This window comes from Panthera onca, chromosome B1 (assembly GCF_046562875.1).
Source record: "Panthera onca isolate mPanOnc1 chromosome B1, mPanOnc1 haplotype 2, whole genome shotgun sequence".
Taxonomy (NCBI): Eukaryota; Metazoa; Chordata; class Mammalia; order Carnivora; family Felidae; genus Panthera; species Panthera onca.
In genome coordinates, this window is record NC_138342.1 from 207117821 (window position 1) to 207188797 (window position 70977).

The following is a 70977-nucleotide window of genomic DNA, read 5'->3' on the forward strand; positions in this document are numbered from 1 at the left end:
CCACGCGCCTGGGGTCCGGCAGCGGTGCAGGCTGACTCGGCATGGAACCTGGAAGCTCACCATGTGGTTTCCCCGCCTGGCTGCAGCTGAGCGAGAGGATTCCGGAGGCCTCCTCGAACGGGGGCCGATCGACGTCTGTGGCCCTGGCAGCCAAAGCCGGATCCTGACCGGCACCGTCCCTTGTGTCCTCAACTCAGCCCTTCGGGGAGACCACTGCCCTGCGGTGGGTTCGGCGCCCCGAGCCTCCTGGGACCTAGCCCTAACCCTAACCCTAACCCGACACCGAACGGGGACCCTCCACCGACACCTAAGCCGGCCTCGAACCCTAAGCCTGCACTTGAGCCGCCTTGCTGCATGGGCCCTCACTTCAGCCCTCGAGGGAGATCACGAGACCGGAGCCGCTTCGGCCCTGGCGACGTCCCTGGACCGAACCCTAACCCTAGCTAAGGCTCTCTCCCCAAGAGGACCCAATGGCAACGTCGGACAACACCACGTGCCTGGCGTCCGGAAGAGGTGCAGGCTGACTCGGCATGGAACCTGGAAGCTCACCATGCCGAATCCCAGGCCCGGCTGCAGCTGCCGAGAGGATTCCGGAGGCCTCCTCGAGCAGGGGCCCAATCACGTGTGTGGCCTTGGCAGCCAAAGACGGATCCTGACCGGCACGGTCCCTTGTGCCCTCAACTCAGCCCTTCGGGGAGACCACGGCCCTGCTGTGGGTTCGGCGCCTGGAGCCTCCTGGGACCTAACCCTAACCCTAACCGTACCCCGAACCGGGACCCTCCACCGCAACCTAAGCCTGCCTCGAACCCTAACCCTGCAAGTGAGCCGCCTTCGGGCATGGGCCCTCACTTCAGCCCTCGAGGGAGATCACGAGACTGGAGTCGATTCAGCCCTGGCGACGTCCCTGGGCCGAACCCTAACCCTAGCTAAGGCTCCCTCCCCATGGGGACCCAATGCCAACGTCTGACAACACCACGCGCCTGGGGTCCGGCAGCGGTGCAGGCTGACTCGGCATGGAACCTGGAAGCTCACCATGTGGTTTCCCCGCCTGGCTGCAGCTGAGCGAGAGGATTCCGGAGGCCTCCTCGAACGGGGGCCGATCGACGTCTGTGGCCCTGGCAGCCAAAGCCGGATCCTGACCGGCACCGTCCCTTGTGTCCTCAACTCAGCCCTTCGGGGAGACCACTGCCCTGCGGTGGGTTCGGCGCCCCGAGCCTCCTGGGACCTAAGCCTAACCCTAACCCGACACCGAACGGGGACCCTCCACCGACACCTAAGCCGGCCTCGAACCCTAAGCCTGCACTTGAGCCGCCTTCGGGCATGGGCCCTCACTTCAGCCCTCGAGGGAGATCACGAGACTGGAGTCGATTCAGCCCTGGCGACGTCCCTGGGCCGAACCCTAACCCTAGCTAAGGCTCTCTCCCCAAGAGGACCCAATGGCAACGTCGGACAACACCACGCGCCTGGCGTCCGGAAGAGGTGCAGGCTGACTCGGCATGGAACCTGGAAGCTCACCATGCCGAATCCCAGGCCCGGCTGCAGCTGCCGAGAGGATTCCGGAGGCCTCCTCGAGCAGGGGCCCAATCACGTGTGTGGCCTTGGCAGCCAAAGACGGATCCTGACCGGCACGGTCCCTTGTGCCCTCAACTCAGCCCTTCGGGGAGACCACGGCCCTGCTGTGGGTTCGGCGCCTGGAGCCTCCTGGGACCTAACCCTAACCCTAACCGTACCCCGAACCGGGACCCTCCACCGCAACCTAAGCCTGCCTCGAACCCTAACCCTGCAAGTGAGCCGCCTTCGGGCATGGGCCCTCACTTCAGCCCTCGAGGGAGATCACGAGACTGGAGTCGATTCAGCCCTGGCGACGTCCCTGGGCCGAACCCTAACCCTAGCTAAGGCTCCCTCCCCATGGGGACCCAATGCCAACGTCTGACAACACCACGCGCCTGGGGTCCGGCAGCGGTGCAGGCTGACTCGGCATGGAACCTGGAAGCTCACCATGTGGTTTCCCCGCCTGGCTGCAGCTGAGCGAGAGGATTCCGGAGGCCTCCTCGAACGGGGGCCGATCGACGTCTGTGGCCCTGGCAGCCAAAGCCGGATCCTGACCGGCACCGTCCCTTGTGTCCTCAACTCAGCCCTTCGGGGAGACCACTGCCCTGCGGTGGGTTCGGCGCCCCGAGCCTCCTGGGACCTAAGCCTAACCCTAACCCGACACCGAACGGGGACCCTCCACCGACACCTAAGCCGGCCTCGAACCCTAAGCCTGCACTTGAGCCGCCTTCGGGCATGGGCCCTCACTTCAGCCCTCGAGGGAGATCACGAGACTGGAGTCGATTCAGCCCTGGCGACGTCCCTGGGGCGAACCCTAACCCTAGCTAAGGCTCTCTCCCCAAGAGGACCCAATGGCAACGTCGGACAACACCACGCGCCTGGCGTCCGGAAGAGGTGCAGGCTGACTCGGCATGGAACCTGGAAGCTCACCATGCCGAATCCCAGGCCCGGCTGCAGCTGCCGAGAGGATTCCGGAGGCCTCCTCGAGCAGGGGCCCAATCACGTGTGTGGCCTTGGCAGCCAAAGACGGATCCTGACCGGCACGGTCCCTTGTGCCCTCAACTCAGCCCTTCGGGGAGACCACGGCCCTGCTGTGGGTTCGGCGCCTGGAGCCTCCTGGGACCTAACCCTAACCCTAACCGTACCCCGACCCGGGACCCTCCACCGCAACCTAAGCCTGCCTCGAACCCTAACCCTGCAAGTGAGCCGCCTTCGGGCATGGGCCCTCACTTCAGCCCTCGAGGGAGATCACGAGACTGGAGTCGATTCAGCCCTGGCGACGTCCCTGGGCCGAACCCTAACCCTAGCTAAGGCTCCCTCCCCATGGGGACCCAATGCCAACGTCTGACAACACCACGCGCCTGGGGTCCGGCAGCGGTGCAGGCTGACTCGGCATGGAACCTGGAAGCTCACCATGTGGTTTCCCCGCCTGGCTGCAGCTGAGCGAGAGGATTCCGGAGGCCTCCTCGAACGGGGGCCGATCGACGTCTGTGGCCCTGGCAGCCAAAGCCGGATCCTGACCGGCACCGTCCCTTGTGTCCTCAACTCAGCCCTTCGGGGAGACCACTGCCCTGCCGTGGGTTCGGCGCCCCGAGCCTCCTGGGACCTAGCCCTAACCCTAACCCTAACCCTAACCCGACACCGAACGGGGACCCTCCACCGACACCTAAGCCGGCCTCGAACCCTAAGCCTGCACTTGAGCCGCCTTGCTGCATGGGCCCTCACTTCAGCCCTCGAGGGAGATCACGAGACCGGAGCCGCTTCGGCCCTGGCGACGTCCCTGGACCGAACCCTAACCCTAGCTAAGGCTCTCTCCCCAAGAGGACCCAATGGCAACGTCGGACAACACCACGCGCCTGGTGTCCGGAAGAGGTGCAGGCTGACTCGGCATGGAACCTGGAAGCTCACCATGCCGAATCCCAGGCCCGGCTGCAGCTGCCGAGAGGATTCCGGAGGCCTCCTCGACCAGGGGCCCAATCACGTGTGTGGCCTTGGCAGCCAAAGACGGATCCTGACCGGCACGGTCCCTTGTGCCCTCAACTCAGCCCTTCGGGGAGACCACGGCCCTGCTGTGGGTTCGGCGCCTGGAGCCTCCTGGGACCTAACCCTAACCCTAAGCGTACCCCGAACCGGGACCCTCCACCGCAACCTAAGCCTGCCTCGAACCCTAACCCTGCAAGTGAGCCGCCTTCGGGCATGGGCCCTCACTTCAGCCCTCGAGGGAGATCACGAGACTGGAGTCGATTCAGCCCTGGCGACGTCCCTGGGCCGAACCCTAACCCTAGCTAAGGCTCCCTCCCCATGGGGACCCAATGCCAACGTCTGACAACACCACGCGCCTGGGGTCCGGCAGCGGTGCAGGCTGACTCGGCATGGAACCTGGAAGCTCACCATGTGGTTTCCCCGCCTGGCTGCAGCTGAGCGAGAGGATTCCGGAGGCCTCCTCGAACGGGGGCCGATCGACGTCTGTGGCCCTGGCAGCCAAAGCCGGATCCTGACCGGCACCGTCCCTTGTGTCCTCAACTCAGCCCTTCGGGGAGACCACTGCCCTGCGGTGGGTTCGGCGCCCCGAGCCTCCTGGGACCTAACCCTAACCCTAACCCTAACCCGACACCGAACGGGGACCCTCCACCGACACCTAAGCCGGCCTCGAACCCTAAGCCTGCACTTGAGCCGCCTTGCTGCATGGGCCCTCACTTCAGCCCTCGAGGGAGATCACGAGACCGGAGCCGCTTCGGCCCTGGCGACGTCCCTGGACCGAACCCTAACCCTAGCTAAGGCTCTCTCCCCAAGAGGACCCAATGGCAACGTCGGACAACACCACGCGCCTGGCGTCCGGAGGAGGTGCAGGCTGACTCGGCATGGAACCTGGAAGCTCACCATGCCGAATCCCAGGCCCGGCTGCAGCTGCCGAGAGGATTCCGGAGGCCTCCTCGACCAGGGGCCCAATCACGTGTGTGGCCTTGGCAGCCAAAGACGGATCCTGACCGGCACGGTCCCTTGTGCCCTCAACTCAGCCCTTCGGGGAGACCACGGCCCTGCTGTGGGTTCGGCGCCTGGAGCCTCCTGGGACCTAACCCTAACCCTAACCGTACCCCGAACCGGGACCCTCCACCGCAACCTAAGCCTGCCTCGAACCCTAACCCTGCAAGTGAGCCGCCTTCGGGCATGGGCCCTCACTTCAGCCCTCGAGGGAGATCACGAGACTGGAGTCGATTCAGCCCTGGCGACGTCCCTGGGCCGAACCCTAACCCTAGCTAAGGCTCCCTCCCCATGGGGACCCAATGCCAACGTCTGACAACACCACGCGCCTGGGGTCCGGCAGCGGTGCAGGCTGACTCGGCATGGAACCTGGAAGCTCACCATGTGGTTTCCCCGCCTGGCTGCAGCTGAGCGAGAGGATTCCGGAGGCCTCCTCGAACGGGGGCCGATCGACGTCTGTGGCCCTGGCAGCCAAAGCCGGATCCTGACCGGCACCGTCCCTTGTGTCCTCAACTCAGCCCTTCGGGGAGACCACTGCCCTGCGGTGGGTTCGGCGCCCCGAGCCTCCTGGGACCTAACCCTAACCCTAACCCTAACCCGACACCGAACGGGGACCCTCCACCGACACCTAAGCCGGCCTCGAACCCTAAGCCTGCACTTGAGCCGCCTTGCTGCATGGGCCCTCACTTCAGCCCTCGAGGGAGATCACGAGACCGGAGCCGCTTCGGCCCTGGCGACGTCCCTGGACCGAACCCTAACCCTAGCTAAGGCTCTCTCCCCAAGAGGACCCAATGGCAACGTCGGACAACACCACGCGCCTGGCGTCCGGAGGAGGTGCAGGCTGACTCGGCATGGAACCTGGAAGCTCACCATGCCGAATCCCAGGCCCGGCTGCAGCTGCCGAGAGGATTCCGGAGGCCTCCTCGACCAGGGGCCCAATCACGTGTGTGGCCTTGGCAGCCAAAGACGGATCCTGACCGGCACGGTCCCTTGTGCCCTCAACTCAGCCCTTCGGGGAGACCACGGCCCTGCTGTGGGTTCGGCGCCTGGAGCCTCCTGGGACCTAACCCTAACCCTAACCGTACCCCGAACCGGGACCCTCCACCGCAACCTAAGCCTGCCTCGAACCCTAACCCTGCAAGTGAGCCGCCTTCGGGCATGGGCCCTCACTTCAGCCCTCGAGGGAGATCACGAGACTGGAGTCGATTCAGCCCTGGCGACGTCCCTGGGCCGAACCCTAACCCTAGCTAAGGCTCCCTCCCCATGGGGACCCAATGCCAACGTCTGACAACACCACGCGCCTGGGGTCCGGCAGCGGTGCAGGCTGACTCGGCATGGAACCTGGAAGCTCACCATGTGGTTTCCCCGCCTGGCTGCAGCTGAGCGAGAGGATTCCGGAGGCCTCCTCGAACGGGGGCCAATCGACGTCTGTGGCCCTGGCAGCCAAAGCCGGATCCTGACCGGCACCGTCCCTTGTGTCCTCATCTCAGCCCTTCGGGGAGACCACTGCCCTGCGGTGGGTTCGGCGCCCCGAGCCTCCTGGGACCTAACCCTAACCCTAACCCTAACCCGACACCGAACGGGGACCCTCCACCGACACCTAAGCCGGCCTCGAACCCTAAGCCTGCACTTGAGCCGCCTTGCTGCATGGGCCCTCACTTCAGCCCTCGAGGGAGATCACGAGACCGGAGCCGCTTCGGCCCTGGCGACGTCCCTGGACCGAACCCTAACCCTAGCTAAGGCTCTCTCCCCAAGAGGACCCAATGGCAACGTCGGACAACACCACGCGCCTGGCGTCCGGAAGAGGTGCAGGCTGAGTCGGCATGGAACCTGGAAGCTCACCATGCCGAATCCCAGGCCCGGCTGCAGCTGCCGAGAGGATTCCGGAGGCCTCCTCGACCAGGGGCCCAATCACGTGTGTGGCCTTGGCAGCCAAAGACGGATCCTGACCGGCACGGTCCCTTGTGCCCTCAACTCAGCCCTTCGGGGAGACCACGGCCCTGCTGTGGGTTCAGCGCCTGGAGCCTCCTGGGACCTAACCCTAACCCTAAGCGTACCCCGAACCGGGACCCTCCACCGCAACCTAAGCCTGCCTCGAACCCTAACCCTGCAAGTGAGCCGCCTTCGGGCATGGGCCCTCACTTCAGCCCTCGAGGGAGATCACGAGACTGGAGTCGATTCAGCCCTGGCGACGTCCCTGGGCCGAACCCTAACCCTAGCTAAGGCTCCCTCCCCATGGGGACCCAATGCCAACGTCTGACAACACCACGCGCCTGGGGTCCGGCAGCGGTGCAGGCTGACTCGGCATGGAACCTGGAAGCTCACCATGTGGTTTCCCCGCCTGGCTGCAGCTGAGCGAGAGGATTCCGGAGGCCTCCTCGAACGGGGGCCGATCGACGTCTGTGGCCCTGGCAGCCAAAGCCGGATCCTGACCGGCACCGTCCCTTGTGTCCTCAACTCAGCCCTTCGGGGAGACCACTGCCCTGCGGTGGGTTCGGCGCCCCGAGCCTCCTGGGACCTAACCCTAACCCTAACCCTAACCCGACACCGAACGGGGACCCTCCACCGACACCTAAGCCGGCCTCGAACCCTAAGCCTGCACTTGAGCCGCCTTGCTGCATGGGCCCTCACTTCAGCCCTCGAGGGAGATCACGAGACCGGAGCCGCTTCGGCCCTGGCGACGTCCCTGGACCGAACCCTAACCCTAGCTAAGGCTCTCTCCCCAAGAGGACCCAATGGCAACGTCGGACAACACCACGCGCCTGGCGTCCGGAAGAGGTGCAGGCTGACTCGGCATGGAACCTGGAAGCTCACCATGCCGAATCCCAGGCCCGGCTGCAGCTGCCGAGAGGATTCCGGAGGCCTCCTCGACCAGGGGCCCAATCACGTGTGTGGCCTTGGCAGCCAAAGACGGATCCTGACCGGCACGGTCCCTTGTGCCCTCAACTCAGCCCTTCGGGGAGACCACGGCCCTGCTGTGGGTTCGGCGCCTGGAGCCTCCTGGGACCTAACCCTAACCCTAACCGTACCCCGAACCGGGACCCTCCACCGCAACCTAAGCCTGCCTCGAACCCTAACCCTGCAAGTGAGCCGCCTTCGGGCATGGGCCCTCACTTCAGCCCTCGAGGGAGATCACGAGACTGGAGTCGATTCAGCCCTGGCGACGTCCCTGGGCCGAACCCTAACCCTAGCTAAGGCTCCCTCCCCATGGGGACCCAATGCCAACGTCTGACAACACCACGCGCCTGGGGTCCGGCAGCGGTGCAGGCTGACTCGGCATGGAACCTGGAAGCTCACCATGTGGTTTCCCCGCCTGGCTGCAGCTGAGCGAGAGGATTCCGGAGGCCTCCTCGAACGGGGGCCGATCGACGTCTGTGGCCCTGGCAGCCAAAGCCGGATCCTGACCGGCACCGTCCCTTGTGTCCTCAACTCAGCCCTTCGGGGAGACCACTGCCCTGCGGTGGGTTCGGCGCCCCGAGCCTCCTGGGACCTAAGCCTAACCCTAACCCGACACCGAACGGGGACCCTCCACCGACACCTAAGCCGGCCTCGAACCCTAAGCCTGCACTTGAGCCGCCTTCGGGCATGGGCCCTCACTTCAGCCCTCGAGGGAGATCACGAGACTGGAGTCGATTCAGCCCTGGCGACGTCCCTGGGCCGAACCCTAACCCTAGCTAAGGCTCTCTCCCCAAGAGGACCCAATGGCAACGTCGGACAACACCACGCGCCTGGCGTCCGGAAGAGGTGCAGGCTGACTCGGCATGGAACCTGGAAGCTCACCATGCCGAATCCCAGGCCCGGCTGCAGCTGCCGAGAGGATTCCGGAGGCCTCCTCGAGCAGGGGCCCAATCACGTGTGTGGCCTTGGCAGCCAAAGACGGATCCTGACCGGCACGGTCCCTTGTGCCCTCAACTCAGCCCTTCGGGGAGACCACGGCCCTGCTGTGGGTTCGGCGCCTGGAGCCTCCTGGGACCTAACCCTAACCCTAACCGTACCCCGAACCGGGACCCTCCACCGCAACCTAAGCCTGCCTCGAACCCTAACCCTGCAAGTGAGCCGCCTTCGGGCATGGACCCTCACTTCAGCCCTCGAGGGAGATCACGAGACTGGAGTCGATTCAGCCCTGGCGACGTCCCTGGGCCGAACCCTAACCCTAGCTAAGGCTCCCTCCCCATGGGGACCCAATGCCAACGTCTGACAACACCACGCGCCTGGGGGCCGGCAGCGGTGCAGGCTGACTCGGCATGGAACCTGGAAGCTCACCATGTGGTTTCCCCGCCTGGCTGCAGCTGAGCGAGAGGATTCCGGAGGCCTCCTCGAACGGGGGCCGATCGACGTCTGTGGCCCTGGCAGCCAAAGCCGGATCCTGACCGGCACCGTCCCTTGTGTCCTCAACTCAGCCCTTCGGGGAGACCACTGCCCTGCGGTGGGTTCGGCGCCCCGAGCCTCCTGGGACCTAACCCTAACCCTAACCCTAACCCGACACCGAACGGGGACCCTCCACCGACACCTAAGCCGGCCTCGAACCCTAAGCCTGCACTTGAGCCGCCTTGCTGCATGGGCCCTCACTTCAGCCCTCGAGGGAGATCACGAGACCGGAGCCGCTTCGGCCCTGGCGACGTCCCTGGACCGAACCCTAACCCTAGCTAAGGCTCTCTCCCCAAGAGGACCCAATGGCAACGTCGGACAACACCACGCGCCTGGCGTCCGGAAGAGGTGCAGGCTGACTCGGCATGGAACCTGGAAGCTCACCATGCCGAATCCCAGGCCCGGCTGCAGCTGCCGAGAGGATTCCGGAGGCCTCCTCGAGCAGGGGCCCAATCACGTGTGTGGCCTTGGCAGCCAAAGACGGATCCTGACCGGCACGGTCCCTTGTGCCCTCAACTCAGCCCTTCGGGGAGACCACGGCCCTGCTGTGGGTTCGGCGCCTGGAGCCTCCTGGGACCTAACCCTAACCCTAAGCGTACCCCGAACCGGGACCCTCCACCGCAACCTAAGCCTGCCTCGAACCCTAAGCCTGCAAGTGAGCCGCCTTCGGGCATGGGCCCTCACTTCAGCCCTCGAGGGAGATCACGAGACTGGAGTCGATTCAGCCCTGGCGACGTCCCTGGTCCGAACCCTAACCCTAGCTAAGGCTCCCTCCCCATGGGGACCCAATGCCAACGTCTGACAACACCACGCGCCTGGGGTCCGGCAGCGGTGCAGGCTGACTCGGCATGGAACCTGGAAGCTCACCATGTGGTTTCCCCGCCTGGCTGCAGCTGAGCGAGAGGATTCCGGAGGCCTCCTCGAACGGGGGCCGATCGACGTCTGTGGCCCTGGCAGCCAAAGCCGGATCCTGACCGGCACCGTCCCTTGTGTCCTCAACTCAGCCCTTCGGGGAGACCACTGCCCTGCGGTGGGTTCGGCGCCCCGAGCCTCCTGGGACCTAACCCTAACCCTAACCCTAACCCGACACCGAACGGGGACCCTCCACCGACACCTAAGCCGGCCTCGAACCCTAAGCCTGCACTTGAGCCGCCTTGCTGCATGGGCCCTCACTTCAGCCCTCGAGGGAGATCACGAGACCGGAGCCGCTTCGGCCCTGGCGACGTCCCTGGCCCGAACCCTAACCCTAGCTAAGGCTCTCTCCCCAAGAGGACCCAATGGCAACGTCGGACAACACCACGCGCCTGGCGTCCGGAAGAGGTGCAGGCTGACTCGGCATGGAACCTGGAAGCTCACCATGCCGAATCCCAGGCCCGGCTGCAGCTGCCGAGAGGATTCCGGAGGCGTCCTCGACCAGGGGCCCAATCACGTGTGTGGCCTTGGCAGCCAAAGACGGATCCTGACCGGCACGGTCCCTTGTGCCCTCAACTCAGCCCTTCGGGGAGACCACGGCCCTGCTGTGGGTTCGGCGCCTGGAGCCTCCTGGGACCTAACCCTAACCCTAACCGTACCCCGAACCGGGACCCTCCACCGCAACCTAAGCCTGCCTCGAACCCTAACCCTGCAAGTGAGCCGCCTTCGGGCATGGGCCCTCACTTCAGCCCTCGAGGGAGATCACGAGACTGGAGTCGATTCAGCCCTGGCGACGTCCCTGGGCCGAACCCTAACCCTAGCTAAGGCTCCCTCCCCATGGGGACCCAATGCCAACGTCTGACAACACCACGCGCCTGGGGTCCGGCAGCGGTGCAGGCTGACTCGGCATGGAACCTGGAAGCTCACCATGTGGTTTCCCCGCCTGGCTGCAGCTGAGCGAGAGGATTCCGGAGGCCTCCTCGAACGGGGGCCGATCGACGTCTGTGGCCCTGGCAGCCAAAGCCGGATCCTGACCGGCACCGTCCCTTGTGTCCTCAACTCAGCCCTTCGGGGAGACCACTGCCCTGCGGTGGGTTCGGCGCCCCGAGCCTCCTGGGACCTAGCCCTAACCCTAACCCTAACCCGACACCGAACGGGGACCCTCCACCGACACCTAAGCCGGCCTCGAACCCTAAGCCTGCACTTGAGCCGCCTTGCTGCATGGGCCCTCACTTCAGCCCTCGAGGGAGATCACGAGACCGGAGCCGCTTCGGCCCTGGCGACGTCCCTGGACCGAACCCTAACCCTAGCTAAGGCTCTCTCCCCAAGAGGACCCAATGGCAACGTCGGACAACACCACGCGCCTGGCGTCCGGAAGAGGTGCAGGCTGACTCGGCATGGAACCTGGAAGCTCACCATGCCGAATCCCAGGCCCGGCTGCAGCTGCCGAGAGGATTCCGGAGGCCTCCTCGACCAGGGGCCCAATCACGTGTGTGGCCTTGGCAGCCAAAGACGGATCCTGACCGGCACGGTCCCTTGTGCCCTCAACTCAGCCCTTCGGGGAGACCACGGCCCTGCTGTGGGTTCGGCGCCTGGAGCCTCCTGGGACCTAACCCTAACCCTAACCGTACCCCGAACCGGGACCCTCCACCGCAACCTAAGCCTGCCTCGAACCCTAACCCTGCAAGTGAGCCGCCTTCGGGCATGGGCCCTCACTTCAGCCCTCGAGGGAGATCACGAGACTGGAGTCGATTCAGCCCTGGCGACGTCCCTGGGCCGAACCCTAACCCTAGCTAAGGCTCCCTCCCCATGGGGAACCAATGCCAACGTCTGACAACACCACGCGCCTGGGGTCCGGCAGCGGTGCAGGCTGACTCGGCATGGAACCTGGAAGCTCACCATGTGGTTTCCCCGCCTGGCTGCAGCTGAGCGAGAGGATTCCGGAGGCCTCCTCGAACGGGGGCCGATCGACGTCTGTGGCCCTGGCAGCCAAAGCCGGATCCTGACCGGCACCGTCCCTTGTGTCCTCAACTCAGCCCTTCGGGGAGACCACTGCCCTGCCGTGGGTTCGGCGCCCCGAGCCTCCTGGGACCTAAGCCTAACCCTAACCCGACACCGAACGGGGACCCTCCACCGACACCTAAGCCGGCCTCGAACCCTAAGCCTGCACTTGAGCCGCCTTCGGGCATGGGCCCTCACTTCAGCCCTCGAGGGAGATCACGAGACTGGAGTCGATTCAGCCCTGGCGACGTCCCTGGGCCGAACCCTAACCCTAGCTAAGGCTCTCTCCCCAAGAGGACCCAATGGCAACGTCGGACAACACCACGCGCCTGGCGTCCGGAAGAGGTGCAGGCTGACTCGGCATGGAACCTGGAAGCTCACCATGCCGAATCCCAGGCCCGGCTGCAGCTGCCGAGAGGATTCCGGAGGCCTCCTCGACCAGGGGCCCAATCACGTGTGTGGCCTTGGCAGCCAAAGACGGATCCTGACCGGCACGGTCCCTTGTGCCCTCAACTCAGCCCTTCGGGGAGACCACGGCCCTGCTGTGGGTTCGGCGCCTGGAGCCTCCTGGGACCTAACCCTAACCCTAACCGTACCCCGAACCGGGACCCTCCACCGCAACCTAAGCCTGCCTCGAACCCTAACCCTGCAAGTGAGCCGCCTTCGGGCATGGGCCCTCACTTCAGCCCTCGAGGGAGATCACGAGACTGGAGTCGATTCAGCCCTGGCGACGTCCCTGGGCCGAACCCTAACCCTAGCTAAGGCTCCCTCCCCATGGGGACCCAATGCCAACGTCTGACAACACCACGCGCCTGGGGTCCGGCAGCGGTGCAGGCTGACTCGGCATGGAACCTGGAAGCTCACCATGTGGTTTCCCCGCCTGGCTGCAGCTGAGCGAGAGGATTCCGGAGGCCTCCTCGAACGGGGGCCGATCGACGTCTGTGGCCCTGGCAGCCAAAGCCGGATCCTGACCGGCACCGTCCCTTGTGTCCTCAACTCAGCCCTTCGGGGAGACCACTGCCCTGCGGTGGGTTCGGCGCCCCGAGCCTCCTGGGACCTAAGCCTAACCCTAACCCGACACCGAACGGGGACCCTCCACCGACACCTAAGCCGGCCTCGAACCCTAAGCCTGCACTTGAGCCGCCTTGCTGCATGGGCCCTCACTTCAGCCCTCGAGGGAGATCACGAGACTGGAGTCGATTCAGCCCTGGCGACGTCCCTGGGCCGAACCCTAACCCTAGCTAAGGCTCTCTCCCCAAGAGGACCCAATGGCAACGTCGGACAACACCACGCGCCTGGCGTCCGGAAGAGGTGCAGGCTGACTCGGCATGGAACCTGGAAGCTCACCATGCCGAATCCCAGGCCCGGCTGCAGCTGCCGAGAGGATTCCGGAGGCCTCCTCGAGCAGGGGCCCAATCACGTGTGTGGCCTTGGCAGCCAAAGACGGATCCTGACCGGCACGGTCCCTTGTGCCCTCAACTCAGCCCTTCGGGGAGACCACGGCCCTGCTGTGGGTTCGGCGCCTGGAGCCTCCTGGGACCTAACCCTAACCCTAACCGTACCCCGAACCGGGACCCTCCACCGCAACCTAAGCCTGCCTCGAACCCTAACCCTGCAAGTGAGCCGCCTTCGGGCATGGGCCCTCACTTCAGCCCTCGAGGGAGATCACGAGACTGGAGTCGATTCAGCCCTGGCGACGTCCCTGGGCCGAACCCTAACCCTAGCTAAGGCTCCCTCCCCATGGGGACCCAATGCCAACGTCTGACAACACCACACGCCTGGGGTCCGGCAGCGGTGCAGGCTGACTCGGCATGGAACCTGGAAGCTCACCATGTGGTTTCCCCGCCTGGCTGCAGCTGAGCGAGAGGATTCCGGAGGCCTCCTCGAACGGGGGCCGATCGACGTCTGTGGCCCTGGCAGCCAAAGCCGGATCCTGACCGGCACCGTCCCTTGTGTCCTCAACTCAGCCCTTCGGGGAGACCACTGCCCTGCGGTGGGTTCGGCGCCCCGAGCCTCCTGGGACCTAAGCCTAACCCTAACCCGACACCGAACGGGGACCCTCCACCGACACCTAAGCCGGCCTCGAACCCTAAGCCTGCACTTGAGCCGCCTTCGGGCATGGGCCCTCACTTCAGCCCTCGAGGGAGATCACGAGACTGGAGTCGATTCAGCCCTGGCGACGTCCCTGGGCCGAACCCTAACCCTAGCTAAGGCTCTCTCCCCAAGAGGACCCAATGGCAACGTCGGACAACACCACGCGCCTGGCGTCCGGAAGAGGTGCAGGCTGACTCGGCATGGAACCTGGAAGCTCACCATGCCGAATCCCAGGCCCGGCTGCAGCTGCCGAGAGGATTCCGGAGGCCTCCTCGACCAGGGGCCCAATCACGTGTGTGGCCTTGGCAGCCAAAGACGGATCCTGACCGGCACGGTCCCTTGTGCCCTCAACTCAGCCCTTCGGGGAGACCACGGCCCTGCTGTGGGTTCGGCGCCTGGAGCCTCCTGGGACCTAACCCTAACCCTAACCATACCCCGACCCGGGACCCTCCACCGCAACCTAAGCCTGCCTCGAACCCTAACCCTGCAAGTGAGCCGCCTTCGGGCATGGGCCCTCACTTCAGCCCTCGAGGGAGATCACGAGACTGGAGTCGATTCAGCCCTGGCGACGTCCCTGGGCCGAACCCTAACCCTAGCTAAGGCTCCCTCCCCATGGGGACCCAATGCCAACGTCTGACAACACCACGCGCCTGGGGTCCGGCAGCGGTGCAGGCTGACTCGGCATGGAACCTGGAAGCTCACCATGTGGTTTCCCCGCCTGGCTGCAGCTGAGCGAGAGGATTCCGGAGGCCTCCTCGAACGGGGGCCGATCGACGTCTGTGGCCCTGGCAGCCAAAGCCGGATCCTGACCGGCACCGTCCCTTGTGTCCTCAACTCAACCCTTCGGGGAGACCACTGCCCTGCGGTGGGTTCGGCGCCCCGAGCCTCCTGGGACCTAACCCTAACCCTAACCCTAACCCGACACCGAACGGGGAGCCTCCACCGACACCTAAGCCGGCCTCGAACCCTAAGCCTGCACTTGAGCCGCCTTGCTGCATGGGCCCTCACTTCAGCCCTCGAGGGAGATCACGAGACCGGAGCCGCTTCGGCCCTGGCGACGTCCCTGGACCGAACCCTAACCCTAGCTAAGGCTCTCTCCCCAAGAGGACCCAATGGCAACGTCGGACAACACCACGCGCCTGGCGTCCGGAAGAGGTGCAGGCTGACTCGGCATGGAACCTGGAAGCTCACCATGCCGAATCCCAGGCCCGGCTGCAGCTGCCGAGAGGATTCCGGAGGCCTCCTCGAGCAGGGGCCCAATCACGTGTGTGGCCTTGGCAGCCAAAGACGGATCCTGACCGGCACGGTCCCTTGTGCCCTCAACTCAGCCCTTCGGGGAGACCACGGCCCTGCTGTGGGTTCGGCGCCTGGAGCCTCCTGGGACCTAACCCTAACCCTAACCGTACCCCGACCCGGGACCCTCCACCGCAACCTAAGCCTGCCTCGAACCCTAACCCTGCAAGTGAGCCGCCTTCGGGCATGGGCCCTCACTTCAGCCCTCGAGGGAGATCACGAGACTGGAGTCGATTCAGCCCTGGCGACGTCCCTGGGCCGAACCCTAACCCTAGCTAAGGCTCCCTCCCCATGGGGACCCAATGCCAACGTCTGACAACACCACGCGCCTGGGGTCCGGCAGCGGTGCAGGCTGACTCGGCATGGAACCTGGAAGCTCACCATGTGGTTTCCCCGCCTGGCTGCAGCTGAGCGAGAGGATTCCGGAGGCCTCCTCGAACGGGGGCCGATCGACGTCTGTGGCCCTGGCAGCCAAAGCCGGATCCTGACCGGCACCGTCCCTTGTGTCCTCAACTCAGCCCTTCGGGGAGACCACTGCCCTGCGGTGGGTTCGGCGCCCCGAGCCTCCTGGGACCTAGCCCTAACCCTAACCCTAACCCGACACCGAACGGGGACCCTCCACCGACACCTAAGCCGGCCTCGAACCCTAAGCCTGCACTTGAGCCGCCTTGCTGCATGGGCCCTCACTTCAGCCCTCGAGGGAGATCACGAGACCGGAGCCGCTTCGGCCCTGGCGACGTCCCTGGACCGAACCCTAACCCTAGCTAAGGCTCTCTCCCCAAGAGGACCCAGTGGCAACGTCGGACAACACCACGCGCCTGGCGTCCGGAAGAGGTGCAGGCTGACTCGGCATGGAACCTGGAAGCTCACCATGCCGAATCCCAGGCCCGGCTGCAGCTGCCGAGAGGATTCCGGAGGCCTCCTCGACCAGGGGCCCAATCACGTGTGTGGCCTTGGCAGCCAAAGACGGATCCTGACCGGCACGGTCCCTTGTGCCCTCAACTCAGCCCTTCGGGGAGACCACGGCCCTGCTGTGGGTTCGGCGCCTGGAGCCTCCTGGGACCTAACCCTAACCCTAACCGTACCCCGAACCGGGACCCTCCACCGCAACCTAAGCCTGCCTCGAACCCTAACCCTGCAAGTGAGCCGCCTTCGGGCATGGGCCCTCACTTCAGCCCTCGAGGGAGATCACGAGACTGGAGTCGATTCAGCCCTGGCGACGTCCCTGGGCCGAACCCTAACCCTAGCTAAGGCTCCCTCCCCATGGGGACCCAATGCCAACGTCTGACAACACCACGCGCCTGGGGTCCGGCAGCGGTGCAGGCTGACTCGGCATGGAACCTGGAAGCTCACCATGTGGTTTCCCCGCCTGGCTGCAGCTGAGCGAGAGGATTCCGGAGGCCTCCTCGAACGGGGGCCGATCGACGTCTGTGGCCCTGGCAGCCAAAGCCGGATCCTGACCGGCACCGTCCCTTGTGTCCTCAACTCAGCCCTTCGGGGAGACCACTGCCCTGCGGTGGGTTCGGCGCCCCGAGCCTCCTGGGACCTAACCCTAACCCTAACCCTAACCCGACACCGAACGGGGACCCTCCACCGACACCTAAGCCGGCCTCGAACCCTAAGCCTGCACTTGAGCCGCCTTGCTGCATGGGCCCTCACTTCAGCCCTCGAGGGAGATCACGAGACCGGAGCCGCTTCGGCCCTGGCGACGTCCCTGGCCCGAACCCTAACCCTAGCTAAGGCTCTCTCCCCAAGAGGACCCAATGGCAACGTCGGACAACACCACGCGCCTGGCGTCCGGAGGAGGTGCAGGCTGACTCGGCATGGAACCTGGAAGCTCACCATGCCGAATCCCAGGCCCGGCTGCAGCTGCCGAGAGGATTCCGGAGGCCTCCTCGACCAGGGGCCCAATCACGTGTGTGGCCTTGGCAGCCAAAGACGGATCCTGACCGGCACGGTCCCTTGTGCCCTCAACTCAGCCCTTCGGGGAGACCACGGCCCTGCTGTGGGTTCGGCGCCTGGAGCCTCCTGGGACCTAACCCTAACCCTAACCGTACCCCGACCCGGGACCCTCCACCGCAACCTAAGCCTGCCTCGAACCCTAACCCTGCAAGTGAGCCGCCTTCGGGCATGGGCCCTCACTTCAGCCCTCGAGGGAGATCACGAGACTGGAGTCGATTCAGCCCTGGCGACGTCCCTGGTCCGAACCCTAACCCTAGCTAAGGCTCCCTCCCCATGGGGACCCAATGCCAACGTCTGACAACACCACGCGCCTGGGGTCCGGCAGCGGTGCAGGCTGACTCGGCATGGAACCTGGAAGCTCACCATGTGGTTTCCCCGCCTGGCTGCAGCTGAGCGAGAGGATTCCGGAGGCCTCCTCGAACGGGGGCCGATCGACGTCTGTGGCCCTGGCAGCCAAAGCCGGATCCTGACCGGCACCGTCCCTTGTGTCCTCAACTCAGCCCTTCGGGGAGACCACTGCCCTGCGGTGGGTTCGGCGCCCCGAGCCTCCTGGGACCTAACCCTAACCCTAACCCTAACCCGACACCGAACGGGGACCCTCCACCGACACCTAAGCCGGCCTCGAACCCTAAGCCTGCACTTGAGCCGCCTTGCTGCATGGGCCCTCACTTCAGCCCTCGAGGGAGATCACGAGACCGGAGCCGCTTCGGCCCTGGCGACGTCCCTGGCCCGAACCCTAACCCTAGCTAAGGCTCTCTCCCCAAGAGGACCCAATGGCAACGTCGGACAACACCACGCGCCTGGCGTCCGGAAGAGGTGCAGGCTGACTCGGCATGGAACCTGGAAGCTCACCATGCCGAATCCCAGGCCCGGCTGCAGCTGCCGAGAGGATTCCGGAGGCGTCCTCGACCAGGGGCCCAATCACGTGTGTGGCCTTGGCAGCCAAAGACGGATCCTGACCGGCACGGTCCCTTGTGCCCTCAACTCAGCCCTTCGGGGAGACCACGGCCCTGCTGTGGGTTCGGCGCCTGGAGCCTCCTGGGACCTAACCCTAACCCTAACCGTACCCCGAACCGGGACCCTCCACCGCAACCTAAGCCTGCCTCGAACCCTAACCCTGCAAGTGAGCCGCCTTCGGGCATGGGCCCTCACTTCAGCCCTCGAGGGAGATCACGAGACTGGAGTCGATTCAGCCCTGGCGACGTCCCTGGGCCGAACCCTAACCCTAGCTAAGGCTCCCTCCCCATGGGGACCCAATGCCAACGTCTGACAACACCACGCGCCTGGGGTCCGGCAGCGGTGCAGGCTGACTCGGCATGGAACCTGGAAGCTCACCATGTGGTTTCCCCGCCTGGCTGCAGCTGAGCGAGAGGATTCCGGAGGCCTCCTCGAACGGGGGCCGATCGACGTCTGTGGCCCTGGCAGCCAAAGCCGGATCCTGACCGGCACCGTCCCTTGTGTCCTCAACTCAGCCCTTCGGGGAGACCACTGCCCTGCGGTGGGTTCGGCGCCCCGAGCCTCCTGGGACCTAGCCCTAACCCTAACCCTAACCCGACACCGAACGGGGACCCTCCACCGACACCTAAGCCGGCCTCGAACCCTAAGCCTGCACTTGAGCCGCCTTGCTGCATGGGCCCTCACTTCAGCCCTCGAGGGAGATCACGAGACCGGAGCCGCTTCGGCCCTGGCGACGTCCCTGGACCGAACCCTAACCCTAGCTAAGGCTCTCTCCCCAAGAGGACCCAATGGCAACGTCGGACAACACCACGCGCCTGGCGTCCGGAAGAGGTGCAGGCTGACTCGGCATGGAACCTGGAAGCTCACCATGCCGAATCCCAGGCCCGGCTGCAGCTGCCGAGAGGATTCCGGAGGCCTCCTCGACCAGGGGCCCAATCACGTGTGTGGCCTTGGCAGCCAAAGACGGATCCTGACCGGCACGGTCCCTTGTGCCCTCAACTCAGCCCTTCGGGGAGACCACGGCCCTGCTGTGGGTTCGGCGCCTGGAGCCTCCTGGGACCTAACCCTAACCCTAACCGTACCCCGAACCGGGACCCTCCACCGCAACCTAAGCCTGCCTCGAACCCTAACCCTGCAAGTGAGCCGCCTTCGGGCATGGGCCCTCACTTCAGCCCTCGAGGGAGATCACGAGACTGGAGTCGATTCAGCCCTGGCGACGTCCCTGGGCCGAACCCTAACCCTAGCTAAGGCTCCCTCCCCATGGGGACCCAATGCCAACGTCTGACAACACCACGCGCCTGGGGTCCGGCAGCGGTGCAGACTGACTCGGCATGGAACCTGGAAGCTCACCATGTGGTTTCCCCGCCTGGCTGCAGCTGAGCGAGAGGATTCCGGAGGCCTCCTCGAACGGGGGCCGATCGACGTCTGTGGCCCTGGCAGCCAAAGCCGGATCCTGACCGGCACCGTCCCTTGTGTCCTCAACTCAGCCCTTCGGGGAGACCACTGCCCTGCGGTGGGTTCGGCGCCCCGAGCCTCCTGGGACCTAAGCCTAACCCTAACCCGACACCGAACGGGGACCCTCCACCGACACCTAAGCCGGCCTCGAACCCTAAGCCTGCACTTGAGCCGCCTTCGGGCATGGGCCCTCACTTCAGCCCTCGAGGGAGATCACGAGACTGGAGTCGATTCAGCCCTGGCGACGTCCCTGGGCCGAACCCTAACCCTAGCTAAGGCTCTCTCCCCAAGAGGACCCAATGGCAACGTCGGACAACACCACGCGCCTGGCGTCCGGAAGAGGTGCAGGCTGACTCGGCATGGAACCTGGAAGCTCACCATGCCGAATCCCAGGCCCGGCTGCAGCTGCCGAGAGGATTCCGGAGGCCTCCTCGACCAGGGGCCCAATCACGTGTGTGGCCTTGGCAGCCAAAGACGGATCCTGACCGGCACGGTCCCTTGTGCCCTCAACTCAGCCCTTCGGGGAGACCACGGCCCTGCTGTGGGTTCGGCGCCTGGAGCCTCCTGGGACCTAACCCTAACCCTAACCGTACCCCGAACCGGGACCCTCCACCGCAACCTAAGCCTGCCTCGAACCCTAACCCTGCAAGTGAGCCGCCTTCGGGCATGGGCCCTCACTTCAGCCCTCGAGGGAGATCACGAGACTGGAGTCGATTCAGCCCTGGCGACGTCCCTGGGCCGAACCCTAACCCTAGCTAAGGCTCCCTCCCCATGGGGACCCAATGCCAACGTCTGACAACACCACGCGCCTGGGGTCCGGCAGCGGTGCAGGCTGACTCGGCATGGAACCTGGAAGCTCACCATGTGGTTTCCCCGCCTGGCTGCAGCTGAGCGAGAGGATTCCGGAGGCCTCCTCGAACGGGGGCCGATCGACGTCTGTGGCCCTGGCAGCCAAAGCCGGATCCTGACCGGCACCGTCCCTTGTGTCCTCAACTCAGCCCTTCGGGGAGACCACTGCCCTGCGGTGGGTTCGGCGCCCCGAGCCTCCTGGGACCTAAGCCTAACCCTAACCCGACACCGAACGGGGACCCTCCACCGACACCTAAGCCGGCCTCGAACCCTAAGCCTGCATTTGAGCCGCCTTCGGGCATGGGCCCTCACTTCAGCCCTCGAGGGAGATCACGAGACTGGAGTCGATTCAGCCCTGGCGACGTCCCTGGGCCGAACCCTAACCCTAGCTAAGGCTCTCTCCCCAAGAGGACCCAATGGCAACGTCGGACAACACCACGCGCCTGGCGTCCGGAAGAGGTGCAGGCTGACTCGGCATGGAACCTGGAAGCTCACCATGCCGAATCCCAGGCCCGGCTGCAGCTGCCGAGAGGATTCCGGAGGCCTCCTCGACCAGGGGCCCAATCACGTGTGTGGCCTTGGCAGCCAAAGACGGATCCTGACCGGCACGGTCCCTTGTGCCCTCAACTCAGCCCTTCGGGGAGACCACGGCCCTGCTGTGGGTTCGGCGCCTGGAGCCTCCTGGGACCTAACCCTAACCCTAACCGTACCCCGAACCGGGACCCTCCACCGCAACCTAAGCCTGCCTCGAACCCTAACCCTGCAAGTGAGCCGCCTTCGGGCATGGGCCCTCACTTCAGCCCTCGAGGGAGATCACGAGACTGGAGTCGATTCAGCCCTGGCGACGTCCCTGGGCCGAACCCTAACCCTAGCTAAGGCTCCCTCCCCATGGGGACCCAATGCCAACGTCTGACAACACCACGCGCCTGGGGTCCGGCAGCGGTGCAGGCTGACTCGGCATGGAACCTGGAAGCTCACCATGTGGTTTCCCCGCCTGGCTGCAGCTGAGCGAGAGGATTCCGGAGGCCTCCTCGAACGGGGGCCGATCGACGTCTGTGGCCCTGGCAGCCAAAGCCGGATCCTGACCGGCACCGTCCCTTGTGTCCTCAACTCAGCCCTTCGGGGAGACCACTGCCCTGCGGTGGGTTCGGCGCCCCGAGCCTCCTGGGACCTAAGCCTAACCCTAACCCGACACCGAACGGGGACCCTCCACCGACACCTAAGCCGGCCTCGAACCCTAAGCCTGCACTTGAGCCGCCTTCGGGCATGGGCCCTCACTTCAGCCCTCGAGGGAGATCACGAGACTGGAGTCGATTCAGCCCTGGCGACGTCCCTGGGCCGAACCCTAACCCTAGCTAAGGCTCTCTCCCCAAGAGGACCCAATGGCAACGTCGGACAACACCACGCGCCTGGCGTCCGGAAGAGGTGCAGGCTGACTCGGCATGGAACCTGGAAGCTCACCATGCCGAATCCCAGGCCCGGCTGCAGCTGCCGAGAGGATTCCGGAGGCCTCCTCGACCAGGGGCCCAATCACGTGTGTGGCCTTGGCAGCCAAAGACGGATCCTGACCGGCACGGTCCCTTGTGCCCTCAACTCAGCCCTTCGGGGAGACCACGGCCCTGCTGTGGGTTCGGCGCCTGGAGCCTCCTGGGACCTAACCCTAACCCTAACCGTACCCCGACCCGGGACCCTCCACTGCAACCTAAGCCTGCCTCGAACCCTAACCCTGCAAGTGAGCCGCCTTCGGGCATGGGCCCTCACTTCAGCCCTCGAGGGAGATCACGAGACTGGAGTCGATTCAGCCCTGGCGACGTCCCTGGGCCGAGCCCTAACCCTAGCTAAGGCTCCCTCCCCATGGGGACCCAATGCCAACGTCTGACAACACCACGCGCCTGGGGTCCGGCAGCGGTGCAGGCTGACTCGGCATGGAACCTGGAAGCTCACCATGTGGTTTCCCCGCCTGGCTGCAGCTGAGCGAGAGGATTCCGGAGGCCTCCTCGAACGGGGGCCGATCGACGTCTGTGGCCCTGGCAGCCAAAGCCGGATCCTGACCAGCACCGTCCCTTGTGTCCTCAACTCAACCCTTCGGGGAGACCACTGCCCTGCGGTGGGTTCGGCGCCCCGAGCCTCCTGGGACCTAACCCTAACCCTAACCCTAACCCGACACCGAACGGGGACCCTCCACCGACACCTAAGCCGGCCTCGAACCCTAAGCCTGCACTTGAGCCGCCTTGCTGCATGGGCCCTCACTTCAGCCCTCGAGGGAGATCACGAGACCGGAGCCGCTTCGGCCCTGGCGACGTCCCTGGACCGAACCCTAACCCTAGCTAAGGCTCTCTCCCCAAGAGGACCCAATGGCAACGTCGGACAACACCACGCGCCTGGCGTCCGGAAGAGGTGCAGGCTGAGTCGGCATGGAACCTGGAAGCTCACCATGTGGTTTCCCAGGCCCGGCTGCAGCTGCCGAGAGGATTCCGGAGGCCTCCTCGACCAGGGGCCCAATCACGTGTGTGGCCTTGGCAGCCAAAGACGGATCCTGACCGGCACGGTCCCTTGTGCCCTCAACTCAGCCCTTCGGGGAGACCACGGCCCTGCTGTGGGTTCGGCGCCTGGAGCCTCCTGGGACCTAACCCTAACCCTAACTGTACCCCGAACCGGGACCCTCCACCGCAACCTAAGCCTGCCTCGAACCCTAACCCTGCAAGTGAGCCGCCTTCGGGCATGGGACCTCACTTCAGCCCTCGAGGGAGATCACGAGACTGGAGTCGATTCAGCCCTGGCGACGTCCCTGGGCCGAACCCTAACCCTAGCTAAGGCTCCCTCCCCATGGGGACCCAATGCCAACGTCTGACAACACCACGCGCCTGGGGTCCGGCAGCGGTGCAGGCTGACTCGGCATGGAACCTGGAAGCTCACCATGTGGTTTCCCCGCCTGGCTGCAGCTGAGCGAGAGGATTCCGGAGGCCTCCTCGAACGGGGGCCGATCGACGTCTGTGGCCCTGGCAGCCAAAGCCGGATCCTGACCGGCACCGTCCCTTGTGTCCTCAACTCAGCCCTTCGGGGAGACCACTGCCCTGCGGTGGGTTCGGCGCCCCGAGCCTCCTGGGACCTAGCCCTAACCCTAACCCTAACCCTAACCCGACACCGAACGGGGACCCTCCACCGACACCTAAGCCGGCCTCGAACCCTAAGCCTGCACTTGAGCCGCCTTGCTGCATGGGCCCTCACTTCAGCCCTCGAGGGAGATCACGAGACCGGAGCCGCTTCGGCCCTGGCGACGTCCCTGGACCGAACCCTAACCCTAGCTAAGGCTCTCTCCCCAAGAGGACCCAATGGCAACGTCGGACAACACCACGCGCCTGGTGTCCGGAAGAGGTGCAGGCTGACTCGGCATGGAACCTGGAAGCTCACCATGCCGAATCCCAGGCCCGGCTGCAGCTGCCGAGAGGATTCCGGAGGCCTCCTCGACCAGGGGCCCAATCACGTGTGTGGCCTTGGCAGCCAAAGACGGATCCTGACCGGCACGGTCCCTTGTGCCCTCAACTCAGCCCTTCGGGGAGACCACGGCCCTGCTGTGGGTTCGGCGCCTGGAGCCTCCTGGGACCTAACCCTAACCCTAAGCGTACCCCGAACCGGGACCCTCCACCGCAACCTAAGCCTGCCTCGAACCCTAACCCTGCAAGTGAGCCGCCTTCGGGCATGGGCCCTCACTTCAGCCCTCGAGGGAGATCACGAGACTGGAGTCGATTCAGCCCTGGCGACGTCCCTGGGCCGAACCCTAACCCTAGCTAAGGCTCCCTCCCCATGGGGACCCAATGCCAACGTCTGACAACACCACGCGCCTGGGGTCCGGCAGCGGTGCAGGCTGACTCGGCATGGAACCTGGAAGCTCACCATGTGGTTTCCCCGCCTGGCTGCAGCTGAGCGAGAGGATTCCGGAGGCCTCCTCGAACGGGGGCCGATCGACGTCTGTGGCCCTGGCAGCCAAAGCCGGATCCTGACCGGCACCGTCCCTTGTGTCCTCAACTCAGCCCTTCGGGGAGACCACTGCCCTGCGGTGGGTTCGGCGCCCCGAGCCTCCTGGGACCTAAGCCTAACCCTAACCCGACACCGAACGGGGACCCTCCACCGACACCTAAGCCGGCCTCGAACCCTAAGCCTGCACTTGAGCCGCCTTCGGGCATGGGCCCTCACTTCAGCCCTCGAGGGAGATCACGAGACTGGAGTCGATTCAGCCCTGGCGACGTCCCTGGGCCGAACCCTAACCCTAGCTAAGGCTCTCTCCCCAAGAGGACCCAATGGCAACGTCGGACAACACCACGCGCCTGGCGTCCGGAAGAGGTGCAGGCTGACTCGGCATGGAACCTGGAAGCTCACCATGCCGAATCCCAGGCCCGGCTGCAGCTGCCGAGAGGATTCCGGAGGCCTCCTCGACCAGGGGCCCAATCACGTGTGTGGCCTTGGCAGCCAAAGACGGATCCTGACCGGCACGGTCCCTTGTGCCCTCAACTCAGCCCTTCGGGGAGACCACGGCCCTGCTGTGGGTTCGGCGCCTGGAGCCTCCTGGGACCTAACCCTAACCCTAACCGTACCCCGACCCGGGACCCTCCACTGCAACCTAAGCCTGCCTCGAACCCTAACCCTGCAAGTGAGCCGCCTTCGGGCATGGGCCCTCACTTCAGCCCTCGAGGGAGATCACGAGACTGGAGTCGATTCAGCCCTGGCGACGTCCCTGGGCCGAGCCCTAACCCTAGCTAAGGCTCCCTCCCCATGGGGACCCAATGCCAACGTCTGACAACACCACGCGCCTGGGGTCCGGCAGCGGTGCAGGCTGACTCGGCATGGAACCTGGAAGCTCACCATGTGGTTTCCCCGCCTGGCTGCAGCTGAGCGAGAGGATTCCGGAGGCCTCCTCGAACGGGGGCCGATCGACGTCTGTGGCCCTGGCAGCCAAAGCCGGATCCTGACCGGCACCGTCCCTTGTGTCCTCAACTCAACCCTTCGGGGAGACCACTGCCCTGCGGTGGGTTCGGCGCCCCGAGCCTCCTGGGACCTAACCCTAACCCTAACCCTAACCCGACACCGAACGGGGACCCTCCACCGACACCTAAGCCGGCCTCGAACCCTAAGCCTGCACTTGAGCCGCCTTGCTGCATGGGCCCTCACTTCAGCCCTCGAGGGAGATCACGAGACCGGAGCCGCTTCGGCCCTGGCGACGTCCCTGGACCGAACCCTAACCCTAGCTAAGGCTCTCTCCCCAAGAGGACCCAATGGCAACGTCGGACAACACCACGCGCCTGGCGTCCGGAAGAGGTGCAGGCTGAGTCGGCATGGAACCTGGAAGCTCACCATGTGGTTTCCCAGGCCCGGCTGCAGCTGCCGAGAGGATTCCGGAGGCCTCCTCGACCAGGGGCCCAATCACGTGTGTGGCCTTGGCAGCCAAAGACGGATCCTGACCGGCACGGTCCCTTGTGCCCTCAACTCAGCCCTTCGGGGAGACCACGGCCCTGCTGTGGGTTCGGCGCCTGGAGCCTCCTGGGACCTAACCCTAACCCTAACTGTACCCCGAACCGGGACCCTCCACCGCAACCTAAGCCTGCCTCGAACCCTAACCCTGCAAGTGAGCCGCCTTCGGGCATGGGACCTCACTTCAGCCCTCGAGGGAGATCACGAGACTGGAGTCGATTCAGCCCTGGCGACGTCCCTGGGCCGAACCCTAACCCTAGCTAAGGCTCCCTCCCCATGGGGACCCAATGCCAACGTCTGACAACACCACGCGCCTGGGGTCCGGCAGCGGTGCAGGCTGACTCGGCATGGAACCTGGAAGCTCACCATGTGGTTTCCCCGCCTGGCTGCAGCTGAGCGAGAGGATTCCGGAGGCCTCCTCGAACGGGGGCCGATCGACGTCTGTGGCCCTGGCAGCCAAAGCCGGATCCTGACCGGCACCGTCCCTTGTGTCCTCAACTCAGCCCTTCGGGGAGACCACTGCCCTGCCGTGGGTTCGGCGCCCCGAGCCTCCTGGGACCTAGCCCTAACCCTAACCCTAACCCTAACCCGACACCGAACGGGGACCCTCCACCGACACCTAAGCCGGCCTCGAACCCTAAGCCTGCACTTGAGCCGCCTTGCTGCATGGGCCCTCACTTCAGCCCTCGAGGGAGATCACGAGACCGGAGCCGCTTCGGCCCTGGCGACGTCCCTGGACCGAACCCTAACCCTAGCTAAGGCTCTCTCCCTAAGAGGACCCAATGGCAACGTCGGACAACACCACGCGCCTGGTGTCCGGAAGAGGTGCAGGCTGACTCGGCATGGAACCTGGAAGCTCACCATGCCGAATCCCAGGCCCGGCTGCAGCTGCCGAGAGGATTCCGGAGGCCTCCTCGACCAGGGGCCCAATCACGTGTGTGGCCTTGGCAGCCAAAGACGGATCCTGACCGGCACGGTCCCTTGTGCCCTCAACTCAGCCCTTCGGGGAGACCACGGCCCTGCTGTGGGTTCGGCGCCTGGAGCCTCCTGGGACCTAACCCTAACCCTAAGCGTACCCCGAACCGGGACCCTCCACCGCAACCTAAGCCTGCCTCGAACCCTAACCCTGCAAGTGAGCCGCCTTCGGGCATGGGCCCTCACTTCAGCCCTCGAGGGAGATCACGAGACTGGAGTCGATTCAGCCCTGGCGACGTCCCTGGGCCGAACCCTAACCCTAGCTAAGGCTCCCTCCCCATGGGGACCCAATGCCAACGTCTGACAACACCACGCGCCTGGGGTCCGGCAGCGGTGCAGGCTGACTCGGCATGGAACCTGGAAGCTCACCATGTGGTTTCCCCGCCTGGCTGCAGCTGAGCGAGAGGATTCCGGAGGCCTCCTCGAACGGGGGCCGATCGACGTCTGTGGCCCTGGCAGCCAAAGCCGGATCCTGACCGGCACCGTCCCTTGTGTCCTCAACTCAGCCCTTCGGGGAGACCACTGCCCTGCGGTGGGTTCGGCGCCCCGAGCCTCCTGGGACCTAACCCTAACCCTAACCCGACACCGAACGGGGACCCTCCACCGACACCTAAGCCGGCCTCGAACCCTAAGCCTGCACTTGAGCCGCCTTGCTGCATGGGCCCTCACTTCAGCCCTCGAGGGAGATCACGAGACCGGAGCCGCTTCGGCCCTGGCGACGTCCCTGGACCGAACCCTAACCCTAGCTAAGGCTCTCTCCCCAAGAGGACCCAATGGCAACGTCGGACAACACCACGCGCCTGGCGTCCGGAGGAGGTGCAGGCTGACTCGGCATGGAACCTGGAAGCTCACCATGCCGAATCCCAGGCCCGGCTGTAGCTGCCGAGAGGATTCCGGAGGCCTCCTCGACCAGGGGCCCAATCACGTGTGTGGCCTTGGCAGCCAAAGACGGATCCTGACCGGCACGGTCCCTTGTGCCCTCAACTCAGCCCTTCGGGGAGACCACGGCCCTGCTGTGGGTTCGGCGCCTGGAGCCTCCTGGGACCTAACCCTAACCCTAACCGTACCCCGAACCGGGACCCTCCACCGCAACCTAAGCCTGCCTCGAACCCTAACCCTGCAAGTGAGCCGCCTTCGGGCATGGGCCCTCACTTCAGCCCTCGAGGGAGATCACGAGACTGGAGTCGATTCAGCCCTGGCGACGTCCCTGGGCCGAACCCTAACCCTAGCTAAGGCTCCCTCCCCATGGGGACCCAATGCCAACGTCTGACAACACCACGCGCCTGGGGTCCGGCAGCGGTGCAGGCTGACTCGGCATGGAACCTGGAAGCTCACCATGTGGTTTCCCCGCCTGGCTGCAGCTGAGCGAGAGGATTCCGGAGGCCTCCTCGAACGGGGGCCGATCGACGTCTGTGGCCCTGGCAGCCAAAGCCGGATCCTGACCGGCACCGTCCCTTGTGTCCTCAACTCAGCCCTTCGGGGAGACCACTGCCCTGCCGTGGGTTCGGCGCCCCGAGCCTCCTGGGACCTAGCCCTAACCCTAACCCTAACCCTAACCCGACACCGAACGGGGACCCTCCACCGACACCTAAGCCGGCCTCGAACCCTAAGCCTGCACTTGAGCCGCCTTGCTGCATGGGCCCTCACTTCAGCCCTCGAGGGAGATCACGAGACCGGAGCCGCTTCGGCCCTGGCGACGTCCCTGGACCGAACCCTAACCCTAGCTAAGGCTCTCTCCCCAAGAGGACCCAATGGCAACGTCGGACAACACCACGCGCCTGGTGTCCGGAAGAGGTGCAGGCTGACTCGGCATGGAACCTGGAAGCTCACCATGCCGAATCCCAGGCCCGGCTGCAGCTGCCGAGAGGATTCCGGAGGCCTCCTCGACCAGGGGCCCAATCACGTGTGTGGCCTTGGCAGCCAAAGACGGATCCTGACCGGCACGGTCCCTTGTGCCCTCAACTCAGCCCTTCGGGGAGACCACGGCCCTGCTGTGGGTTCGGCGCCTGGAGCCTCCTGGGACCTAACCCTAACCCTAAGCGTACCCCGAACCGGGACCCTCCACCGCAACCTAAGCCTGCCTCGAACCCTAACCCTGCAAGTGAGCCGCCTTCGGGCATGGGACCTCACTTCAGCCCTCGAGGGAGATCACGAGACTGGAGTCGATTCAGCCCTGGCGACGTCCCTGGGCCGAACCCTAACCCTAGCTAAGGCTCCCTCCCCATGGGGACCCAATGCCAACGTCTGACAACACCACGCGCCTGGGGTCCGGCAGCGGTGCAGGCTGACTCGGCATGGAACCTGGAAGCTCACCATGTGGTTTCCCCGCCTGGCTGCAGCTGAGCGAGAGGATTCCGGAGGCCTCCTCGAACGGGGGCCGATCGACGTCTGTGGCCCTGGCAGCCAAAGCCGGATCCTGACCGGCACCGTCCCTTGTGTCCTCAACTCAGCCCTTCGGGGAGACCACTGCCCTGCGGTGGGTTCGGCGCCCCGAGCCTCCTGGGACCTAACCCTAACCCTAACCCTAACCCGACACCGAACGGGGACCCTCCACCGACACCTAAGCCGGCCTCGAACCCTAAGCCTGCACTTGAGCCGCCTTGCTGCATGGGCCCTCACTTCAGCCCTCGAGGGAGATCACGAGACCGGAGCCGCTTCGGCCCTGGCGACGTCCCTGGACCGAACCCTAACCCTAGCTAAGGCTCTCTCCCCAAGAGGACCCAATGGCAACGTCGGACAACACCACGCGCCTGGCGTCCGGAGGAGGTGCAGGCTGACTCGGCATGGAACCTGGAAGCTCACCATGCCGAATCCCAGGCCCGGCTGCAGCTGCCGAGAGGATTCCGGAGGCCTCCTCGACCAGGGGCCCAATCACGTGTGTGGCCTTGGCAGCCAAAGACGGATCCTGACCGGCACGGTCCCTTGTGCCCTCAACTCAGCCCTTCGGGGAGACCACGGCCCTGCTGTGGGTTCGGCGCCTGGAGCCTCCTGGGACCTAACCCTAACCCTAACCGTACCCCGAACCGGGACCCTCCACCGCAACCTAAGCCTGCCTCGAACCCTAACCCTGCAAGTGAGCCGCCTTCGGGCATGGGCCCTCACTTCAGCCCTCGAGGGAGATCACGAGACTGGAGTCGATTCAGCCCTGGCGACGTCCCTGGGCCGAACCCTAACCCTAGCTAAGGCTCCCTCCCCATGGGGACCCAATGCCAACGTCTGACAACACCACGCGCCTGGGGTCCGGCAGCGGTGCAGGCTGACTCGGCATGGAACCTGGAAGCTCACCATGTGGTTTCCCCGCCTGGCTGCAGCTGAGCGAGAGGATTCCGGAGGCCTCCTCGAACGGGGGCCAATCGACGTCTGTGGCCCTGGCAGCCAAAGCCGGATCCTGACCGGCACCGTCCCTTGTGTCCTCATCTCAGCCCTTCGGGGAGACCACTGCCCTGCGGTGGGTTCGGCGCCCCGAGCCTCCTGGGACCTAACCCTAACCCTAACCCTAACCCGACACCGAACGGGGACCCTCCACCGACACCTAAGCCGGCCTCGAACCCTAAGCCTGCACTTGAGCCGCCTTGCTGCATGGGCCCTCACTTCAGCCCTCGAGGGAGATCACGAGACCGGAGCCGCTTCGGCCCTGGCGACGTCCCTGGACCGAACCCTAACCCTAGCTAAGGCTCTCTCCCCAAGAGGACCCAATGGCAACGTCGGACAACACCACGCGCCTGGCGTCCGGAAGAGGTGCAGGCTGAGTCGGCATGGAACCTGGAAGCTCACCATGCCGAATCCCAGGCCCGGCTGCAGCTGCCGAGAGGATTCCGGAGGCCTCCTCGACCAGGGGCCCAATCACGTGTGTGGCCTTGGCAGCCAAAGACGGATCCTGACCGGCACGGTCCCTTGTGCCCTCAACTCAGCCCTTCGGGGAGACCACGGCCCTGCTGTGGGTTCAGCGCCTGGAGCCTCCTGGGACCTAACCCTAACCCTAAGCGTACCCCGAACCGGGACCCTCCACCGCAACCTAAGCCTGCCTCGAACCCTAACCCTGCAAGTGAGCCGCCTTCGGGCATGGGCCCTCACTTCAGCCCTCGAGGGAGATCACGAGACTGGAGTCGATTCAGCCCTGGCGACGTCCCTGGGCCGAACCCTAACCCTAGCTAAGGCTCCCTCCCCATGGGGACCCAATGCCAACGTCTGACAACACCACGCGCCTGGGGTCCGGCAGCGGTGCAGGCTGACTCGGCATGGAACCTGGAAGCTCACCATGTGGTTTCCCCGCCTGGCTGCAGCTGAGCGAGAGGATTCCGGAGGCCTCCTCGAACGGGGGCCGATCGACGTCTGTGGCCCTGGCAGCCAAAGCCGGATCCTGACCGGCACCGTCCCTTGTGTCCTCAACTCAGCCCTTCGGGGAGACCACTGCCCTGCGGTGGGTTCGGCGCCCCGAGCCTCCTGGGACCTAACCCTAACCCTAACCCTAACCCGACACCGAACGGGGACCCTCCACCGACACCTAAGCCGGCCTCGAACCCTAAGCCTGCACTTGAGCCGCCTTGCTGCATGGGCCCTGACTTCAGCCCTCGAGGGAGATCACGAGACCGGAGCCGCTTCGGCCCTGGCGACGTCCCTGGACCGAACCCTAACCCTAGCTAAGGCTCTCTCCCCAAGAGGACCCAATGGCAACGTCGGACAACACCACGCGCCTGGCGTCCGGAAGAGGTGCAGGCTGACTCGGCATGGAACCTGGAAGCTCACCATGCCGAATCCCAGGCCCGGCTGCAGCTGCCGAGAGGATTCCGGAGGCCTCCTCGAGCAGGGGCCCAATCACGTGTGTGGCCTTGGCAGCCAAAGACGGATCCTGACCGGCACGGTCCCTTGTGCCCTCAACTCAGCCCTTCGGGGAGACCACGGCCCTGCTGTGGGTTCGGCGCCTGGAGCCTCCTGGGACCTAACCCTAACCCTAACCGTACCCCGACCCGGGACCCTCCACTGCAACCTAAGCCTGCCTCGAACCCTAACCCTGCAAGTGAGCCGCCTTCGGGCATGGGCCCTCACTTCAGCCCTCGAGGGAGATCACGAGACTGGAGTCGATTCAGCCCTGGCGACGTCCCTGGGCCGAACCCTAACCCTAGCTAAGGCTCCCTCCCCATGGGGACCCAATGCCAACGTCTGACAACACCACGCGCCTGGGGTCCGGCAGCGGTGCAGGCTGACTCGGCATGGAACCTGGAAGCTCACCATGTGGTTTCCCCGCCTGGCTGCAGCTGAGCGAGAGGATTCCGGAGGCCTCCTCGAACGGGGGCCGATCGACGTCTGTGGCCCTGGCAGCCAAAGCCGGATCCTGACCGGCACCGTCCCTTGTGTCCTCAACTCAGCCCTTCGGGGAGACCACTGCCCTGCGGTGGGTTCGGCGCCCCGAGCCTCCTGGGACCTAAGCCTAACCCTAACCCGACACCGAACGGGGACCCTACACCGAAACCTAAGCCGGCCTCGAACCCTAAGCCTGCACTTGAGCCGCCTTCGGGCATGGGCCCTCACTTCAGCCCTCGAGGGAGATCACGAGACTGGAGTCGATTCAGCCCTGGCGACGTCCCTGGGCCGAACCCTAACCCTAGCTAAGGCTCTCTCCCCAAGAGGACCCAATGGCAACGTCGGACAACACCACGCGCCTGGCGTCCGGAGGAGGTGCAGGCTGACTCGGCATGGAACCTGGAAGCTCACCATGCCGAATCCCAGGCCCGGCTGCAGCTGCCGAGAGGATTCCGGAGGCCTCCTCGAGCAGGGGCCCAATCACGTGTGTGGCCTTGGCAGCCAAAGACGGATCCTGACCGGCACGGTCCCTTGTGCCCTCAACTCAGCCCTTCGGGGAGACCACGGCCCTGCTGTGGGTTCGGCGCCTGGAGCCTCCTGGGACCTAACCCTAACCCTAACCGTACCCCGAACCGGGACCCTCCACCGCAACCTAAGCCTGCCTCGAACCCTAACCCTGCAAGTGAGCCGCCTTCGGGCATGGGCCCTCACTTCAGCCCTCGAGGGAGATCACGAGACTGGAGTCGATTCAGCCCTGGCGACGTCCCTGGGCCGAACCCTAACCCTAGCTAAGGCTCCCTCCCCATGGGGACCCAATGCCAACGTCTGACAACACCACGCGCCTGGGGTCCGGCAGCGGTGCAGGCTGACTCGGCATGGAACCTGGAAGCTCACCATGTGGTTTCCCCGCCTGGCTGCAGCTGAGCGAGAGGATTCCGGAGGCCTCCTCGAACGGGGGCCGATCGACGTCTGTGGCCCTGGCAGCCAAAGCCGGATCCTGACCGGCACCGTCCCTTGTGTCCTCAACTCAGCCCTTCGGGGAGACCACTGCCCTGCGGTGGGTTCGGCGCCCCGAGCCTCCTGGGACCTAAGCCTAACCCTAACCCGACACCGAACGGGGACCCTCCACCGACACCTAAGCCGGCCTCGAACCCTAAGCCTGCACTTGAGCCGCCTTCGGGCATGGGCCCTCACTTCAGCCCTCGAGGGAGATCACGAGACTGGAGTCGATTCAGCCCTGGCGACGTCCCTGGGCCGAACCCTAACCCTAGCTAAGGCTCTCTCCCCAAGAGGACCCAATGGCAACGTCGGACAACACCACGCGCCTGGCGTCCGGAAGAGGTGCAGGCTGACTCGGCATGGAACCTGGAAGCTCACCATGCCGAATCCCAGGCCCGGCTGCAGCTGCCGAGAGGATTCCGGAGGCCTCCTCGACCAGGGGCCCAATCACGTGTGTGGCCTTGGCAGCCAAAGACGGATCCTGACCGGCACGGTCCCTTGTGCCCTCAACTCAGCCCTTCGGGGAGACCACGGCCCTGCTGTGGGTTCGGCGCCTGGAGCCTCCTGGGACCTAACCCTAACCCTAACCGTACCCCGACCCGGGACCCTCCACCGCAACCTAAGCCTGCCTCGAACCCTAACCCTGCAAGTGAGCCGCCTTCGGGCATGGGCCCTCACTTCAGCCCTCGAGGGAGATCACGAGACTGGAGTCGATTCAGCCCTGGCGACGTCCCTGGGCCGAACCCTAACCCTAGCTAAGGCTCCCTCCCCATGGGGACCCAATGCCAACGTCTGACAACACCACGCGCCTGGGGTCCGGCAGCGGTGCAGGCTGACTCGGCATGGAACCTGGAAGCTCACCATGTGGTTTCCCCGCCTGGCTGCAGCTGAGCGAGAGGATTCCGGAGGCCTCCTCGAACGGGGGCCGATCGACGTCTGTGGCCCTGGCAGCCAAAGCCGGATCCTGACCGGCACCGTCCCTTGTGTCCTCAACTCAACCCTTCGGGGAGACCACTGCCCTGCGGTGGGTTCGGCGCCCCGAGCCTCCTGGGACCTAACCCTAACCCTAACCCTAACCCGACACCGAACGGGGAGCCTCCACCGACACCTAAGCCGGCCTCGAACCCTAAGCCTGCACTTGAGCCGCCTTGCTGCATGGGCCCTCACTTCAGCCCTCGAGGGAGATCACGAGACCGGAGCCGCTTCGGCCCTGGCGACGTCCCTGGACCGAACCCTAACCCTAGCTAAGGCTCTCTCCCCAAGAGGACCCAATGGCAACGTCGGACAACACCACGCGCCTGGCGTCCGGAAGAGGTGCAGGCTGACTCGGCATGGAACCTGGAAGCTCACCATGCCGAATCCCAGGCCCGGCTGCAGCTGCCGAGAGGATTCCGGAGGCCTCCTCGACCAGGGGCCCAATCACGTGTGTGGCCTTGGCAGCCAAAGACGGATCCTGACCGGCACGGTCCCTTGTGCCCTCAACTCAGCCCTTCGGGGAGACCACGGCCCTGCTGTGGGTTCGGCGCCTGGAGCCTCCTGGGACCTAACCCTAACCCTAACCGTACCCCGACCCGGGACCCTCCACTGCAACCTAAGCCTGCCTCGAACCCTAACCCTGCAAGTGAGCCGCCTTCGGGCATGGGCCCTCACTTCAGCCCTCGAGGGAGATCACGAGACTGGAGTCGATTCAGCCCTGGCGACGTCCCTGGGCCGAACCCTAACCCTAGCTAAGGCTCCCTCCCCATGGGGACCCAATGCCAACGTCTGACAACACCACGCGCCTGGGGTCCGGCAGCGGTGCAGGCTGACTCGGCATGGAACCTGGAAGCTCACCATGTGGTTTCCCCGCCTGGCTGCAGCTGAGCGAGAGGATTCCGGAGGCCTCCTCGAACGGGGGCCGATCGACGTCTGTGGCCCTGGCAGCCAAAGCCGGATCCTGACCGGCACCGTCCCTTGTGTCCTCAACTCAACCCTTCGGGGAGACCACTGCCCTGCGGTGGGTTCGGCGCCCCGAGCCTCCTGGGACCTAACCCTAACCCTAACCCTAACCCGACACCGAACGGGGAGCCTCCACCGACACCTAAGCCGGCCTCGAACCCTAAGCCTGCACTTGAGCCGCCTTGCTGCATGGGCCCTCACTTCAGCCCTCGAGGGAGATCACGAGACCGGAGCCGCTTCGGCCCTGGCGACGTCCCTGGACCGAACCCTAACCCTAGCTAAGGCTCTCTCCCCAAGAGGACCCAATGGCAACGTCGGACAACACCACGCGCCTGGCGTCCGGAAGAGGTGCAGGCTGAGTCGGCATGGAACCTGGAAGCTCACCATGCCGAATCCCAGGCCCGGCTGCAGCTGCCGAGAGGATTCCGGAGGCCTCCTCGACCAGGGGCCCAATCACGTGTGTGGCCTTGGCAGCCAAAGACGGATCCTGACCGGCACGGTCCCTTGTGCCCTCAACTCAGCCCTTCGGGGAGACCACGGCCCTGCTGTGGGTTCGGCGCCTGGAGCCTCCTGGGACCTAACCCTAACCCTAACCGTACCCCGAACCGGGACCCTCCACCGCAACCTAAGCCTGCCTCGAACCCTAACCCTGCAAGTGAGCCGCCTTCGGGCATGGGCCCTCACTTCAGCCCTCGAGGGAGATCACGAGACTGGAGTCGATTCAGCCCTGGCGACGTCCCTGGGCCGAACCCTAACCCTAGCTAAGGCTCCCTCCCCATGGGGACCCAATGCCAACGTCTGACAACACCACGCGCCTGGGGTCCGGCAGCGGTGCAGGCTGACTCGGCATGGAACCTGGAAGCTCACCATGTGGTTTCCCCGCCTGGCTGCAGCTGAGCGAGAGGATTCCGGAGGCCTCCTCGAACGGGGGCCGATCGACGTCTGTGGCCCTGGCAGCCAAAGCCGGATCCTGACCGGCACCGTCCCTTGTGTCCTCAACTCAGCCCTTCGGGGAGACCACTGCCCTGCGGTGGGTTCGGCGCCCCGAGCCTCCTGGGACCTAAGCCTAACCCTAACCCGACACCGAACGGGGACCCTCCACCGACACCTAAGCCGGCCTCGAACCCTAAGCCTGCACTTGAGCCGCCTTGCTGCATGGGCCCTCACTTCAGCCCTCGAGGGAGATCACGAGACCGGAGCCGCTTCGGCCCTGGCGACGTCCCTGGACCGAACCCTAACCCTAGCTAAGGCTCTCTCCCCAAGAGGACCCAATGGCAACGTCGGACAACACCACGCGCCTGGTGTCCGGAAGAGGTGCAGGCTGACTCGGCATGGAACCTGGAAGCTCACCATGCCGAATCCCAGGCCCGGCTGCAGCTGCCGAGAGGATTCCGGAGGCCTCCTCGACCAGGGGCCCAATCACGTGTGTGGCCTTGGCAGCCAAAGACGGATCCTGACCGGCACGGTCCCTTGTGCCCTCAACTCAGCCCTTCGGGGAGACCACGGCCCTGCTGTGGGTTCGGCGCCTGGAGCCTCCTGGGACCTAACCCTAACCCTAACCGTACCCCGAACCGGGACCCTCCACCGCAACCTAAGCCTGCCTCGAACCCTAACCCTGCAAGTGAGCCGCCTTCGGGCATGGGCCCTCACTTCAGCCCTCGAGGGAGATCACGAGACTGGAGTCGATTCAGCCCTGGCGACGTCCCTGGGCCGAACCCTAACCCTAGCTAAGGCTCCCTCCCCATGGGGACCCAATGCCAACGTCTGACAACACCACGCGCCTGGGGTCCGGCAGCGGTGCAGGCTGACTCGGCATGGAACCTGGAAGCTCACCATGTGGTTTCCCCGCCTGGCTGCAGCTGAGCGAGAGGATTCCGGAGGCCTCCTCGAACGGGGGCCGATCGACGTCTGTGGCCCTGGCAGCCAAAGCCGGATCCTGACCGGCACCGTCCCTTGTGTCCTCAACTCAGCCCTTCGGGGAGACCACTGCCCTGCGGTGGGTTCGGCGCCCCGAGCCTCCTGGGACCTAACCCTAACCCTAACCCTAACCCGACACCGAACGGGGACCCTCCACCGACACCTAAGCCGGCCTCGAACCCTAAGCCTGCACTTGAGCCGCCTTGCTGCATGGGCCCTCACTTCAGCCCTCGAGGGAGATCACGAGACCGGAGCCGCTTCGGCCCTGGCGACGTCCCTGGCCCGAACCCTAACCCTAGCTAAGGCTCTCTCCCCAAGAGGACCCAATGGCAACGTCGGACAACACCACGCGCCTGGCGTCCGGAGGAGGTGCAGGCTGACTCGGCATGGAACCTGGAAGCTCACCATGCCGAATCCCAGGCCCGGCTGCAGCTGCCGAGAGGATTCCGGAGGCCTCCTCGAGCAGGGGCCCAATCACGTGTGTGGCCTTGGCAGCCAAAGACGGATCCTGACCGGCACGGTCCCTTGTGCCCTCAACTCAGCCCTTCGGGGAGACCACGGCCCTGCTGTGGGTTCGGCGCCTGGAGCCTCCTGGGACCTAACCCTAACCCTAACCGTACCCCGAACCGGGACCCTCCACCGCAACCTAAGCCTGCCTCGAACCCTAACCCTGCAAGTGAGCCGCCTTCGGGCATGGGCCCTCACTTCAGCCCTCGAGGGAGATCACGAGACTGGAGTCGATTCAGCCCTGGCGACGTCCCTGGGCCGAACCCTAACCCTAGCTAAGGCTCCCTCCCCATGGGGACCCAATGCCAACGTCTGACAACACCACGCGCCTGGGGTCCGGCAGCGGTGCAGGCTGACTCGGCATGGAACCTGGAAGCTCACCATGTGGTTTCCCCGCCTGGCTGCAGCTGAGCGAGAGGATTCCGGAGGCCTCCTCGAACGGGGGCCGATCGACGTCTGTGGCCCTGGCAGCCAAAGCCGGATCCTGACCGGCACCGTCCCTTGTGTCCTCAACTCAGCCCTTCGGGGAGACCACTGCCCTGCGGTGGTTTCGGCGCCCCGAGCCTCCTGGGACCTAGCCCTAACCCTAACCCTAACCCGACACCGAACGGGGACCCTCCACCGACACCTAAGCCGGCCTCGAACCCTAAGCCTGCACTTGAGCCGCCTTGCTGCATGGGCCCTCACTTCAGCCCTCGAGGGAGATCACGAGACCGGAGCCGCTTCGGCCCTGGCGACGTCCCTGGACCGAACCCTAACCCTAGCTAAGGCTCTCTCCCCAAGAGGACCCAATGGCAACGTCGGACAACACCACGCGCCTGGCGTCCGGAAGAGGTGCAGGCTGACTCGGCATGGAACCTGGAAGCTCACCATGCCGAATCCCAGGCCCGGCTGCAGCTGCCGAGAGGATTCCGGAGGCCTCCTCGAGCAGGGGCCCAATCACGTGTGTGGCCTTGGCAGCCAAAGACGGATCCTGACCGGCACGGTCCCTTGTGCCCTCAACTCAGCCCTTCGGGGAGACCACGGCCCTGCTGTGGGTTCGGCGCCTGGAGCCTCCTGGGACCTAACCCTAACCCTAAGCGTACCCCGAACCGGGACCCTCCACCGCAACCTAAGCCTGCCTCGAACCCTAACCCTGCAAGTGAGCCGCCTTCGGGCATGGGCCCTCACTTCAGCCCTCGAGGGAGATCACGAGACTGGAGTCGATTCAGCCCTGGCGACGTCCCTGGTCCGAACCCTAACCCTAGCTAAGGCTCCCTCCCCATGGGGACCCAATGCCAACGTCTGACAACACCACGCGCCTGGGGTCCGGCAGCGGTGCAGGCTGACTCGGCATGGAACCTGGAAGCTCACCATGTGGTTTCCCCGCCTGGCTGCAGCTGAGCGAGAGGATTCCGGAGGCCTCCTCGAACGGGGGCCGATCGACGTCTGTGGCCCTGGCAGCCAAAGCCGGATCCTGACCGGCACCGTCCCTTGTGTCCTCAACTCAACCCTTCGGGGAGACCACTGCCCTGCGGTGGGTTCGGCGCCCCGAGCCTCCTGGGACCTAACCCTAACCCTAACCCTAACCCGACACCGAACGGGGACCCTCCACCGACACCTAAGCCGGCCTCGAACCCTAAGCCTGCACTTGAGCCGCCTTGCTGCATGGGCCCTCACTTCAGCCCTCGAGGGAGATCACGAGACCGGAGCCGCTTCGGCCCTGGCGACGTCCCTGGCCCGAACCCTAACCCTAGCTAAGGCTCTCTCCCCAAGAGGACCCAATGGCAACGTCGGACAACACCACGCGCCTGGCGTCCGGAAGAGGTGCAGGCTGACTCGGCATGGAACCTGGAAGCTCACCATGCCGAATCCCAGGCCCGGCTGCAGCTGCCGAGAGGATTCCGGAGGCCTCCTCGAGCAGGGGCCAATCACGTGTGTGGCCTTGGCAGCCAAAGACGGATCCTGACCGGCACGGTCCCTTGTGCCCTCAACTCAGCCCTTCGGGGAGACCACGGCCCTGCTGTGGGTTCGGCGCCTGGAGCCTCCTGGGACCTAACCCTAACCCTAACCGTACCCCGAACCGGGACCCTCCACCGCAACCTAAGCCTGCCTCGAACCCTAACCCTGCAAGTGAGCCGCCTTCGGGCATGGGCCCTCACTTCAGCCCTCGAGGGAGATCACGAGACTGGAGTCGATTCAGCCCTGGCGACGTCCCTGGGCCGAACCCTAACCCTAGCTAAGGCTCCCTCCCCATGGGGACCCAATGCCAACGTCTGACAACACCACGCGCCTGGGGTCCGGCAGCGGTGCAGGCTGACTCGGCATGGAACCTGGAAGCTCACCATGTGGTTTCCCCGCCTGGCTGCAGCTGAGCGAGAGGATTCCGGAGGCCTCCTCGAACGGGGGCCGATCGACGTCTGTGGCCCTGGCAGCCAAAGCCGGATCCTGACCGGCACCGTCCCTTGTGTCCTCAACTCAGCCCTTCGGGGAGACCACTGCCCTGCCGTGGGTTCGGCGCCCCGAGCCTCCTGGGACCTAACCCTAACCCTAACCCGACACCGAACGGGGACCCTCCACCGACACCTAAGCCGGCCTCGAACCCTAAGCCTGCACTTGAGTCGCCTTGCTGCATGGGCCCTCACTTCAGCCCTCGAGGGAGATCACGAGACCGGAGCCGCTTCGGCCCTGGCGACGTCCCTGGACCGAACCCTAACCCTAGCTAAGGCTCTCTCCCCAAGAGGACCCAATGGCAACGTCGGACAACACCACGCGCCTGGCGTCCGGAAGAGGTGCAGACTGAGTCGGCATGGAACCTGGAAGCTCACCATGTGGTTTCCCAGGCCCGGCTGCAGCTGCCGAGAGGATTCCGGAGGCCTCCTCGACCAGGGGCCCAATCACGTGTGTGGCCTTGGCAGCCAAAGACGGATCCTGACCGGCACGGTCCCTTGTGCCCTCAACTCAGCCCTTCGGGGAGACCACGGCCCTGCTGTGGGTTCGGCGCCTGGAGCCTCCTGGGACCTAACCCTAACCCTAACCGTACCGCGAACCGGGACCCTCCACCGCAACCTAAGCCTGCCTCGAACCCTAACCCTGCAAGTGAGCCGCCTTCGGGCATGGGCCCTCACTTCAGCCCTCGAGGGAGATCACGAGACTGGAGTCGATTCAGCCCTGGCGACGTCCCTGGGCCGAACCCTAACCCTAGCTAAGGCTCCCTCCCCATGGGGACCCAATGCCAACGTCTGACAACACCACGCGCCTGGGGTCCGGCAGCGGTGCAGGCTGACTCGGCATGGAACCTGGAAGCTCACCATGTGGTTTCCCCGCCTGGCTGCAGCTGAGCGAGAGGATTCCGGAGGCCTCCTCGAACGGGGGCCGATCGACGTCTGTGGCCCTGGCAGCCAAAGCCGGATCCTGACCGGCACCGTCCCTTGTGTCCTCAACTCAGCCCTTCGGGGAGACCACTGCCCTGCGGTGGGTTCGGCGCCCCGAGCCTCCTGGGACCTAGCCCTAACCCTAACCCTAACCCGACACCGAACGGGGACCCTCCACCGACACCTAAGCCGGCCTCGAACCCTAAGCCTGCACTTGAGCCGCCTTGCTGCATGGGCCCTCACTTCAGCCCCCGAGGGAGATCACGAGACCGGAGCCGCTTCGGCCCTGGCGACGTCCCTGGACCGAACCCTAACCCTAGCTAAGGCTCTCTCCCCAAGAGGACCCAATGGCAACGTCGGACAACACCACGCGCCTGGCGTCCGGAAGAGGTGCAGGCTGACTCGGCATGGAACCTGGAAGCTCACCATGCCGAATCCCAGGCCCGGCTGCAGCTGCCGAGAGGATTCCGGAGGCCTCCTCGACCAGGGGCCCAATCACGTGTGTGGCCTTGGCAGCCAAAGACGGATCCTGACCGGCACGGTCCCTTGTGCCCTCAACTCAGCCCTTCGGGGAGACCACGGCCCTGCTGTGGGTTCGGCGCCTGGAGCCTCCTGGGACCTAACCCTAACCCTAACCGTACCCCGAACCGGGACCCTCCACCGCAACCTAAGCCTGCCTCGAACCCTAACCCTGCAAGTGAGCCGCCTTCGGGCATGGGCCCTCACTTCAGCCCTCGAGGGAGATCACGAGACTGGAGTCGATTCAGCCCTGGCGACGTCCCTGGGCCGAACCCTAACCCTAGCTAAGGCTCCCTCCCCATGTGGACCCAATGCCAACGTCTGACAACACCACGCGCCTGGGGTCCGGCAGCGGTGCAGGCTGACTCGGCATGGAACCTGGAAGCTCACCATGTGGTTTCCCCGCCTGGCTGCAGCTGAGCGAGAGGATTCCGGAGGCCTCCTCGAACGGGGGCCGATCGACGTCTGTGGCCCTGGCAGCCAAAGCCGGATCCTGACCGGCACCGTCCCTTGTGTCCTCAACTCAGCCCTTCGGGGAGACCACTGCCCTGCGGTGGGTTCGGCGCCCCGAGCCTCCTGGGACCTAGCCCTAACCCTAACCCTAACCCGACACCGAACGGGGACCCTCCACCGACACCTAAGCCGGCCTCGAACCCTAAGCCTGCACTTGAGCCGCCTTGCTGCATGGGCCCTCACTTCAGCCCTCGAGGGAGATCACGAGACCGGAGCCGCTTCGGCCCTGGCGACGTCCCTGGACCGAACCCTACCCTAGCTAAGGCTCTCTCCCCAAGAGGACCCAATGGCAACGTCGGACAACACCACGCGCCTGGCGTCCGGAAGAGGTGCAGGCTGACTCGGCATGGAACCTGGAAGCTCACCATGCCGAATCCCAGGCCCGGCTGCAGCTGCCGAGAGGATTCCGGAGGCCTCCTCGACCAGGGGCCCAATCACGTGTGTGGCCTTGGCAGCCAAAGACGGATCCTGACCGGCACGGTCCCTTGTGCCCTCAACTCAGCCCTTCGGGGAGACCACGGCCCTGCTGTGGGTTCGGCGCCTGGAGCCTCCTGGGACCTAACCCTAACCCTAACCGTACCCCGAACCGGGACCCTCCACCGCAACCTAAGCCTGCCTCGAACCCTAACCCTGCAAGTGAGCCGCCTTCGGGCATGGGCCCTCACTTCAGCCCTCGAGGGAGATCACGAGACTGGAGTCGATTCAGCCCTGGCGACGTCCCTGGGCCGAACCCTAACCCTAGCTAAGGCTCCCTCCCCATGGGGACCCAATGCCAACGTCTGACAACACCACGCGCCTGGGGTCCGGCAGCGGTGCAGGCTGACTCGGCATGGAACCTGGAAGCTCACCATGTGGTTTCCCCGCCTGGCTGCAGCTGAGCGAGAGGATTCCGGAGGCCTCCTCGAACGGGGGCCGATCGACGTCTGTGGCCCTGGCAGCCAAAGCCGGATCCTGACCGGCACCGTCCCTTGTGTCCTCAACTCAGCCCTTCGGGGAGACCACTGCCCTGCGGTGGGTTCGGCGCCCCGAGCCTCCTGGGACCTAACCCTAACCCTAACCCTAACCCGACACCGAACGGGGACCCTCCACCGACACCTAAGCCGGCCTCGAACCCTAAGCCTGCACTTGAGCCGCCTTGCTGCATGGGCCCTCACTTCAGCCCTCGAGGGAGATCACGAGACCGGAGCCGCTTCGGCCCTGGCGACGTCCCTGGACCGAACCCTAACCCTAGCTAAGGCTCTCTCCCCAAGAGGACCCAATGGCAACGTCGGACAACACCATGCGCCTGGTGTCCGGAAGAGGTGCAGGCTGACTCGGCATGGAACCTGGAAGCTCACCATGCCGAATCCCAGGCCCGGCTGCAGCTGCCGAGAGGATTCCGGAGGCCTCCTCGACCAGGGGCCCAATCACGTGTGTGGCCTTGGCAGCCAAAGACGGATCCTGACCGGCACGGTCCCTTGTGCCCTCAACTCAGCCCTTCGGGGAGACCACGGCCCTGCTGTGGGTTCGGCGCCTGGAGCCTCCTGGGACCTAACCCTAACCCTAACCGTACCCCGAACCGGGACCCTCCACCGCAACCTAAGCCTGCCTCGAACCCTAACCCTGCAAGTGAGCCGCCTTCGGGCATGGGCCCTCACTTCAGCCCTCGAGGGAGATCACGAGACTGGAGTCGATTCAGCCCTGGCGACGTCCCTGGGCCGAACCCTAACCCTAGCTAAGGCTCCCTCCCCATGGGGACCCAATGCCAACGTCTGACAACACCACGCGCCTGGGGTCCGGCAGCGGTGCAGGCTGACTCGGCATGGAACCTGGAAGCTCACCATGTGGTTTCCCCGCCTGGCTGCAGCTGAGCGAGAGGATTCCGGAGGCCTCCTCGAACGGGGGCCGATCGACGTCTGTGGCCCTGGCAGCCAAAGCCGGATCCTGACCGGCACCGTCCCTTGTGTCCTCAACTCAGCCCTTCGGGGAGACCACTGCCCTGCGGTGGTTTCGGCGCCCCGAGCCTCCTGGGACCTAGCCCTAACCCTAACCCTAACCCGACACCGAACGGGGACCCTCCACCGACACCTAAGCCGGCCTCGAACCCTAAGCCTGCACTTGAGCCGCCTTGCTGCATGGGCCCTCACTTCAGCCCTCGAGGGAGATCACGAGACCGGAGCCGCTTCGGCCCTGGCGACGTCCCTGGACCGAACCCTAACCCTAGCTAAGGCTCTCTCCCCAAGAGGACCCAATGGCAACGTCGGACAACACCACGCGCCTGGCGTCCGGAAGAGGTGCAGGCTGACTCGGCATGGAACCTGGAAGCTCACCATGCCGAATCCCAGGCCCGGCTGCAGCTGCCGAGAGGATTCCGGAGGCCTCCTCGACCAGGGGCCCAATCACGTGTGTGGCCTTGGCAGCCAAAGACGGATCCTGACCGGCACGGTCCCTTGTGCCCTCAACTCAGCCCTTCGGGGAGACCACGGCCCTGCTGTGGGTTCGGCGCCTGGAGCCTCCTGGGACCTAACCCTAACCCTAACCGTACCCCGAACCGGGACCCTCCACCGCAACCTAAGCCTGCCTCGAACCCTAACCCTGAAAGTGAGCCGCCTTCGGGCATGGGCCCTCACTTCAGCCCTCGAGGGAGATCACGAGACTGGAGTCGATTCAGCCCTGGCGACGTCCCTGGGCCGAACCCTAACCCTAGCTAAGGCTCCCTCCCCATGGGGACCCAATGCCAACGTCTGACAACACCACGCGCCTGGGGTCCGGCAGCGGTGCAGGCTGACTCGGCATGGAACCTGGAAGCTCACCATGTGGTTTCCCCGCCTGGCTGCAGCTGAGCGAGAGGATTCCGGAGGCCTCCTCGAACGGGGGCCGATCGACGTCTGTGGCCCTGGCAGCCAAAGCCGGATCCTGACCGGCACCGTCCCTTGTGTCCTCAACTCAGCCCTTCGGGGAGACCACTGCCCTGCGGTGGGTTCGGCGCCCCGAGCCTCCTGGGACCTAGCCCTAACCCTAACCCTAACCCGACACCGAACGGGGACCCTCCACCGACACCTAAGCCGGCCTCGAACCCTAAGCCTGCACTTGAGCCGCCTTGCTGCATGGGCCCTCACTTCAGCCCTCGAGGGAGATCACGAGACCGGAGCCGCTTCGGCCCTGGCGACGTCCCTGGACCGAACCCTAACCCTAGCTAAGGCTCTCTCCCCAAGAGGACCCAATGGCAACGTCGGACAACACCACGCGCCTGGCGTCCGGAAGAGGTGCAGGCTGACTCGGCATGGAACCTGGAAGCTCACCATGCCGAATCCCAGGCCCGGCTGCAGCTGCCGAGAGGATTCCGGAGGCCTCCTCGACCAGGGGCCCAATCACGTGTGTGGCCTTGGCAGCCAAAGACGGATCCTGACCGGCACGGTCCCTTGTGCCCTCAACTCAGCCCTTCGGGGAGACCACGGCCCTGCTGTGGGTTCGGCGCCTGGAGCCTCCTGGGACCTAACCCTAACCCTAACCGTACCCCGAACCGGGACCCTCCACCGCAACCTAAGCCTGCCTCGAACCCTAACCCTGCAAGTGAGCCGCCTTCGGGCATGGGCCCTCACTTCAGCCCTCGAGGGAGATCACGAGACTGGAGTCGATTCAGCCCTGGCGACGTCCCTGGGCCGAACCCTAACCCTAGCTAAGGCTCCCTCCCCATGGGGACCCAATGCCAACGTCTGACAACACCACGCGCCTGGGGTCCGGCAGCGGTGCAGGCTGACTCGGCATGGAACCTGGAAGCTCACCATGTGGTTTCCCCGCCTGGCTGCAGCTGAGCGAGAGGATTCCGGAGGCCTCCTCGAACGGGGGCCGATCGACGTCTGTGGCCCTGGCAGCCAAAGCCGGATCCTGACCGGCACCGTCCCTTGTGTCCTCAACTCAGCCCTTCGGGGAGACCACTGCCCTGCGGTGGTTTCGGCGCCCCGAGCCTCCTGGGACCTAGCCCTAACCCTAACCCTAACCCGACACCGAACGGGGACCCTCCACCGACACCTAAGCCGGCCTCGAACCCTAAGCCTGCACTTGAGCCGCCTTGCTGCATGGGCCCTCACTTCAGCCCTCGAGGGAGATCACGAGACCGGAGCCGCTTCGGCCCTGGCGACGTCCCTGGACCGAACCCTAACCCTAGCTAAGGCTCTCTCCCCAAGAGGACCCAATGGCAACGTCGGACAACACCACGCGCCTGGCGTCCGGAAGAGGTGCAGGCTGACTCGGCATGGAACCTGGAAGCTCACCATGCCGAATCCCAGGCCCGGCTGCAGCTGCCGAGAGGATTCCGGAGGCCTCCTCGACCAGGGGCCCAATCACGTGTGTGGCCTTGGCAGCCAAAGACGGATCCTGACCGGCACGGTCCCTTGTGCCCTCAACTCAGCCCTTCGGGGAGACCACGGCCCTGCTGTGGGTTCGGCGCCTGGAGCCTCCTGGGACCTAACCCTAACCCTAACCGTACCCCGAACCGGGACCCTCCACCGCAACCGAAGCCTGCCTCGAACCCTAACCCTGAAAGTGAGCCGCCTTCGGGCATGGGCCCTCACTTCAGCCCTCGAGGGAGATCACGAGACTGGAGTCGATTCAGCCCTGGCGACGTCCCTGGGCCGAACCCTAACCCTAGCTAAGGCTCCCTCCCCATGGGGACCCAATGCCAACGTCTGACAACACCACGCGCCTGGGGTCCGGCAGCGGTGCAGGCTGACTCGGCATGGAACCTGGAAGCTCACCATGTGGTTTCCCCGCCTGGCTGCAGCTGAGCGAGAGGATTCCGGAGGCCTCCTCGAACGGGGGCCGATCGACGTCTGTGGCCCTGGCAGCCAAAGCCGGATCCTGACCGGCACCGTCCCTTGTGTCCTCAACTCAGCCCTTCGGGGAGACCACTGCCCTGCGGTGGGTTCGGCGCCCCGAGCCTCCTGGGACCTAGCCCTAACCCTAACCCTAACCCGACACCGAACGGGGACCCTCCACCGACACCTAAGCCGGCCTCGAACCCTAAGCCTGCACTTGAGCCGCCTTGCTGCATGGGCCCTCACTTCAGCCCTCGAGGGAGATCACGAGACCGGAGCCGCTTCGGCCCTGGCGACGTGCCTGGACCGAACCCTAACCCTAGCTAAGGCTCTCTCCCCAAGAGGACCCAATGGCAACGTCGGACAACACCACGCGCCTGGCGTCCGGAAGAGGTGCAGGCTGACTCGGCATGGAACCTGGAAGCTCACCATGCCGAATCCCAGGCCCGGCTGCAGCTGCCGAGAGGATTCCGGAGGCCTCCTCGACCAGGGGCCCAATCACGTGTGTGGCCTTGGCAGCCAAAGACGGATCCTGACCGGCACGGTCCCTTGTGCCCTCAACTCAGCCCTTCGGGGAGACCACGGCCCTGCTGTGGGTTCGGCGCCTGGAGCCTCCTGGGACCTAACCCTAACCCTAACCGTACCCCGAACCGGGACCCTCCACCGCAACCTAAGCCTGCCTCGAACCCTAACCCTGCAAGTGAGCCGCCTTCGGGCATGGGCCCTCACTTCAGCCCTCGAGGGAGATCACGAGACTGGAGTCGATTCAGCCCTGGCGACGTCCCTGGGCCGAACCCTAACCCTAGCTAAGGCTCCCTCCCCATGGGGACCCAATGCCAACGTCTGACAACACCACGCGCCTGGGGTCCGGCAGCGGTGCAGGCTGACTCGGCATGGAACCTGGAAGCTCACCATGTGGTTTCCCCGCCTGGCTGCAGCTGAGCGAGAGGATTCCGGAGGCCTCCTCGAACGGGGGCCGATCGACGTCTGTGGCCCTGGCAGCCAAAGCCGGATCCTGACCGGCACCGTCCCTTGTGTCCTCAACTCAGCCCTTCGGGGAGACCACTGCCCTGCGGTGGGTTCGGCGCCCCGAGCCTCCTGGGACCTAACCCTAACCCTAACCCTAACCCGACACCGAACGGGGACCCTCCACCGACACCTAAGCCGGCCTCGAACCCTAAGCCTGCACTTGAGCCGCCTTGCTGCATGGGCCCTCACTTCAGCCCTCGAGGGAGATCACGAGACCGGAGCCGCTTCGGCCCTGGCGACGTCCCTGGACCGAACCCTAACCCTAGCTAAGGCTCTCTCCCCAAGAGGACCCAATGGCAACGTCGGACAACACCACGCGCCTGGTGTCCGGAAGAGGTGCAGGCTGACTCGGCATGGAACCTGGAAGCTCACCATGCCGAATCCCAGGCCCGGCTGCAGCTGCCGAGAGGATTCCGGAGGCCTCCTCGACCAGGGGCCCAATCACGTGTGTGGCCTTGGCAGCCAAAGACGGATCCTGACCGGCACGGTCCCTTGTGCCCTCAACTCAGCCCTTCGGGGAGACCACGGCCCTGCTGTGGGTTCGGCGCCTGGAGCCTCCTGGGACCTAACCCTAACCCTAACCGTACCCCGAACCGGGACCCTCCACCGCAACCTAAGCCTGCCTCGAACCCTAACCCTGCAAGTGAGCCGCCTTCGGGCATGGGCCCTCACTTCAGCCCTCGAGGGAGATCACGAGACTGGAGTCGATTCAGCCCTGGCGACGTCCCTGGGCCGAACCCTAACCCTAGCTAAGGCTCCCTCCCCATGGGGACCCAATGCCAACGTCTGACAACACCACGCGCCTGGGGTCCGGCAGCGGTGCAGGCTGACTCGGCATGGAACCTGGAAGCTCACCATGTGGTTTCCCCGCCTGGCTGCAGCTGAGCGAGAGGATTCCGGAGGCCTCCTCGAACGGGGGCCGATCGACGTCTGTGGCCCTGGCAGCCAAAGCCGGATCCTGACCGGCACCGTCCCTTGTGTCCTCAACTCAGCCCTTCGGGGAGACCACTGCCCTGCGGTGGGTTCGGCGCCCCGAGCCTCCTGGGACCTAACCCTAACCCTAACCCTAACCCGACACCGAACGGGGACCCTCCACCGACACCTAAGCCGGCCTCGAACCCTAAGCCTGCACTTGAGCCGCCTTGCTGCATGGGCCCTCACTTCAGCCCTCGAGGGAGATCACGAGACCGGAGCCGCTTCGGCCCTGGCGACGTCCCTGGCCCGAACCCTAACCCTAGCTAAGGCTCTCTCCCCAAGAGGACCCAATGGCAACGTCGGACAACACCACGCGCCTGGCGTCCGGAGGAGGTGCAGGCTGACTCGGCATGGAACCTGGAAGCTCACCATGCCGAATCCCAGGCCCGGCTGCAGCTGCCGAGAGGATTCCGGAGGCCTCCTCGAGCAGGGGCCCAATCACGTGTGTGGCCTTGGCAGCCAAAGACGGATCCTGACCGGCACGGTCCCTTGTGCCCTCAACTCAGCCCTTCGGGGAGACCACGGCCCTGCTGTGGGTTCGGCGCCTGGAGCCTCCTGGGACCTAACCCTAACCCTAACCGTACCCCGAACCGGGACCCTCCACCGCAACCTAAGCCTGCCTCGAACCCTAACCCTGCAAGTGAGCCGCCTTCGGGCATGGGCCCTCACTTCAGCCCTCGAGGGAGATCACGAGACTGGAGTCGATTCAGCCCTGGCGACGTCCCTGGGCCGAACCCTAACCCTAGCTAAGGCTCCCTCCCCATGGGGACCCAATGCCAACGTCTGACAACACCACGCGCCTGGGGTCCGGCAGCGGTGCAGGCTGACTCGGCATGGAACCTGGAAGCTCACCATGTGGTTTCCCCGCCTGGCTGCAGCTGAGCGAGAGGATTCCGGAGGCCTCCTCGAACGGGGGCCGATCGACGTCTGTGGCCCTGGCAGCCAAAGCCGGATCCTGACCGGCACCGTCCCTTGTGTCCTCAACTCAGCCCTTCGGGGAGACCACTGCCCTGCGGTGGTTTCGGCGCCCCGAGCCTCCTGGGACCTAGCCCTAACCCTAACCCTAACCCGACACCGAACGGGGACCCTCCACCGACACCTAAGCCGGCCTCGAACCCTAAGCCTGCACTTGAGCCGCCTTGCTGCATGGGCCCTCACTTCAGCCCTCGAGGGAGATCACGAGACCGGAGCCGCTTCGGCCCTGGCGACGTCCCTGGACCGAACCCTAACCCTAGCTAAGGCTCTCTCCCCAAGAGGACCCAATGGCAACGTCGGACAACACCACGCGCCTGGCGTCCGGAAGAGGTGCAGGCTGACTCGGCATGGAACCTGGAAGCTCACCATGCCGAATCCCAGGCCCGGCTGCAGCTGCCGAGAGGATTCCGGAGGCCTCCTCGAGCAGGGGCCCAATCACGTGTGTGGCCTTGGCAGCCAAAGACGGATCCTGACCGGCACGGTCCCTTGTGCCCTCAACTCAGCCCTTCGGGGAGACCACGGCCCTGCTGTGGGTTCGGCGCCTGGAGCCTCCTGGGACCTAACCCTAACCCTAAGCGTACCCCGAACCGGGACCCTCCACCGCAACCTAAGCCTGCCTCGAACCCTAACCCTGCAAGTGAGCCGCCTTCGGGCATGGGCCCTCACTTCAGCCCTCGAGGGAGATCACGAGACTGGAGTCGATTCAGCCCTGGCGACGTCCCTGGTCCGAACCCTAACCCTAGCTAAGGCTCCCTCCCCATGGGGACCCAATGCCAACGTCTGACAACACCACGCGCCTGGGGTCCGGCAGCGGTGCAGGCTGACTCGGCATGGAACCTGGAAGCTCACCATGTGGTTTCCCCGCCTGGCTGCAGCTGAGCGAGAGGATTCCGGAGGCCTCCTCGAACGGGGGCCGATCGACGTCTGTGGCCCTGGCAGCCAAAGCCGGATCCTGACCGGCACCGTCCCTTGTGTCCTCAACTCAACCCTTCGGGGAGACCACTGCCCTGCGGTGGGTTCGGCGCCCCGAGCCTCCTGGGACCTAACCCTAACCCTAACCCTAACCCGACACCGAACGGGGACCCTCCACCGACACCTAAGCCGGCCTCGAACCCTAAGCCTGCACTTGAGCCGCCTTGCTGCATGGGCCCTCACTTCAGCCCTCGAGGGAGATCACGAGACCGGAGCCGCTTCGGCCCTGGCGACGTCCCTGGCCCGAACCCTAACCCTAGCTAAGGCTCTCTCCCCAAGAGGACCCAATGGCAACGTCGGACAACACCACGCGCCTGGCGTCCGGAAGAGGTGCAGGCTGACTCGGCATGGAACCTGGAAGCTCACCATGCCGAATCCCAGGCCCGGCTGCAGCTGCCGAGAGGATTCCGGAGGCCTCCTCGAGCAGGGGCCAATCACGTGTGTGGCCTTGGCAGCCAAAGACGGATCCTGACCGGCACGGTCCCTTGTGCCCTCAACTCAGCCCTTCGGGGAGACCACGGCCCTGCTGTGGGTTCGGCGCCTGGAGCCTCCTGGGACCTAACCCTAACCCTAACCGTACCCCGAACCGGGACCCTCCACCGCAACCTAAGCCTGCCTCGAACCCTAACCCTGCAAGTGAGCCGCCTTCGGGCATGGGCCCTCACTTCAGCCCTCGAGGGAGATCACGAGACTGGAGTCGATTCAGCCCTGGCGACGTCCCTGGGCCGAACCCTAACCCTAGCTAAGGCTCCCTCCCCATGGGGACCCAATGCCAACGTCTGACAACACCACGCGCCTGGGGTCCGGCAGCGGTGCAGGCTGACTCGGCATGGAACCTGGAAGCTCACCATGTGGTTTCCCCGCCTGGCTGCAGCTGAGCGAGAGGATTCCGGAGGCCTCCTCGAACGGGGGCCGATCGACGTCTGTGGCCCTGGCAGCCAAAGCCGGATCCTGACCGGCACCGTCCCTTGTGTCCTCAACTCAGCCCTTCGGGGAGACCACTGCCCTGCCGTGGGTTCGGCGCCCCGAGCCTCCTGGGACCTAACCCTAACCCTAACCCGACACCGAACGGGGACCCTCCACCGACACCTAAGCCGGCCTCGAACCCTAAGCCTGCACTTGAGTCGCCTTGCTGCATGGGCCCTCACTTCAGCCCTCGAGGGAGATCACGAGACCGGAGCCGCTTCGGCCCTGGCGACGTCCCTGGACCGAACCCTAACCCTAGCTAAGGCTCTCTCCCCAAGAGGACCCAATGGCAACGTCGGACAACACCACGCGCCTGGCGTCCGGAAGAGGTGCAGACTGAGTCGGCATGGAACCTGGAAGCTCACCATGTGGTTTCCCAGGCCCGGCTGCAGCTGCCGAGAGGATTCCGGAGGCCTCCTCGACCAGGGGCCCAATCACGTGTGTGGCCTTGGCAGCCAAAGACGGATCCTGACCGGCACGGTCCCTTGTGCCCTCAACTCAGCCCTTCGGGGAGACCACGGCCCTGCTGTGGGTTCGGCGCCTGGAGCCTCCTGGGACCTAACCCTAACCCTAACCGTACCGCGAACCGGGACCCTCCACCGCAACCTAAGCCTGCCTCGAACCCTAACCCTGCAAGTGAGCCGCCTTCGGGCATGGGCCCTCACTTCAGCCCTCGAGGGAGATCACGAGACTGGAGTCGATTCAGCCCTGGCGACGTCCCTGGGCCGAACCCTAACCCTAGCTAAGGCTCCCTCCCCATGGGGACCCAATGCCAACGTCTGACAACACCACGCGCCTGGGGTCCGGCAGCGGTGCAGGCTGACTCGGCATGGAACCTGGAAGCTCACCATGTGGTTTCCCCGCCTGGCTGCAGCTGAGCGAGAGGATTCCGGAGGCCTCCTCGAACGGGGGCCGATCGACGTCTGTGGCCCTGGCAGCCAAAGCCGGATCCTGACCGGCACCGTCCCTTGTGTCCTCAACTCAGCCCTTCGGGGAGACCACTGCCCTGCGGTGGGTTCGGCGCCCCGAGCCTCCTGGGACCTAGCCCTAACCCTAACCCTAACCCGACACCGAACGGGGACCCTCCACCGACACCTAAGCCGGCCTCGAACCCTAAGCCTGCACTTGAGCCGCCTTGCTGCATGGGCCCTCACTTCAGCCCCCGAGGGAGATCACGAGACCGGAGCCGCTTCGGCCCTGGCGACGTCCCTGGACCGAACCCTAACCCTAGCTAAGGCTCTCTCCCCAAGAGGACCCAATGGCAACGTCGGACAACACCACGCGCCTGGCGTCCGGAAGAGGTGCAGGCTGACTCGGCATGGAACCTGGAAGCTCACCATGCCGAATCCCAGGCCCGGCTGCAGCTGCCGAGAGGATTCCGGAGGCCTCCTCGACCAGGGGCCCAATCACGTGTGTGGCCTTGGCAGCCAAAGACGGATCCTGACCGGCACGGTCCCTTGTGCCCTCAACTCAGCCCTTCGGGGAGACCACGGCCCTGCTGTGGGTTCGGCGCCTGGAGCCTCCTGGGACCTAACCCTAACCCTAACCGTACCCCGAACCGGGACCCTCCACCGCAACCTAAGCCTGCCTCGAACCCTAACCCTGCAAGTGAGCCGCCTTCGGGCATGGGCCCTCACTTCAGCCCTCGAGGGAGATCACGAGACTGGAGTCGATTCAGCCCTGGCGACGTCCCTGGGCCGAACCCTAACCCTAGCTAAGGCTCCCTCCCCATGTGGACCCAATGCCAACGTCTGACAACACCACGCGCCTGGGGTCCGGCAGCGGTGCAGGCTGACTCGGCATGGAACCTGGAAGCTCACCATGTGGTTTCCCCGCCTGGCTGCAGCTGAGCGAGAGGATTCCGGAGGCCTCCTCGAACGGGGGCCGATCGACGTCTGTGGCCCTGGCAGCCAAAGCCGGATCCTGACCGGCACCGTCCCTTGTGTCCTCAACTCAGCCCTTCGGGGAGACCACTGCCCTGCGGTGGGTTCGGCGCCCCGAGCCTCCTGGGACCTAGCCCTAACCCTAACCCTAACCCGACACCGAACGGGGACCCTCCACCGACACCTAAGCCGGCCTCGAACCCTAAGCCTGCACTTGAGCCGCCTTGCTGCATGGGCCCTCACTTCAGCCCTCGAGGGAGATCACGAGACCGGAGCCGCTTCGGCCCTGGCGACGTCCCTGGACCGAACCCTACCCTAGCTAAGGCTCTCTCCCCAAGAGGACCCAATGGCAACGTCGGACAACACCACGCGCCTGGCGTCCGGAAGAGGTGCAGGCTGACTCGGCATGGAACCTGGAAGCTCACCATGCCGAATCCCAGGCCCGGCTGCAGCTGCCGAGAGGATTCCGGAGGCCTCCTCGACCAGGGGCCCAATCACGTGTGTGGCCTTGGCAGCCAAAGACGGATCCTGACCGGCACGGTCCCTTGTGCCCTCAACTCAGCCCTTCGGGGAGACCACGGCCCTGCTGTGGGTTCGGCGCCTGGAGCCTCCTGGGACCTAACCCTAACCCTAACCGTACCCCGAACCGGGACCCTCCACCGCAACCTAAGCCTGCCTCGAACCCTAACCCTGCAAGTGAGCCGCCTTCGGGCATGGGCCCTCACTTCAGCCCTCGAGGGAGATCACGAGACTGGAGTCGATTCAGCCCTGGCGACGTCCCTGGGCCGAACCCTAACCCTAGCTAAGGCTCCCTCCCCATGGGGACCCAATGCCAACGTCTGACAACACCACGCGCCTGGGGTCCGGCAGCGGTGCAGGCTGACTCGGCATGGAACCTGGAAGCTCACCATGTGGTTTCCCCGCCTGGCTGCAGCTGAGCGAGAGGATTCCGGAGGCCTCCTCGAACGGGGGCCGATCGACGTCTGTGGCCCTGGCAGCCAAAGCCGGATCCTGACCGGCACCGTCCCTTGTGTCCTCAACTCAGCCCTTCGGGGAGACCACTGCCCTGCGGTGGGTTCGGCGCCCCGAGCCTCCTGGGACCTAACCCTAACCCTAACCCTAACCCGACACCGAACGGGGACCCTCCACCGACACCTAAGCCGGCCTCGAACCCTAAGCCTGCACTTGAGCCGCCTTGCTGCATGGGCCCTCACTTCAGCCCTCGAGGGAGATCACGAGACCGGAGCCGCTTCGGCCCTGGCGACGTCCCTGGACCGAACCCTAACCCTAGCTAAGGCTCTCTCCCCAAGAGGACCCAATGGCAACGTCGGACAACACCATGCGCCTGGTGTCCGGAAGAGGTGCAGGCTGACTCGGCATGGAACCTGGAAGCTCACCATGCCGAATCCCAGGCCCGGCTGCAGCTGCCGAGAGGATTCCGGAGGCCTCCTCGACCAGGGGCCCAATCACGTGTGTGGCCTTGGCAGCCAAAGACGGATCCTGACCGGCACGGTCCCTTGTGCCCTCAACTCAGCCCTTCGGGGAGACCACGGCCCTGCTGTGGGTTCGGCGCCTGGAGCCTCCTGGGACCTAACCCTAACCCTAACCGTACCCCGAACCGGGACCCTCCACCGCAACCTAAGCCTGCCTCGAACCCTAACCCTGCAAGTGAGCCGCCTTCGGGCATGGGCCCTCACTTCAGCCCTCGAGGGAGATCACGAGACTGGAGTCGATTCAGCCCTGGCGACGTCCCTGGGCCGAACCCTAACCCTAGCTAAGGCTCCCTCCCCATGGGGACCCAATGCCAACGTCTGACAACACCACGCGCCTGGGGTCCGGCAGCGGTGCAGGCTGACTCGGCATGGAACCTGGAAGCTCACCATGTGGTTTCCCCGCCTGGCTGCAGCTGAGCGAGAGGATTCCGGAGGCCTCCTCGAACGGGGGCCGATCGACGTCTGTGGCCCTGGCAGCCAAAGCCGGATCCTGACCGGCACCGTCCCTTGTGTCCTCAACTCAGCCCTTCGGGGAGACCACTGCCCTGCGGTGGTTTCGGCGCCCCGAGCCTCCTGGGACCTAGCCCTAACCCTAACCCTAACCCGACACCGAACGGGGACCCTCCACCGACACCTAAGCCGGCCTCGAACCCTAAGCCTGCACTTGAGCCGCCTTGCTGCATGGGCCCTCACTTCAGCCCTCGAGGGAGATCACGAGACCGGAGCCGCTTCGGCCCTGGCGACGTCCCTGGACCGAACCCTAACCCTAGCTAAGGCTCTCTCCCCAAGAGGACCCAATGGCAACGTCGGACAACACCACGCGCCTGGCGTCCGGAAGAGGTGCAGGCTGACTCGGCATGGAACCTGGAAGCTCACCATGCCGAATCCCAGGCCCGGCTGCAGCTGCCGAGAGGATTCCGGAGGCCTCCTCGACCAGGGGCCCAATCACGTGTGTGGCCTTGGCAGCCAAAGACGGATCCTGACCGGCACGGTCCCTTGTGCCCTCAACTCAGCCCTTCGGGGAGACCACGGCCCTGCTGTGGGTTCGGCGCCTGGAGCCTCCTGGGACCTAACCCTAACCCTAACCGTACCCCGAACCGGGACCCTCCACCGCAACCTAAGCCTGCCTCGAACCCTAACCCTGAAAGTGAGCCGCCTTCGGGCATGGGCCCTCACTTCAGCCCTCGAGGGAGATCACGAGACTGGAGTCGATTCAGCCCTGGCGACGTCCCTGGGCCGAACCCTAACCCTAGCTAAGGCTCCCTCCCCATGGGGACCCAATGCCAACGTCTGACAACACCACGCGCCTGGGGTCCGGCAGCGGTGCAGGCTGACTCGGCATGGAACCTGGAAGCTCACCATGTGGTTTCCCCGCCTGGCTGCAGCTGAGCGAGAGGATTCCGGAGGCCTCCTCGAACGGGGGCCGATCGACGTCTGTGGCCCTGGCAGCCAAAGCCGGATCCTGACCGGCACCGTCCCTTGTGTCCTCAACTCAGCCCTTCGGGGAGACCACTGCCCTGCGGTGGGTTCGGCGCCCCGAGCCTCCTGGGACCTAGCCCTAACCCTAACCCTAACCCGACACCGAACGGGGACCCTCCACCGACACCTAAGCCGGCCTCGAACCCTAAGCCTGCACTTGAGCCGCCTTGCTGCATGGGCCCTCACTTCAGCCCTCGAGGGAGATCACGAGACCGGAGCCGCTTCGGCCCTGGCGACGTCCCTGGACCGAACCCTAACCCTAGCTAAGGCTCTCTCCCCAAGAGGACCCAATGGCAACGTCGGACAACACCACGCGCCTGGCGTCCGGAAGAGGTGCAGGCTGACTCGGCATGGAACCTGGAAGCTCACCATGCCGAATCCCAGGCCCGGCTGCAGCTGCCGAGAGGATTCCGGAGGCCTCCTCGACCAGGGGCCCAATCACGTGTGTGGCCTTGGCAGCCAAAGACGGATCCTGACCGGCACGGTCCCTTGTGCCCTCAACTCAGCCCTTCGGGGAGACCACGGCCCTGCTGTGGGTTCGGCGCCTGGAGCCTCCTGGGACCTAACCCTAACCCTAACCGTACCCCGAACCGGGACCCTCCACCGCAACCTAAGCCTGCCTCGAACCCTAACCCTGCAAGTGAGCCGCCTTCGGGCATGGGCCCTCACTTCAGCCCTCGAGGGAGATCACGAGACTGGAGTCGATTCAGCCCTGGCGACGTCCCTGGGCCGAACCCTAACCCTAGCTAAGGCTCCCTCCCCATGGGGACCCAATGCCAACGTCTGACAACACCACGCGCCTGGGGTCCGGCAGCGGTGCAGGCTGACTCGGCATGGAACCTGGAAGCTCACCATGTGGTTTCCCCGCCTGGCTGCAGCTGAGCGAGAGGATTCCGGAGGCCTCCTCGAACGGGGGCCGATCGACGTCTGTGGCCCTGGCAGCCAAAGCCGGATCCTGACCGGCACCGTCCCTTGTGTCCTCAACTCAGCCCTTCGGGGAGACCACTGCCCTGCGGTGGTTTCGGCGCCCCGAGCCTCCTGGGACCTAGCCCTAACCCTAACCCTAACCCGACACCGAACGGGGACCCTCCACCGACACCTAAGCCGGCCTCGAACCCTAAGCCTGCACTTGAGCCGCCTTGCTGCATGGGCCCTCACTTCAGCCCTCGAGGGAGATCACGAGACCGGAGCCGCTTCGGCCCTGGCGACGTCCCTGGACCGAACCCTAACCCTAGCTAAGGCTCTCTCCCCAAGAGGACCCAATGGCAACGTCGGACAACACCACGCGCCTGGCGTCCGGAAGAGGTGCAGGCTGACTCGGCATGGAACCTGGAAGCTCACCATGCCGAATCCCAGGCCCGGCTGCAGCTGCCGAGAGGATTCCGGAGGCCTCCTCGACCAGGGGCCCAATCACGTGTGTGGCCTTGGCAGCCAAAGACGGATCCTGACCGGCACGGTCCCTTGTGCCCTCAACTCAGCCCTTCGGGGAGACCACGGCCCTGCTGTGGGTTCGGCGCCTGGAGCCTCCTGGGACCTAACCCTAACCCTAACCGTACCCCGAACCGGGACCCTCCACCGCAACCGAAGCCTGCCTCGAACCCTAACCCTGAAAGTGAGCCGCCTTCGGGCATGGGCCCTCACTTCAGCCCTCGAGGGAGATCACGAGACTGGAGTCGATTCAGCCCTGGCGACGTCCCTGGGCCGAACCCTAACCCTAGCTAAGGCTCCCTCCCCATGGGGACCCAATGCCAACGTCTGACAACACCACGCGCCTGGGGTCCGGCAGCGGTGCAGGCTGACTCGGCATGGAACCTGGAAGCTCACCATGTGGTTTCCCCGCCTGGCTGCAGCTGAGCGAGAGGATTCCGGAGGCCTCCTCGAACGGGGGCCGATCGACGTCTGTGGCCCTGGCAGCCAAAGCCGGATCCTGACCGGCACCGTCCCTTGTGTCCTCAACTCAGCCCTTCGGGGAGACCACTGCCCTGCGGTGGGTTCGGCGCCCCGAGCCTCCTGGGACCTAGCCCTAACCCTAACCCTAACCCGACACCGAACGGGGACCCTCCACCGACACCTAAGCCGGCCTCGAACCCTAAGCCTGCACTTGAGCCGCCTTGCTGCATGGGCCCTCACTTCAGCCCTCGAGGGAGATCACGAGACCGGAGCCGCTTCGGCCCTGGCGACGTGCCTGGACCGAACCCTAACCCTAGCTAAGGCTCTCTCCCCAAGAGGACCCAATGGCAACGTCGGACAACACCACGCGCCTGGCGTCCGGAAGAGGTGCAGGCTGACTCGGCATGGAACCTGGAAGCTCACCATGCCGAATCCCAGGCCCGGCTGCAGCTGCCGAGAGGATTCCGGAGGCCTCCTCGACCAGGGGCCCAATCACGTGTGTGGCCTTGGCAGCCAAAGACGGATCCTGACCGGCACGGTCCCTTGTGCCCTCAACTCAGCCCTTCGGGGAGACCACGGCCCTGCTGTGGGTTCGGCGCCTGGAGCCTCCTGGGACCTAACCCTAACCCTAACCGTACCCCGAACCGGGACCCTCCACCGCAACCTAAGCCTGCCTCGAACCCTAACCCTGCAAGTGAGCCGCCTTCGGGCATGGGCCCTCACTTCAGCCCTCGAGGGAGATCACGAGACTGGAGTCGATTCAGCCCTGGCGACGTCCCTGGGCCGAACCCTAACCCTAGCTAAGGCTCCCTCCCCATGGGGACCCAATGCCAACGTCTGACAACACCACGCGCCTGGGGTCCGGCAGCGGTGCAGGCTGACTCGGCATGGAACCTGGAAGCTCACCATGTGGTTTCCCCGCCTGGCTGCAGCTGAGCGAGAGGATTCCGGAGGCCTCCTCGAACGGGGGCCGATCGACGTCTGTGGCCCTGGCAGCCAAAGCCGGATCCTGACCGGCACCGTCCCTTGTGTCCTCAACTCAGCCCTTCGGGGAGACCACTGCCCTGCGGTGGGTTCGGCGCCCCGAGCCTCCTGGGACCTAACCCTAACCCTAACCCTAACCCGACACCGAACGGGGACCCTCCACCGACACCTAAGCCGGCCTCGAACCCTAAGCCTGCACTTGAGCCGCCTTGCTGCATGGGCCCTCACTTCAGCCCTCGAGGGAGATCACGAGACCGGAGCCGCTTCGGCCCTGGCGACGTCCCTGGACCGAACCCTAACCCTAGCTAAGGCTCTCTCCCCAAGAGGACCCAATGGCGACGTCGGACAACACCATGCGCCTGGTGTCCGGAAGAGGTGCAGGCTGACTCGGCATGGAACCTGGAAGCTCACCATGCCGAATCCCAGGCCCGGCTGCAGCTGCCGAGAGGATTCCGGAGGCCTCCTCGACCAGGGGCCCAATCACGTGTGTGGCCTTGGCAGCCAAAGACGGATCCTGACCGGCACGGTCCCTTGTGCCCTCAACTCAGCCCTTCGGGGAGACCACGGCCCTGCTGTGGGTTCGGCGCCTGGAGCCTCCTGGGACCTAACCCTAACCCTAACCGTACCCCGAACCGGGACCCTCCACCGCAACCTAAGCCTGCCTCGAACCCTAACCCTGCAAGTGAGCCGCCTTCGGGCATGGGCCCTCACTTCAGCCCTCGAGGGAGATCACGAGACTGGAGTCGATTCAGCCCTGGCGACGTCCCTGGGCCGAACCCTAACCCTAGCTAAGGCTCCCTCCCCATGGGGACCCAATGCCAACGTCTGACAACACCACGCGCCTGGGGTCCGGCAGCGGTGCAGGCTGACTCGGCATGGAACCTGGAAGCTCACCATGTGGTTTCCCCGCCTGGCTGCAGCTGAGCGAGAGGATTCCGGAGGCCTCCTCGAACGGGGGCCGATCGACGTCTGTGGCCCTGGCAGCCAAAGCCGGATCCTGACCGGCACCGTCCCTTGTGTCCTCAACTCAGCCCTTCGGGGAGACCACTGCCCTGCGGTGGTTTCGGCGCCCCGAGCCTCCTGGGACCTAGCCCTAACCCTAACCCTAACCCGACACCGAACGGGGACCCTCCACCGACACCTAAGCCGGCCTCGAACCCTAAGCCTGCACTTGAGCCGCCTTGCTGCATGGGCCCTCACTTCAGCCCTCGAGGGAGATCACGAGACCGGAGCCGCTTCGGCCCTGGCGACGTCCCTGGACCGAACCCTAACCCTAGCTAAGGCTCTCTCCCCAAGAGGACCCAATGGCAACGTCGGACAACACCACGCGCCTGGCGTCCGGAAGAGGTGCAGGCTGACTCGGCATGGAACCTGGAAGCTCACCATGCCGAATCCCAGGCCCGGCTGCAGCTGCCGAGAGGATTCCGGAGGCCTCCTCGACCAGGGGCCCAATCACGTGTGTGGCCTTGGCAGCCAAAGACGGATCCTGACCGGCACGGTCCCTTGTGCCCTCAACTCAGCCCTTCGGGGAGACCACGGCCCTGCTGTGGGTTCGGCGCCTGGAGCCTCCTGGGACCTAACCCTAACCCTAACCGTACCCCGAACCGGGACCCTCCACCGCAACCTAAGCCTGCCTCGAACCCTAACCCTGAAAGTGAGCCGCCTTCGGGCATGGGCCCTCACTTCAGCCCTCGAGGGAGATCACGAGACTGGAGTCGATTCAGCCCTGGCGACGTCCCTGGGCCGAACCCTAACCCTAGCTAAGGCTCCCTCCCCATGGGGACCCAATGCCAACGTCTGACAACACCACGCGCCTGGGGTCCGGCAGCGGTGCAGGCTGACTCGGCATGGAACCTGGAAGCTCACCATGTGGTTTCCCCGCCTGGCTGCAGCTGAGCGAGAGGATTCCGGAGGCCTCCTCGAACGGGGGCCGATCGACGTCTGTGGCCCTGGCAGCCAAAGCCGGATCCTGACCGGCACCGTCCCTTGTGTCCTCAACTCAGCCCTTCGGGGAGACCACTGCCCTGCGGTGGGTTCGGCGCCCCGAGCCTCCTGGGACCTAGCCCTAACCCTAACCCTAACCCGACACCGAACGGGGACCCTCCACCGACACCTAAGCCGGCCTCGAACCCTAAGCCTGCACTTGAGCCGCCTTGCTGCATGGGCCCTCACTTCAGCCCTCGAGGGAGATCACGAGACCGGAGCCGCTTCGGCCCTGGCGACGTCCCTGGACCGAACCCTAACCCTAGCTAAGGCTCTCTCCCCAAGAGGACCCAATGGCAACGTCGGACAACACCACGCGCCTGGCGTCCGGAAGAGGTGCAGGCTGACTCGGCATGGAACCTGGAAGCTCACCATGCCGAATCCCAGGCCCGGCTGCAGCTGCCGAGAGGATTCCGGAGGCCTCCTCGACCAGGGGCCCAATCACGTGTGTGGCCTTGGCAGCCAAAGACGGATCCTGACCGGCACGGTCCCTTGTGCCCTCAACTCAGCCCTTCGGGGAGACCACGGCCCTGCTGTGGGTTCGGCGCCTGGAGCCTCCTGGGACCTAACCCTAACCCTAACCGTACCCCGAACCGGGACCCTCCACCGCAACCTAAGCCTGCCTCGAACCCTAACCCTGCAAGTGAGCCGCCTTCGGGCATGGGCCCTCACTTCAGCCCTCGAGGGAGATCACGAGACTGGAGTCGATTCAGCCCTGGCGACGTCCCTGGGCCGAACCCTAACCCTAGCTAAGGCTCCCTCCCCATGGGGACCCAATGCCAACGTCTGACAACACCACGCGCCTGGGGTCCGGCAGCGGTGCAGGCTGACTCGGCATGGAACCTGGAAGCTCACCATGTGGTTTCCCCGCCTGGCTGCAGCTGAGCGAGAGGATTCCGGAGGCCTCCTCGAACGGGGGCCGATCGACGTCTGTGGCCCTGGCAGCCAAAGCCGGATCCTGACCGGCACCGTCCCTTGTGTCCTCAACTCAGCCCTTCGGGGAGACCACTGCCCTGCGGTGGTTTCGGCGCCCCGAGCCTCCTGGGACCTAGCCCTAACCCTAACCCTAACCCGACACCGAACGGGGACCCTCCACCGACACCTAAGCCGGCCTCGAACCCTAAGCCTGCACTTGAGCCGCCTTGCTGCATGGGCCCTCACTTCAGCCCTCGAGGGAGATCACGAGACCGGAGCCGCTTCGGCCCTGGCGACGTCCCTGGACCGAACCCTAACCCTAGCTAAGGCTCTCTCCCCAAGAGGACCCAATGGCAACGTCGGACAACACCACGCGCCTGGCGTCCGGAAGAGGTGCAGGCTGACTCGGCATGGAACCTGGAAGCTCACCATGCCGAATCCCAGGCCCGGCTGCAGCTGCCGAGAGGATTCCGGAGGCCTCCTCGACCAGGGGCCCAATCACGTGTGTGGCCTTGGCAGCCAAAGACGGATCCTGACCGGCACGGTCCCTTGTGCCCTCAACTCAGCCCTTCGGGGAGACCACGGCCCTGCTGTGGGTTCGGCGCCTGGAGCCTCCTGGGACCTAACCCTAACCCTAACCGTACCCCGAACCGGGACCCTCCACCGCAACCGAAGCCTGCCTCGAACCCTAACCCTGAAAGTGAGCCGCCTTCGGGCATGGGCCCTCACTTCAGCCCTCGAGGGAGATCACGAGACTGGAGTCGATTCAGCCCTGGCGACGTCCCTGGGCCGAACCCTAACCCTAGCTAAGGCTCCCTCCCCATGGGGACCCAATGCCAACGTCTGACAACACCACGCGCCTGGGGTCCGGCAGCGGTGCAGGCTGACTCGGCATGGAACCTGGAAGCTCACCATGTGGTTTCCCCGCCTGGCTGCAGCTGAGCGAGAGGATTCCGGAGGCCTCCTCGAACGGGGGCCGATCGACGTCTGTGGCCCTGGCAGCCAAAGCCGGATCCTGACCGGCACCGTCCCTTGTGTCCTCAACTCAGCCCTTCGGGGAGACCACTGCCCTGCGGTGGGTTCGGCGCCCCGAGCCTCCTGGGACCTAGCCCTAACCCTAACCCTAACCCGACACCGAACGGGGACCCTCCACCGACACCTAAGCCGGCCTCGAACCCTAAGCCTGCACTTGAGCCGCCTTGCTGCATGGGCCCTCACTTCAGCCCTCGAGGGAGATCACGAGACCGGAGCCGCTTCGGCCCTGGCGACGTGCCTGGACCGAACCCTAACCCTAGCTAAGGCTCTCTCCCCAAGAGGACCCAATGGCAACGTCGGACAACACCACGCGCCTGGCGTCCGGAAGAGGTGCAGGCTGACTCGGCATGGAACCTGGAAGCTCACCATGCCGAATCCCAGGCCCGGCTGCAGCTGCCGAGAGGATTCCGGAGGCCTCCTCGACCAGGGGCCCAATCACGTGTGTGGCCTTGGCAGCCAAAGACGGATCCTGACCGGCACGGTCCCTTGTGCCCTCAACTCAGCCCTTCGGGGAGACCACGGCCCTGCTGTGGGTTCGGCGCCTGGAGCCTCCTGGGACCTAACCCTAACCCTAACCGTACCCCGAACCGGGACCCTCCACCGCAACCTAAGCCTGCCTCGAACCCTAACCCTGCAAGTGAGCCGCCTTCGGGCATGGGCCCTCACTTCAGCCCTCGAGGGAGATCACGAGACTGGAGTCGATTCAGCCCTGGCGACGTCCCTGGGCCGAACCCTAACCCTAGCTAAGGCTCCCTCCCCATGGGGACCCAATGCCAACGTCTGACAACACCACGCGCCTGGGGTCCGGCAGCGGTGCAGGCTGACTCGGCATGGAACCTGGAAGCTCACCATGTGGTTTCCCCGCCTGGCTGCAGCTGAGCGAGAGGATTCCGGAGGCCTCCTCGAACGGGGGCCGATCGACGTCTGTGGCCCTGGCAGCCAAAGCCGGATCCTGACCGGCACCGTCCCTTGTGTCCTCAACTCAGCCCTTCGGGGAGACCACTGCCCTGCGGTGGGTTCGGCGCCCCGAGCCTCCTGGGACCTAACCCTAACCCTAACCCGACACCGAACGGGGACCCTCCACCGACACCTAAGCCGGCCTCGAACCCTAAGCCTGCACTTGAGCCGCCTTCGGGCATGGGCCCTCACTTCAGCCCTCGAGGGAGATCACGAGACTGGAGTCGATTCAGCCCTGGCGACGTCCCTGGGCCGAACCCTAACCCTAGCTAAGGCTCTCTCCCCAAGAGGACCCAATGGCAACGTCGGACAACACCACGCGCCTGGCGTCCGGAAGAGGTGCAGGCTGACTCGGCATGGAACCTGGAAGCTCACCATGCCGAATCCCAGGCCCGGCTGCAGCTGCCGAGAGGATTCCGGAGGCCTCCTCGACCAGGGGCCCAATCACGTGTGTGGCCTTGGCAGCCAAAGACGGATCCTGACCGGCACGGTCCCTTGTGCCCTCAACTCAGCCCTTCGGGGAGACCACGGCCCTGCTGTGGGTTCGGCGCCTGGAGCCTCCTGGGACCTAACCCTAACCCTAACCGTACCCCGAACCGGGACCCTCCACCGCAACCTAAGCCTGCCTCGAACCCTAACCCTGCAAGTGAGCCGCCTTCGGGCATGGGCCCTCACTTCAGCCCTCGAGGGAGATCACGAGACTGGAGTCGATTCAGCCCTGGCGACGTCCCTGGGCCGAACCCTAACCCTAGCTAAGGCTCCCTCCCCATGGGGACCCAATGCCAACGTCTGACAACACCACGCGCCTGGGGTCCGGCAGCGGTGCAGGCTGACTCGGCATGGAACCTGGAAGCTCACCATGTGGTTTCCCCGCCTGGCTGCAGCTGAGCGAGAGGATTCCGGAGGCCTCCTCGAACGGGGGCCGATCGACGTCTGTGGCCCTGGCAGCCAAAGCCGGATCCTGACCGGCACCGTCCCTTGTGTCCTCAACTCAGCCCTTCGGGGAGACCACTGCCCTGCGGTGGGTTCGGCGCCCCGAGCCTCCTGGGACCTAACCCTAACCCTAACCCTAACCCGACACCGAACGGGGACCCTCCACCGACACCTAAGCCGGCCTCGAACCCTAAGCCTGCACTTGAGCCGCCTTGCTGCATGGGCCCTCACTTCAGCCCTCGAGGGAGATCACGAGACCGGAGCCGCTTCGGCCCTGGCGACGTCCCTGGACCGAACCCTAACCCTAGCTAAGGCTCTCTCCCCAAGAGGACCCAATGGCAACGTCGGACAACACCACGCGCCTGGCGTCCGGAAGAGGTGCAGGCTGACTCGGCATGGAACCTGGAAGCTCACCATGCCGAATCCCAGGCCCGGCTGCAGCTGCCGAGAGGATTCCGGAGGCCTCCTCGAGCAGGGGCCCAATCACGTGTGTGGCCTTGGCAGCCAAAGACGGATCCTGACCGGCACGGTCCCTTGTGCCCTCAACTCAGCCCTTCGGGGAGACCACGGCCCTTCTGTGGGTTCGGCGCCTGGAGCCTCCTGGGACCTAACCCTAACCCTAACCGTACCCCGAACCGGGACCCTCCACCGCAACCTAAGCCTGCCTCGAACCCTAACCCTGCAAGTGAGCCGCCTTCGGGCATGGGCCCTCACTTCAGCCCTCGAGGGAGATCACGAGACTGGAGTCGATTCAGCCCTGGCGACGTCCCTGGGCCGAACCCTAACCCTAGCTAAGGCTCCCTCCCCATGGGGACCCAATGCCAACGTCTGACAACACCACGCGCCTGGGGTCCGGCAGCGGTGCAGGCTGACTCGGCATGGAACCTGGAAGCTCACCATGTGGTTTCCCCGCCTGGCTGCAGCTGAGCGAGAGGATTCCGGAGGCCTCCTCGAACGGGGGCCGATCGACGTCTGTGGCCCTGGCAGCCAAAGCCGGATCCTGACCGGCACCGTCCCTTGTGTCCTCAACTCAGCCCTTCGGGGAGACCACTGCCCTGCGGTGGGTTCGGCGCCCCGAGCCTCCTGGGACCTAAGCCTAACCCTAACCCGACACCGAACGGGGACCCTCCACCGACACCTAAGCCGGCCTCGAACCCTAAGCCTGCACTTGAGCCGCCTTCGGGCATGGGCCCTCACTTCAGCCCTCGAGGGAGATCACGAGACTGGAGTCGATTCAGCCCTGGCGACGTCCCTGGGCCGAACCCTAACCCTAGCTAAGGCTCTCTCCCCAAGAGGACCCAATGGCAACGTCGGACAACACCACGCGCCTGGCGTCCGAAAGAGGTGCAGGCTGACTCGGCATGGAACCTGGAAGCTCACCATGCCGAATCCCAGGCCCGGCTGCAGCTGCCGAGAGGATTCCGGAGGCCTCCTCGACCAGGGGCCCAATCACGTGTGTGGCCTTGGCAGCCAAAGACGGATCCTGACCGGCACGGTCCCTTGTGCCCTCAACTCAGCCCTTCGGGGAGACCACGGCCCTGCTGTGGGTTCGGCGCCTGGAGCCTCCTGGGACCTAACCCTAACCCTAACCGTACCCCGAACCGGGACCCTCCACCGCAACCTAAGCCTGCCTCGAACCCTAACCCTGCAAGTGAGCCGCCTTCGGGCATGGGCCCTCACTTCAGCCCTCGAGGGAGATCACGAGACTGGAGTCGATTCAGCCCTGGCGACGTCCCTGGGCCGAACCCTAACCCTAGCTAAGGCTCCCTCCCCATGGGGACCCAATGCCAACGTCTGACAACACCACGCGCCTGGGGTCCGGCAGCGGTGCAGGCTGACTCGGCATGGAACCTGGAAGCTCACCATGTGGTTTCCCCGCCTGGCTGCAGCTGAGCGAGAGGATTCCGGAGGCCTCCTCGAACGGGGGCCGATCGACGTCTGTGGCCCTGGCAGCCAAAGCCGGATCCTGACCGGCACCGTCCCTTGTGTCCTCAACTCAGCCCTTCGGGGAGACCACTGCCCTGCGGTGGGTTCGGCGCCCCGAGCCTCCTGGGACCTAACCCTAACCCTAACCCGACACCGAACGGGGACCCTCCACCGACACCTAAGCCGGCCTCGAACCCTAAGCCTGCACTTGAGCCGCCTTCGGGCATGGGCCCTCACTTCAGCCCTCGAGGGAGATCACGAGACTGGAGTCGATTCAGCCCTGGCGACGTCCCTGGGCCGAACCCTAACCCTAGCTAAGGCTCTCTCCCCAAGAGGACCCAATGGCAACGTCGGACAACACCACGCGCCTGGCGTTCGGAAGAGGTGCAGGCTGACTCGGCATGGAACCTGGAAGCTCACCATGCCGAATCCCAGGCCCGGCTGCAGCTGCCGAGAGGATTCCGGAGGCCTCCTCGACCAGGGGCCCAATCACGTGTGTGGCCTTGGCAGCCAAAGACGGATCCTGACCGGCACGGTCCCTTGTGCCCTCAACTCAGCCCTTCGGGGAGACCACGGCCCTGCTGTGGGTTCGGCGCCTGGAGCCTCCTGGGACCTAACCCTAACCCTAACCATACCCCGACCCGGGACCCTCCACCGCAACCTAAGCCTGCCTCGAACCCTAACCCTGCAAGTGAGCCGCCTTCGGGCATGGGCCCTCACTTCAGCCCTCGAGGGAGATCACGAGACTGGAGTCGATTCAGCCCTGGCGACGTCCCTGGGCCGAACCCTAACCCTAGCTAAGGCTCCCTCCCCATGGGGACCCAATGCCAACGTCTGACAACACCACGCGCCTGGGGTCCGGCAGCGGTGCAGGCTGACTCGGCATGGAACCTGGAAGCTCACCATGTGGTTTCCCCGCCTGGCTGCAGCTGAGCGAGAGGATTCCGGAGGCCTCCTCGAACGGGGGCCGATCGACGTCTGTGGCCCTGGCAGCCAAAGCCGGATCCTGACCGGCACCGTCCCTTGTGTCCTCAACTCAGCCCTTCGGGGAGACCACTGCCCTGCGGTGGGTTCGGCGCCCCGAGCCTCCTGGGACCTAGCCCTAACCCTAACCCTAACCCGACACCGAACGGGGACCCTCCACCGACACCTAAGCCGGCCTCGAACCCTAAGCCTGCACTTGAGCCGCCTTGCTGCATGGGCCCTCACTTCAGCCCTCGAGGGAGATCACGAGACCGGAGCCGCTTCGGCCCTGGCGACGTCCCTGGACCGAACCCTAACCCTAGCTAAGGCTCTCTCCCCAAGAGGACCCAATGGCAACGTCGGACAACACCACGCGCCTGGCGTCCGGAAGAGGTGCAGGCTGACTCGGCATGGAACCTGGAAGCTCACCATGCCGAATCCCAGGCCCGGCTGCAGCTGCCGAGAGGATTCCGGAGGCCTCCTCGAGCAGGGGCCCAATCACGTGTGTGGCCTTGGCAGCCAAAGACGGATCCTGACCGGCACGGTCCCTTGTGCCCTCAACTCAGCCCTTCGGGGAGACCACGGCCCTGCTGTGGGTTCGGCGCCTGGAGCCTCCTGGGACCTAACCCTAACCCTAACCGTACCCCGAACCGGGACCCTCCACCGCAACCTAAGCCTGCCTCGAACCCTAACCCTGCAAGTGAGCCGCCTTCGGGCATGGGCCCTCACTTCAGCCCTCGAGGGAGATCACGAGACTGGAGTCGATTCAGCCCTGGCGACGTCCCTGGGCCGAACCCTAACCCTAGCTAAGGCTCCCTCCCCATGGGGACCCAATGCCAACGTCTGACAACACCACGCGCCTGGGGTCCGGCAGCGGTGCAGGCTGACTCGGCATGGAACCTGGAAGCTCACCATGTGGTTTCCCCGCCTGGCTGCAGCTGAGCGAGAGGATTCCGGAGGCCTCCTCGAACGGGGGCCGATCGACGTCTGTGGCCCTGGCAGCCAAAGCCGGATCCTGACCGGCACCGTCCCTTGTGTCCTCAACTCAGCCCTTCGGGGAGACCACTGCCCTGCGGTGGGTTCGGCGCCCCGAGCCTCCTGGGACCTAGCCCTAACCCTAACCCTAACCCGACACCGAACGGGGACCCTCCACCGACACCTAAGCCGGCCTCGAACCCTAAGCCTGCACTTGAGCCGCCTTGCTGCATGGGCCCTCACTTCAGCCCTCGAGGGAGATCACGAGACCGGAGCCGCTTCGGCCCTGGCGACGTCCCTGGACCGAACCCTAACCCTAGCTAAGGCTCTCTCCCCAAGAGGACCCAATGGCAACGTCGGACAACACCACGCGCCTGGCGTCCGGAAGAGGTGCAGGCTGACTCGGCATGGAACCTGGAAGCTCACCATGCCGAATCCCAGGCCCGGCTGCAGCTGCCGAGAGGATTCCGGAGGCCTCCTCGACCAGGGGCCCAATCACGTGTGTGGCCTTGGCAGCCAAAGACGGATCCTGACCGGCACGGTCCCTTGTGCCCTCAACTCAGCCCTTCGGGGAGACCACGGCCCTGCTGTGGGTTCGGCGCCTGGAGCCTCCTGGGACCTAACCCTAACCCTAAGCGTACCCCGAACCGGGACCCTCCACCGCAACCTAAGCCTGCCTCGAACCCTAACCCTGCAAGTGAGCCGCCTTCGGGCATGGGCCCTCACTTCAGCCCTCGAGGGAGATCACGAGACTGGAGTCGATTCAGCCCTGGCGACGTCCCTGGGCCGAACCCTAACCCTAGCTAAGGCTCCCTCCCCATGGGGACCCAATGCCAACGTCTGACAACACCACGCGCCTGGGGTCCGGCAGCGGTGCAGGCTGACTCGGCATGGAACCTGGAAGCTCACCATGTGGTTTCCCCGCCTGGCTGCAGCTGAGCGAGAGGATTCCGGAGGCCTCCTCGAACGGGGGCCGATCGACGTCTGTGGCCCTGGCAACCAAAGCCGGATCCTGACCGGCACCGTCCCTTGTGTCCTCAACTCAGCCCTTCGGGGAGACCACTGCCCTGCCGTGGGTTCAGCGCCCCGAGCCTCCTGGGACCTAACCCTAACCCTAACCCGACACCGAACGGGGACCCTCCACCGACACCTAAGCCGGCCTCGAACCCTAAGCCTGCACTTGAGCCGCCTTCGGGCATGGGCCCTCACTTCAGCCCTCGAGGGAGATCACGAGACCGGAGCCGCTTCGGCCCTGGCGACGTCCCTGGACCGAACCCTAACCCTAGCTAAGGCTCTCTCCCCAAGAGGACCCAATGGCAACGTCGGACAACACCACGCGCCTGGTGTCCGGAAGAGGTGCAGGCTGACTCGGCATGGAACCTGGAAGCTCACCATGCCGAATCCCAGGCCCGGCTGCAGCTGCCGAGAGGATTCCGGAGGCCTCCTCGACCAGGGGCCCAATCACGTGTGTGGCCTTGGCAGCCAAAGACGGATCCTGACCGGCACGGTCCCTTGTGCCCTCAACTCAGCCCTTCGGGGAGACCACGGCCCTGCTGTGGGTTCGGCGCCTGGAGCCTCCTGGGACCTAACCCTAACCCTAACCGTACCCCGAACCGGGACCCTCCACCGCAACCTAAGCCTGCCTCGAACCCTAACCCTGCAAGTGAGCCGCCTTCGGGCATGGGCCCTCACTTCAGCCCTCGAGGGAGATCACGAGACTGGAGTCGATTCAGCCCTGGCGACGTCCCTGGGCCGAACCCTAACCCTAGCTAAGGCTCCCTCCCCATGGGGACCCAATGCCAACGTCTGACAACACCACGCGCCTGGGGTCCGGCAGCGGTGCAGGCTGACTCGGCATGGAACCTGGAAGCTCACCATGTGGTTTCCCCGCCTGGCTGCAGCTGAGCGAGAGGATTCCGGAGGCCTCCTCGAACGG